We start from the raw sequence: 71,604 nt of genomic DNA on the forward strand, positions 1-71,604 counted from the left end.
CGTCAGGAAGACCAGCCCAGCCCGTCAGGAAGACCAGGACCCAGTTGCACAGGGCTTGGTTCAGACCCTGCATCCTGAGCTTAATGATGAGCTTAGAGGGAACTATGGTGTTGAATGCAGAGGTGTAGTCAATGAACAGCATTCTTACATAGGTATTCCTCTTGTCCAGATGAGATAGGGCAGTATCCATTTGCATCGTCTGTGGATCTATTGGGGTGGTAAGCAAATTGAAGTGTGTCTAGGGTGGCCGGTGACGTAGAGGTGATATGATAATTGACAACACCATTCTGTATACTTCTGGCCCTCCTTGGACACTGTGCTATCTAACCCCCAAACGAGCTTCAATGCCATACAACACTCCTTCCGTAGCCTCCAACTGCTCTTAAACGCTAGTAAAACCAAATGCATGCTTTTCAACCGTTCGCTGCCTGCACCCGCACGCCCGACTAGTATCACCCCCCTGGATGGTTCCGACCTAGAATATGTGGACATCTATAAGTACCTAGGTGTCTGGCTAGACTGTAAACTCTCCTTCCAGACTCATATCAAACATCTCCAATCTAAAATCAAATCGAGAGTCGGCTTTCTATTCCGCAACAAAGCCTCCTTCACTCACGCCGCGAAACTTACCCTAATAAAACTGACTATCCTATCGATCCTCGACGATGTCATCTACAAAATAGCTTCCAATACTCTACTCATCAAACTGGATGCAGTTTATCACAGTGCCATCCGTTTTGTTACTAAAGCACCTTATACCACCCACCACTGCGACCTGTATGCTCTAGTTGGCTGGCCCTCGCAACATATTCGTCGCCAGACCCACTGGCTCCAGGTCATCTACAAGTCCATGCTAGGTAAAGCTCCGCCTTATCTCAGTTCACTGGTCACGATGGCAACACCCACCCGTAGCACACGCTCCGGCAGGTGTATCTCACTGATCATCCCCAAAGCCAACACCTCATTTGGCCGCCTTTCCTTCCAGTTCTCTGCTGCCTGTGACTGGAACGAATTGCAAAAATCGCTGAAGTTGGAGACTTTTATCTCCCTCACCGACTTCAAACATCTGCTATCTGAGCAGCTAACCGATCGCTGCAGCTGTACATAGTCTATCGGTAAATAGCCCACCCAATTTACCTACCTCATCCCCATACTGTTTATATTTATTTACTTTTCTGCTCTTTTGCACACGAGTATCTCTACCTGCACATGACCTTCTGATCATTTATCACTCCAGTGTTAATCTGCTAAATTGTAATTATTCGCCTACCTCCTCATGCCTTTTGCACACAATGTATAAAGATGTTTTTTTTCTTTCTACTGTGTTATTGACTTGTTTATTGTTTACTCCATGTGTAACTCTGTGTTGTCTGTTCACACTGCTATGCTTTATCTTGGCCAGGTTGCAGTTGTAAATGAGAACTTGTTCTCAACTAGCCTACCTGGTTAAAATGAAATAAATTTAAAAAATTAAAAAAATTGACTAGTCTCAAAGTTGAGAGACTAGTTCATGATGACAGAAGTGAGTGCTACGGGGCGAGAGTCATTTAGTTCAGTTACCTTTGTTTTTTGGGTTACGTGAACAATAGTGGACATCTTGAAGCATGTGGGGACATCAGAATGGGATTGGGAGAGATTGAATATGTCCGTAAACACTCCAGCATATACTAGGCGGTTTCAGAGAAATGCCCCCAAAAATGTCATAGACTCCTGTCACCCAAGTCATAGACTGTCCTCTCTGCTACCGCACGGGAAGCGGTACCGCAGCGCTTTATAGTGATTTTTTATGTGTTAATAGTTATCAGGGGAAAGGAGGGCAGAGGGAGGGGCAGAGGCTGCTGGCAGCATTACCATATTTATCCAGGGAGGGCAGAGGGAGGGGCAGAGGCTGCTGGCAGCATTACCATATTTATCCAGGGAGGGCAGAGGGAGAGACAGGTGATGCAATAGCTTTACTGGAAATAAACAGGTATTATTGACCCTGGTTCGATTCCAAGCTGTAAATCAAATCAAATCAAATTTTATTTGTCACATACACATGGTTAGCAGATGTTAATGCGAGTGTAGCGAAATGCTTGTGCTTCTAGTTCTGACAATGCAGTGATAACCAACAAGTAATCTAACTAACAATTCCAAAACTACTGTCTTATACACAGTGTAAGGGGATAAAGAATATGTACATAAGGATATATGAATGAGTGATGGTACAGGGCAGCATACAGTAGATGGTATCGAGTACAGTATATACATATGAGATGAGTATGTAGACAAAGTAAACAAAGTGGCATAGTTAAAGTGGCTAGTGATACATGTATTACATAGGATGCAGTCGATGATATAGAGTACAGTATATACGTATGCATATGAGATGAATAATGTAGGGTAAGTAACTTTATATAAGGTAGCATTGTTTAAAGTGGCTATATGATACATTTACATAATTTCCCATCAATTCCCATTATTAAAGTGGCTGGAGTTGGGTCAGTCAATGTCAGTGTGTTGGCAGCAGCCACTCAATGTTAGTGGTGGCTGTTTAACAGTCTGATGGCCTTGAGATAGAAGCTGTTTTTCAGTCTCTCGGTCCCAGCTTTGATGCACCTGTACTGACCTCGCCTTCTGGATGTTAGCGGGGTGAACAGGCAGTGGCTCGGGTGGTTGATGTCCTTGATGATCTTTATGGCCTTCCTGTAACATCGGGTGGTGTAGGTGTCCTGGAGGGCAGGTAGTTTGCCCCCGGTGATGCGTTGTGCAGACCTCACTACCCTCTGGAGAGCCTTACGGTTGAGGGCGGAGCAGTTGCCGTACCAGGCGGTGATACAGCCCGCCAGGATGCTCTCGATTGTGCATCTGTAGGAGTTTGTGAGTGCTTTTGGTGACAAGCCAAATTTCTTCATGAGATGAGTGTGTAAACAAAGTGGCATAGTTAAAGTGGCTAGTGATACATGTATTACATAAGGATGCAGTAGATGATATAGAGTACAGTATATACATATGAGATGAGTATGTAAACAAAGTGGCATAGTTAAAGTGGCTAGTGATACATGTATTACATAAAGAGCATTCTCTCAAACAGCTTCACCTGGAATGCTTTTCCAACAGCCTTGAAGGAGGTGCAGTTAACTCTAATGAACTTATCGTCTGCAGCAGAGGTAACTCTGGGTGTCTCGCCCTGATCTGTTTCACCTGTCCTTGTGATTGTCTCCACACACTCCAGGGGTCGCTGATTTTCCCCAGTGTATTTAAAAAAAAGAATAATAATAATAAAAATACATAAATAAATAAAAATAATTTGATTTGCTTTGTATAAACAAATAATTGGATTAAGAGAAGCAGCGCATATGTTCCATAGGCAGTCAAAGGGAAACAACTTAATCTCCTGTGATTCTTAAAAGCTGTTTCCATGCTGCTCCTCTATCAGTAACCTATAACATAACATTACAAATATCCTAACTTCCAGTCCAAGTTGCTCATCTATCAGGAGCAACAAACAAAACAAAACTCCCGACCAGTGATTCCCCCTTGTGGTCAAACACAGTATCAGGTAAATACAGATTTTTTTATTTTTTCAAATGATGCCACTGAATGATCTCTGTGACCGGCAGAGGATAGGATATGTGCTGTAATTTGCGCGCACAATTAGCTTAAACTTTACATTAATATTACACAGAGAGGCTAATGAAAAAAAAATACATTTGATTTTTTCTTTTTTTTAAAAGTCAACGTTTGTTGGCTCTGTGGTGTGTGGATGTGATAATTGCAACAGTACAAAGTTAGCTGACTACATTTTAAAAACTACAAGCCCCAAGATCCGGAAGTAGTTGAGAATGACTCTGACGTCAAGCTCCAGGAAATTGCTGTATGTACACAATGGACCTTCGAGGAAGTGAGTAAGAGGTTGTAGTTGTTTTTCTAAACGACAACTTAAGTTGATATCTATGTAGCCTTTGCATTTCATCAAACGTATTGACGTAATTTACTATTTGTTTTCTCCTAAATACTGAACGCTAGGTAGTTGAGCTATATGTAACGTTAGCTAGCTAGGTAACGTTAGAGGATTAGCTTTCATCTGCCCAATTTCTCTCCTACAGCTCAATGTGTTTTTAATAGTTACCTAGCTAATGTTGTTCTCGGTTTGACTAACGATTTAGAATGGCAAACTAAGCCAGCCAGTTCCCCGCACATATTTAGCTAGCTAACTCGTGTGTTTGATCGATGGCACTGATACTTCTGCTTTTGTCCGTTGGAGGAAGAGGAAGATGACAGAGTAAAGGGATTGACGTGCTGACTGAGACACCAGACCACAGCGGGAACAGCGACTGGCTGACGGACAGGACAGCGAGGCAGACAAAGAAGAGGAAGAATGCCGAGGAGAAAACAGTCGAACCCACAGCCCGTGAAATGTAAGTCAAGTGTAGTAGCCTAGCTAGCTACTAGTCATACTATCGACTGGGTAGTGAAGGAGTTATCCCAAAGCTAACTAGCTGGATGTCCTTTGAGTCTTAGTTACATCTTTCAATGTCAGAGATATGCTGCTATGTGTACAAACTACAGGACTGATCCCCGGCTCATGGATGGTAACTAGATCAACTGTAACCTTAATAAATCAAATCTGTCTTTCGTACTATTTGAAGTATTGGGTTTGGATAGTAACATTATTTATATCTAACTTTGATACAGGATTAGGTCATTTAGTGAGCGAGTTGAGGTGTACACAGTTGCTAAACCTCCACTAGTTTACACAACTGAACAGACTGATTTTTTGTTGTTGCTCTCCTGTGTGTGTCATGCGTGTGTCATGCGTGTGTGTCATGATTTATATGTTGGGTCACCCGGTGTCGTCATCCTTTTTCCTCTCACGGATGTGTGTTTCTCATCCTGTTTTTCTGTGGTTCATCTCATCCTGGACTTCCTCTCTTCCTTCTCAAATACTTCTTGTCTCCACTTCCTCTACAGGCTCACCCCTACCTGACCTCCTCTCCCTCTCTCTTTCACTCTCTCTCCCTCCCCCTCCACTCCCAATCCCTCCCCATTTCCTCCCTCCCCCGCCTCCTTTCCTCCCTCCTCTATCTCCCTCTTCACTCTCCTGCTGTCCTTCCCTACCTCTCTCTCTCCATCTCTTTCTCCTCCCCCTCTGCCCTCTCCTGTGTGTGTGTGTGTGTGTGTGTTTGCAGTGGACGGTGTAGTGTAACTAGTGGTGTTATGGACCGTAGTTGATCCGTGATCCATATGGATCACCCCCCACGGTTCGGCACGCATGTGAACCGCTGATCAATTGCAAAGTTGAACCATCATAGTGTAAAATACAGTTTCACTGACGCTGTTACGTTTGAAAGTAATAATTGAAGAGTTGCAGTGATATGATAAAGACAAGACAAATGTGTGCTGTGTTTTACTCTGAAGCCTGAAGGTTGATTTGATTTATTTTTTTAAAGCAGTTGTTTGTACTGTTCATGTGAACGGGGTTGAATCCCAACTAATCAATCCTGGAGGCTCACATTGCAAAAAGCAAAGAAGAAAAAGAGCAGTGACAGACATGGCTAGTGGGAGGAGCTGAAGAACTGGAAAAGCCTCCCGCTTCATTTAAGTCTCATGTATGGGAGCATTTTGGCTTCCCTGTCAAATATGATGACGGAAGAAGGGTGGTGGACAACACCATTACGGCGTGTAGGTGCCACAAGAAAGCCGTACGATCATGGAAATACATGGAACATGGCCACACATTTAAAGCGTCATCACTCCGGTGTGTCAGTGGCGGGAGCCAACTCAGCCAAGAGACAACAACTTCTCACCGTGACATTTAAGCCCTTTGCTGCAGAATCAGACCGGGCTGAAGTCATCACCAAATCTATTGGGATGTTTTAACGTTGCAGACATGAGGTCAACTCTGTTGTGGAAAACAAAGGGTTTAAAAATATGGTGAAAGTGCTTGAGTCGTGCTACGAAATCCCCTGGAGCATCCACTTCACTATGAAGATCGTGCCAGGTCTTTATGAACAGCAAAATTGTCTAAGAATTATCCAAGGCAACCTCTGTTGCCCTCACCTCAGACGGGTGGACCTCCAGGGTAACGGAAAGCTACGTGACTGTGACTGTTCACTACACCACAGAGGACTGGACCTCCAGGATAACAGAAAGCTACGTGACTGACTACTCACTACACCACAGAGGAGAGGACCTCCAGGATAACAGAACGCTATGTGACTGACTACTCACTACACCACAGAGGAGTGGAGCTCCAGGTAACAGAAAGCTACGTGACTGTGACTGATCACTACACCACAGAGGAGAGGACCTCCAGGATAACAGAAAGCTATGTGACTACTCACTACACCACAGAGGAGAGGACCTCCAGGTAACAGAAAGCTACGTGACTGTGACTGATCACTACACCACAGAGGAGAGGACCTCCAGGGTAACAGAAAGCTATGTGACTACTCACTACACCACAGAGGATTGGACCTCCAGGGTAACAGAAAGCTATGTGACTGTGACTGCTCACTACACCACAGAGGAGAGGACCTCCAGGGTAACAGAAAGCTACGTGACTGTGACTACTCACTACACCACAGAGGAGTGGCCCTCCAGGGTAACAGAAAGCTATGTGACTGCTCACTACACCACAGAGGAGTGGACCTCCAGGGTAACGGAAAGCTATGTGACTGTGACTACTCACTACACCACAGAGGAGTGGGCCTCCAGGGTAACGGAAAGCTACGTGACTGATCACTACACCACAGAGGAGAGGACCTCCAGGATAACAGAAAGCTACGTGACTGTGACTACTCACTACACCACAGAGGAGTGGCCCTCCAGGGTAACAGAAAGCTATGTGACTGTGACTGCTCACTACACCACAGAGGAGAGGACCTCCAGGGTAACAGAAAGCTACGTGACTGTGACTGCTCACTACACCACAGAGGAGTGGCCCTCCAGGGTAACGGAAAGCTATGTGACTGTGACTACTCACTACACCACAGAGGAGTGGGCCTCCAGGGTAACGGAAAGCTACGTGACTGATCACTACACCACAGAGGAGAGGACCTCCAGGGTAACAGAAAGCTACGTGACTACTCACTACACCACAGAGGAGAGGACCTCCAGGATAACAGAAAGCTACGTGACTGTGACTACTCACTACACCACAGAGGAGTGAACCTCCAGGGTAACAGAAAGCTATGTGACTGTGACTACTCACTACACCACAGAGGAGTGGGAGATGTGAAGTCCGGTGCAACAGACACGCACCCTCTATGAGAGTCACACAACTCTGGCGCAGGTACGGCTGGGAGCAGTAGCAGAGTGGAAGCTAGAGAAACCCAATAGAAATATCCCAATCACCACAGATAATACCAAGAACCAAGTATATGCAGTGAAAGAGGCTGGACTGGGGCCACAGATAGCTTGCTTTGCACATGTGATCAATTTAGGATCCTAAAGGGGAATCTCAGGTAACCAGATGGATCTCAGGTAACCAGATGGATCTCAGGTAACCAGATGGATCTCAGGTAACCAGATGGATCTCAGGTAACCAGATGGATCTCAGGTAACCAGATGGTTCTCAGGTAACCAGATGGTTCTCAGGTAACCAGATGGACCGCCTCCTTGGGAGGATCAGGAAGGTGGTTTCCTTTTTCCACCGAAGAACAACAGCCGCTCATGTTGCTTGAGACCAAGCAGGAAATGTTCCAGCTACCGACCCACAAGCTCATACACCACGTCACAACAACATGGAACTCCACTTATGACATGTTGGAGAGTCATCTTGAGCAGCAGGCAGCTGTATACTCTGCACTGACAGACAAGACCCTGGAAAAACATAAAGACATCGTCACCTTGTCTGATGATGACGTGGAAGTGGCAGAGGAGGTCCTCCAGGTGCTCAAACCCCTCGAAACGGTTACAAACCTACTGAGCACTGAAACTGCACCGTCTGTGTCCATGATCCTACCTCTGAAAACAAGGGTTCTACAATCCATGGCCCCAAGTGAGGAAGACAGCACCATCACTAGAGATGTCACGGCTGCCATTAGAGAGGACCTGAACCCCAGATACCCCCCTAATGTACAGGACTACCTTCATAGATCTACTGCACTGGATCCAAGGTTCAAGTCTTTAAGTAATAAATGGAAAGCAAAGTTATTTGTCTCCCTTTCTATTATTTTGCTGATCCGAAAATGATCCGATCCGTGACTCAACTGTGATCCGATCCGTGAGTTTTGTGATCCGTTGCACCACTAAGTGTAACGATGATGATGTGTTATAGTAGACAGTGTAGTGTGATAATGATGATGTGCAGTGTAATGATACTGTGTGTGTGTGTGTGTGTGTGTGTGTGTGTGTGTGTGTGTGTGTGTGTGTGTGTGTGTGTGTGTGTGTGTGTGTGTGTGTGTGTGTGTGTGTGTGTGTGTGTGTGTGTGTGTGTGTGTGTGTGTGTGATATAGTAGACGGTGTGGATTGTAATCCAGGATGCCTGGTTCTGGACAGTGACTTCCTGCTTAGTGGAGAGCTCTGTGAGTTTGGAGACACGGAGATCATGGGGCTGGACAGAGACACAGGTTAGAGACACACAAACACACACACACACACACATGGATTTCCGAGTCCTTGACTAAATGCTGTTGTATCTCCTCTCCCAGCCATGACTGTGTTCTCTCTGAGTGATGAAAGCTCCAGCCTTCCAGCTCCGGATGACTCCGCCTTCCCAGCATTCCTCTCCTGTAAGGGGTGTGGTCAACTGATTGGGACCGACCTTGACCTAGGAGCGGGACTACACTTGGGGGTGGGACTCTACTGCACGACCTGTGAGGAGGACGTCCAATCAGAATCTCACACAGCCTTGGAGGACACCTCACAAGGGGAGGAGTCAACCCCAGCCGTCCAATCCCATGCGATGCAAGACAGGAAGAGGAAGAGAAGTAAAGCGGGTGATGAAGAAGCCTGTATGAAGGTGTACACGTGCTCTCTGTGTAGTTTCTCCTCTCGCTACTCCAACCATCTCAAACGCCACATGAGAACCCATGACGGAGAGAAGCCCTACCGCTGTCCCCACTGCCCCTACGCCTCTACACAGAGGGTCAACCTGCAGAGACACACGCGCACACACACCGGGGAGAAGCCCTACCTCTGCAACGCCTGCAGCTATGCCTGTAGTTCCCTGGGGAACCTGCGGAGGCACCAGCGCTCGCACAGCCAGGAACCCCGGGCGCAACACACACTGAAGAGACGCAGCAGACGAAAACGCACACACCAAGGAAACGCTGAAGTTAAGAGCACACAATCAGGCATGTACAAACACACACGGGTCCCGTAGGACTCAGTTGGTAGAGCAAGGCACTTGCAGCACCAGGGTTGTGGGTTCGATTCCCAGGTCCACCCATATGTGAAATGTGTACACGCACGACTGTAAGTTGCTTTGACCAAAGGTATGTGGACACTTGCTCATCGAACATCTCATTCCAAAATCCTAGGCGTTAATATGGAGTTGGTCCCCCGCTTTGCTGCTATAACAGCCTCCACTCTTCTGGGAAGGCTTTCCACTAGATGTTGGAACGTTGCTGCTATAACAGACTCCACTCTTCTGGGAAGGCTTTCCACTAGATGTTGGAACAGTGCTGCTATAACAGCCTCCACTCTTCTGGGAAGGCTTTCCACTAGATGTTGGAGCATTGCTGCTATAACAGACTCCACTCTTCTGGGAAGGCTTTCCACTAGATGTTGGAACATTGCTGCTATAACAGCCTCCACACTTCTGGGAAGGCTTTCCACTAGATGTTGGAACATTGCTGCTATAACAGCCTCCACTCTTCTGGGAAGGCTTTCCACTAGATGTTGGAACATTGCTGCTATAACAGCCTCCACTCTTCTGGGAAGGCTTTCCACTAGATGTTGGAACATTGCTGCTATAACAGCCTCCACTCTTCTGGGAAGGCTTTCCACTAGATGTTGGAACATTGCTGCTATAACAGACTCCACTCTTCTGGGAAGGCTTTCCACTAGATGTTGGAACGTTGCTGCAGGGACTTGCTTCCATTCAGCCACAAGAGCATTAGTGAGGTTGGGCACTGATGTAGGGCGATTAGGTCTGGCTCGCAGTCGGTGTTCCAATTCATCCCAAAGGTGTTTGATGAGGTTCAGGTCAGGGCTCTGTGCAGACCAGTCAAGTTCTTCCACACTGATATCGACAAACCATTTCTGTATGGAACTTGCTTTGTGCACAGGTGCATTGTCATGCTGAAACAGGAGGCTTTCCTCAAGCTTTTGCCACAAAGTTGGAAGCACAGAATAGTCTAGAATGTCATTGTATGCTGTATCGTTAATATGTAACAGCACTTACAGTTGACCGGGGCAGCACTAGCAGGGCAGAAATTTGAGGAACTGACTTGTTGGAAAGGTGGCATCCTATGACGGTGCCACGTTTAAAGTCACTGAGCTCTTCAGTAAGGGCCATTCTACTGCCAATGTTTGTCTATGGAGATTGCATGGCTGTGTGTTTGATTTTATACACCTGTCAGTATCGAGTGTGGCTGAAATAGCTGAATAGATTAATTTGAAGAGTCCTAGTCTATGTATTTCACCTGATTGGGCAGGGGAGCAGCCTTGGGTTGGCCTGGGAGGCCACAGGGGAGCCAGGCTCAGCCAATCACAATTATTTTCTCCCAACAAAGTGGCTTAATTACAGACAGAAATAGTCCTCAGTTTCATCAGCTGTCCGGGTGGCTGATCTCAGACGATCCCGCAGGTATAAACACATATGTTGTACTGCGGTTTTGAGAAATAAGCCTTTTTGTGCGAATAGAAAATGCCTGCGATCTTTTATTTCAGATCATGAAACATGGGACCAACACTTTACATGTTGTGTTTATATTTTTGTTCAGTTTGTAGTGTGTGTGTGTGTGTGTGTGTGTGTGTGTGTGTGTGTGTGTGTGTGTGTGTGTGTGTATATATCTATATCTAGCACTATCTATATATGTACATGTCACCTTTACAAGTCAAACATTTTGACACAACTACTCATTCAAGGGTTTTTCTTTATTTTCACTATTTTCTACATTGTAGAGTAATAGTGAAGACATCAAAAGTATGAAATAACACACACAGAATCATGTAGTAACCAAAGAAGTGTTAAACACATCCTAATATATTTTAGATTATTCAAAGTAGCCACCCTTTGCCTTGATGACAACTTTGCACACTCTTGGCATTCTCTCAACCAGCTTCACCTGGAATGCTTTTCCAACAGTCTTGTAGGAGTTCCCACAGATATTGAACACTTGTTGCCTGCTTTCCCTTCACTCTGAGGTCCAACTCATCCCAAACCATCTCAATCGGGTTGAAGTTGGGTGATTGTGGAGGTCAGGTCATCTGATGCAGCTCTCCATCACTCTCCTTCTTGGTCAAATGACCCTTACACAGCCTGGAGATGTGTTGGGTCATTGTCCTGTGGAAAAATAAATGATAGTCCCGCTAAGCGCAAACCAGATGGGATGGCATATCACTGCAGAATCCTGTGATAGCCATCCTGGTTAAAGTGTGCGTTAAATTCTAAATAAATTACCAACAGTGTCACCAGCAAAGCACCATCACACCTCCTCCTCCATGCTTCACGGTGGGAACTACACATGCGGAGATCATCCGTTCACCCACACCGCGTCTCACAAAGACACGGCGGTTGGAACCAAAAATCTACAATTCAGACCAAAGAACAGATTTTCACCTGTCTAATGTCCATTGCTCGTGTTTCTTGGCCCAAGCAAGTCTCTCCTTCTTATCGGTGTCCTTAAGTAGTGGTTTCTTTGCAGAAATTACACCATGAAGGCCTGATTCACACAGTCTTCTCTGAACAGTTGATGTTGAGATGTGTCTGTTACTCTGTGAATCATTTATTTGGGCTGAAATTTCTGAGGCTGGTAACTCTAATGAACATATCATCTGCAGCAGAGGTAACTCTGGGGCTTCGTTTCCTCTGGAGGTCCTCATGAGAGCCAGTTAACTGTAATGAACTTATACTCTGCAGCAGAGGTAACTCTGGGGCTTCGTTTCCTCTGGAGGTCCTCATGAGAGCCAGTTTCATCACAGCGCTTGATGGTTTTTGCAACTGCACTTGAAGAAGCTCTAAAAGTTCTTGACATTTTCCGGATTGACTGACCTTCATGTCTTAAAGTAATGATGGACTGTCGTTTGTCTTTGCTTATTCGAGCTGTTCTTGACATAATATGGACTTGGTCTTTTACCAAATAGGGCTATCTTCTGTGTACCACCCCTAACTTGTCACAACACAACTGATTGGCTCAAACACATTAAGAAGGAAAGAAATTCCACCAATTAACTTTTAACAAGGCACACTTGTTAATTGAAATGTATTCCAGGTGACTACCTAAGGAAGCTGGTTAAGATAATTCCAAGAGTGTGCAAAGCAGTCTTCAAGGCAAAGGGTGGCTCGTTGAAGAATCTCAAATAATATAGATTTGATTTGTTTAACACTTTTTTGGTTACTACATGATTCCATATGTGTTATTTCATAGTTTTGATGTCTTCACTATTATTCTACAACATGGAAAAAGAAAAACCCTTGAATGAGATGGTGTCCAAAATTTTAATTTGTACTATATATTATAACATATGTACCCAACCAGCACCAATGATCCTCACTCAAACTGGGAGTTATGTTAGAGGATAGTTTTACTGAGAACAGTATGTCCTGTAGCACACAGCTCAGAGTGAAAGGAGAAGTGTTGGCTAACTTCCTGAAACTGTTAGAAAAGAGGAATAAGCTCTGTTTGGTTGGCTGGTTACTGAACTTAAGATCTCTGGGTTGTGTGTCGGGCTGCAACGCCTAATTCAAATTTAAAATAATAATAATAATAATTGTTTAAGCACTTGAACGAACATACTCACGCTGGAAATAGAATGCAAATGAGAGAACAGACGGGCCTTACGCGTCTATGGAGTCATAAGCAAGTCTATATTTTACACGTCTGCGCGGAGCACTGCTTTTAAATCGGGTATCAAACTCATTCCACGGAGGGCCGAGTGTTTGCAGATGGTTTTTGTTGTTGTACTCCCTTTCAATTAAGACCAAGACAATCAGGCGAAGACTCACTAATTAGTGACCTCCATGTAATCAATCAATCAAGGTCGAGGGAGGAGCGAAACCCCACAGACACCCGGCCCTCCGTGGGAAAGGAGTTTGACTCCTGCTTTAAAAAATAAGCGGATAACTTGTGTGGTTCGATTTAGAAAATACATTTTTATGATCTTCACTATACCAAGTAGACTAAATGTAGGTGACCTGTAAAGCTAACGTTTATCAATCAAATAGGACAGATATTTGAAAACAATTGCAGTTTAGCTGTGTTTAACTTTCATAACTTGTAAGTCGCTCTGGATAAGAGCGTCTGCTAAATGACTTAAATGTAAATCATAGGCATGTAGTCTGGGCAGGCTACGGCTGGAAGAGTAGAGGAGTCCGATGTCAAGAGAGAATAACGTTACTCTTTTGTCGATGAAGAGGGCTAGCAAAGCAACAACAGTTTAGCACAGGTACATTTTAAGGTGAGTCAAAGGGAACTCACAACAACAACTCCCAGGGACTACATATCAAACCAATACAACCGTTTATTATGGATTGTCATGACGACGTTGGCATACGCTTCGCTACGCACGTACATTTCCCCCGCTGTTTGACGGGTGTCTCTCCGGTTCACCAAACCCACGGGTCCGTATGTGTTGCAGTTTTGGGGTTACGGTTCGGTTTTCAAACGCCATTCCAAAAAATGTTCTTGGCGTTGTCTGTTGTGACCGGATTGTTATGTCGTGCCTCAAGTTCACACCCCGATGCTGTGTTTGTAACCATGTGGAAGGTGGGAATTTACCGGTTATAAATACCGGTTGGATGCAATCATGTGATTTTTAACTCGTTGAGAAACACAGATTGGCTGATGGCCATCATGCTTGTAAACAAATTGTAGTGTTCAAAAGCGATATTAATATATTTATTTTTATAAATGTTTTTTTGTTACATTTAACTGCCTAAAATGCTGTCATAGAGGCCATTTCCTTAGTGGGTGACAAAGGTCCCCCTACTGAACGGTCTGTCACACCCCCAGCTGTGTGTTAATGTGTGTGTATTAATGTGTGTGTGTGTGTGTATATGTGTGTTAATGTGTGTGTGTTAATATGTGTATGTTAATGTGTGTGTGTGTGTGTTAGTGTGTGTGTGTGTGTGTGTTAATGTGTGTGTGTGTGTGTGTGTGTGTTAATATGTGTGTGTGTGTTAATGTGTGTGTGTTAATATGTGTGTGTGTGTGTTAATATGTGTGTGTGTGTGTGTGTGTTAATGTGTGTGTACTGTTCTCTCCTTCAGATGCCATGGTGTCAGACCTGACAGTGTGTATGAGGGAGGACTCTGATTTCCTCCAGAACAGAGAGGGTGTAGCCTCTCCCTCCTCCCCCCGTCTCCCCACCTCCGCTCCCCTCCCTGACCTCCTCTTCCCCCTCTGCTGTCGCTCCTGTGGCCTCACCCTGGAGGGAGAAGGAGGAGAGACGGAGGAGGAGGGTGGAGGGCAGGTGTGTAATAAATGTTCAGAGTCTCTCATCTCCAAGAAACCAGGGTCCCCCAGCCCCACTGACACACTCCACTCAGGGGCCAGCAAGCTGTACCGCTGCCCTCTCTGTCCCTTCCTCTCCCTCTACCCCAACCACCTGGCCCGACACGCCCACACCCACAGCGGGGAGAAGCCCCACCGCTGCCCTCAGTGCCCTTACGCCTCGGCCCACCTGGACAACCTGAAACGCCACCTCCGGGTCCACACGGGGGAGAAGCCCTACCGCTGTCCCCAGTGCGCCTACGCCTGCGGGAACCTGGCCAACCTGAGGCGCCATGAGAGGATTCACTCTGGAGCCAAGCCGTTCCACTGCTCTGTGTGTGGCTACAGCTGTAACCAGAGTATGAACCTGAAGAGACACATGCTGAGACACACGGGGGAGAAGCCGTATGGCTGTGCTGAGTGTGACTACACTACGGGACACTGGGACAACTACAAACGTCATCAGAGGAAACACGGACACAACACCGAGAGCTGGGACAAACACACACACCAGGACACTACAGCAGCAGACAGCGAGGGCTGGACCACACAGGAGAAAACGAAGAAACACACACCACCACATACCACAGACCAACACTGGGTTCAAGAGACAGGGAACCATAGCCAGGGAGAGGTGTAGTCGGGGGGAAGGGGGTGTGTGTTTATTACACTAGTGACACCCTTCCTCTGTGCTCAGGCCTCAGAGGGGTGGGGCTTATCTCAGGTGCCTCTAGAGGCGGAGCTACATGAGCCGCCGTACTGCATGTCAATGCTGCACTGACCTTTACCTTGGGCATTAAAGGGCATGTGGGCGTGCCATTAAAGGGCATGTGGGCGTGCCATTAAAGGGCATGTGGGCGTGCCATTAAAGGGCATGTGGGCGTGCCATTAAAGGGCATGTGGGCGTGCCATTAAAGGGCATGTGGGCGTGCCATTAAAGATCTTGTTTTTGAATGGTAACATTCAGTTTTTAATTCAGTGGATTCAATGTTTAAAATGATGTTTTGATTGGATTGTAGCACATTTCACAATCAGGTTTTGTGTGACTAATATTTTTTATTATTAACTGCAATGAACCCGAATTGTAAAAGTGTACAAATTTAAAGATTTATATTTGAGTTATTTTCTTAATCATTATTTCAACAATGTTTCACAGCTGAGTGCAAGGCTACTCAGAGAATGGACAGGGCCACTGTAAAGTTCTGTCTGCACACGTTGCCTTATACATCTCTCCAATCCGGAAATAAAGACAGTCAACTGTGAACCCTTTGAGAGTTTGTGCTTGTAATAGGAGTGGTTTCGGTGTAATGCTTGTAATCCATCTGATATCTTTCTCTATATTTGAGGGTGTGTGTGGCTGTGTCAACAGGTGTTTCCTGACTGAACAGGGGTCATATTATCACGGTCCGTTATGCAAAACATGACTGAGATTATTATTAAGATAGGAGAGACTCTCAGATCATCTATGCATTTCTCAGTGTCTCTCTAAAGTGTGTGTGTCTGTGACTGGAGTTTCAAAGCACACAGAAGAGAAACACCAACATCCATGGGGCTGGTAGGATTCTACTTAATCACATTGTTATATTATCTTGTCATTGTTATATTATCTTGTCATTACTACCTGGTACTATTATACTTAATCATATATTATTAGGGGTTCACAGCAAATCTATTGTTATTCTTTGATAATTGCATAGTCAAATAACTCAAGCATAGATTGGTAACTTTATTTTCTAATTTGGCACGCAGAAACTAGAAGCCATGAGCAACCTGTTCTAAAATAATGGCACTGGTTCGCCTGCAGGTGGCGCTGAAACGTATTCAGGTGTCTTTCCTCAGGCTGAACAAATTTGCCTCAATGACTCATAATGTCCGTCAGGATAGATTTTTCCTATATATTGGCACATAATTGGAAAACCTCTAAAAACTTTTTAAAATGTCATGAACCATAAACCCCAAAAACATAAAATTAAACATGTAGGCCAATTGTACATCTTAACTTAGTTTGAGCAAGGCTGAGGGATTGGTTAAGAGATGTCTTGAGTTATTTGTAAATCCACTCCCAAGTTTGGCATTGATATCTTAAAAGGAATAACTGTTAACAATTCCCTTGTTGATTATGTAAAGCTAATGCTTAAAATAATTCCCCAAATTATTCTCATGGATTTAAAGTCAGATTCACAGCAAATTTGGTCTTTCGACTCATCACAGTAGTCCCTAAAGAGTTTGAGAAAAAAAGGTTGATGCATTTAAAGATGGGCACACTATACCAGTAGATGCTAGCAAATACGTTATTATGCAGACAAAAATACTTCTCATGAACCATAGGACCAAATGACTCATTGGTCTAAAGATGGCAGAGTTATTGACAAATCACAAATGAGTTTTTATAAGTCCATTTAAACCACTGGCCTATGAACTTGAAACGTGTCATCGCTATCATGGACGTCCCTTAGAAGAACTTCACTGAATGTGGTATTCATAAGGAAACTATTAGCAACTCATTATTAGCATATGCAACTTTTAATGCTCATCTGCAATAATTTTCTCATTATGAACCACATATGTACTTTTGCCAATATGCTAATGCTAAAAACACTTTTTAGATATCGTTTTCTCATGAACCGTGAATCAGATTGACTCGATTTGAGAATGATTGTTGTTGCATTCAAAGTGGGCCATGCTACACCACTAGATGGCACCATATCACAACAGGGCTATAAGGATTGAACCGGTGGACATGGGACCATAACATTTGGTATGTAAACCTTATGCCCTTAGAAACTGTGTGAATATAAAGTCACTTTAACCTTAGACCAGTTGGTGGCGCTATAGATGTCATTGGCACCATGAAATATTGGATAAATAACTATCAATCAAGTGGACTTTGTCTCATGAAGATGAATGTTAGATTTTATCAATCCACTTCTTATTTTAAAAACGGAATGTTGTGGCATCGATGTGAGTCAACAAACTTTTATTCTAGTGTAAAAATGTACTACAAAGTCTAAATAGGATCATTTTGGTCATGAAGTCTGTCTCGTCTTAAACAGAGATTTTAAGCCAATTGCAACAATGTTGGCTGTCAACACTCCAAATGTGTAGAACAAACAATGGATTTTCTTATTTTTTACTGTTGCTATTACTCATTACTGTATTACTCATCTTATTTAAACAACTGTATCAAACAAACTGTATCAATCCACAATGGACTAGGTAGAATATATTCCTTGGCCCCCAGGTTGATGACAGCGCAAATACTGCTAATAACCTACAGAACTTGAGACAACGGCATGCAGCGTGTTGATTGGCCAATGAGTGGCCAAGCCCTCGTCACACCTATAATATATTCATCAAAACACAGCCCTTTCGTGCCACCTCCAGCTATTGCGCTGATAATGCCCACAGTGAAAATAGCAAAACAATATTTCAAACTCACACCCGGACCTATAGCCCTAGCTCCAGCGGTACGATTTACCATTGTGTTAGGTTTGTTCAAATGGAGCCCTAAGAATGATTTCCTGCTGTATCCAAAGACCAAACTTCGTCCTTGTGTTACTGAGAGATAAACATGGTAATGCTTTCACCGATTGCACATAAAGGAAGATAGTTACTACAGGATAGTCCTTGCTTTGTTATCCAACTGCTCTCGTGTCCTTTCTGTCATCCTGTGAACCCCGTTCATTGCTGCTTGCAGCTACATTATTGGTTATTGAGCTAGGATTGATCAATCTGTAGCAACTAGCACTTTATATCAACACAGGAACTGTAGTGGGGTTTTGGTTCTGAGTTTGGGGAAGTGTGTGTGTGTAACCATGTCTCAGTTCCAGTTTCTCTCTGCCTTGTAGGGGAGTTCCCATCCGAAGCCGTTCCCAGGAGACATCCTGGAGTTTCCTCTGAATAAATACTTCTCCCATTTTGGAATTTATTACGGAGAGAGGGATGGAGTGCCCTACGTAGCACATCTTACCTGCAGAGGTCTGTGTACACACACACACACACACACACACACACACACACACACACACACACACACACACACACACACACACACACACACACACACACACACACACACACACACACACACACACACACACACACACACACACAGGGCCTTAACCTCCCAGCCATTATCTCTTTGGTTGTTGTAGCTTCATTCACTGATCTATAATAATAATATAATAATAATAATATATGCCATTTAGCAGACGCTTTTATCCAAAGCGACTTACAGTCATGTGTGCATACATTCTACGTATGGGTGGTCCCGGGGATCGAACCCACTACCCTGGCGTTACAAGCGCCATGCTCTACCAACTGAGCTACAGAAGGACCACATCTACAAACACAGATTAGCCACGACACACAAACTCAGCACTGGGATGAAAAATGATTAAATACATACAGATATTATATATTTTAACAAAGGTAAACAAAACAGTTTACTTTACAGAACTTGTTTTGTTGTTGTTGAAGTTTTACAGCTAATTTCCTACAATTCTACACATTTTGACATTGGTTGGGGAAAAGTTGTGCAGGTTTAAAGCTATTTATTTGCAATTCTACAAATGTTGCAATGACTCGCATGTTTAAATCAAAATGTATTAGTCACATGAATAGAACAGGTACAGTGAACCGTACAGTGAAAATTAAAGTGGAACCTTATAGTGGACCTTACAGTGAACCGTACAGTGAAAATTAAAGTGAACCTTATAGTGAACCTTATAGTGAACCTTATAGTGAACCTTACAGTGAACCGTACAGTGAACCTTATAGTGGACCTTATAGTGGACCTTACAGTGGACCGTACAGTGAAAATTAAAGTGAACCTTATAGTGAACCTTACAGTGAACCTTATAGTGGACCTTATAGTGGACCTTACAGTGAACCTTACAGTGAACCTTACAGTGGACCTTACAGTGAACCTTACAGTGAACCTTACAGTGAACCTTACAAACCCTGAAACAGCAATGCAGTTAAAAAAATTGCTATATATGGATGAGAATAAGAAATAAAAGTAACAAGTCATTAAAGAACAGCAGTAAAATAACAATAGCCAGACTATATACAGGGGGTACCGGTACAGAGTCAATGTGGAGACTATATACAGGGGGGTACCGGTACAGAGTCAATGTGGAGACTATATACAGGGGGGTACCGGTACAGAGTCAATGTGTGGGGGCACTGGTTTAGTTGAGGTAATATTTACATGTAGGTATAGTTATTAAAGTGACTATGCATAGATGATAACAACAGAGAGTAGCAGTGGTGTAAAAAGGGGGGGGGGAGATAGTCTGGGTAGCCATTTGATTAGATGTTCATGAGTCTTATGGCTTGGTGGTAGAAGCTGTTTAGAAGCCTCTTGGACCTAGACTTGATGCTCCGGTACCACTTGCTGTGCAGTAGCAGTAGCAGTAGCAGTAGTAGTAGCAGTAGCAGTAGCAGTAGCAGTAGTAGTAGCAGTAGCAGTAGCAGTGAGAACAGTCTATGACTAAGGTGTCTGGAGTCTTTGACAATTTTTAGGGCCTTCCTCTGACACCGTCTGGTATAGAGTTCCTGGATGGCAGGAAGTTTGGCTCCAGTGATGTCCTGGGCTGTTTGCACTACCCTCTGTAGTGCCTTGTGGTCGGAGACCGAGCAGTTGCCATACCAGGCAGTGATGCTGCAGCTGTAGAACCTTTTGAGGATCTGAGGACCCATGCCAAATCTTTTCAGTGTCCTGAGGGGGAATAGGTTTTGTCGATCCCTCTTCACAACTGTCTTGGTATGCTTGGACCATGATAGTTTGTTGGTGATGTGGACAGCAAGGAACTTGAAGCTCTCAACCTGCTCCACTGCAGCCCTGTTGATGAGAATGGGGTTGTGCTCGGTCCTCTTTTTCCTGTAGTCCACAATCATCTCCTTTGTCTTGATCACGTTGAGGGAGAGGTTGTTGCCCTGGCAGCACACGGCCAGGTCTCTGGCTTCCTCCCTATAGGCTGTCTCGTCATTGTCGTCGGTGATTACACCGATCACTGTTGTGTCATCGGCAAACTTAACTTCTTGCGTCGAGCCATCCGTGATCGTGAATACAGCCTCAAGCTCATTACCATAACGCAACGTTAACTATTCATGAAAATCGCAAATGAAATGAAATAAATATGCTAGCTCTCAAGCTTAGACTTTTGTTAACAACACTGTCATCTCAGATTTTCAAAAATATGCTTCTCAACCATAGCAAAACAAGCATTTGTGTAACAGCATTTAGCATTAGCATAGCATTTAGCATTCAGCAGGCAACATTTTCACAAAAACCAGAAAACCATTCAAATAAAATCATTTACCTTTGAAGAACTCCGGATGTTTTCAATGAGGAGACTCAGTTAGATAGCAAAATGTTCAGTTTTTCCTGAAAGATTATTTGTTTAGGAGAAATCGCTCCATTTTGTGCGTCACGTTTAGCTAAGAAAAAAAATGTATCCAGGATTGTGTAAATCTCGTCAATGAATCGCATTCTTACATAGGTGTTCCTTTTGTCCAGGTGGGAAAGGGCAGTGTGGAGTGCAAGAGATTGCATCATCTGTGGATCTGTTGGGGCGGTATGCAAATTGGAGTGAGTTTAGGGTTTCTGGTATAATGGTGTTGATGTGAGCCATGACCAGCCTTTCAAACGTGAGTGCTACGGGTCGGTAGTCATTTAGGCAGGTTACCTTAGTGTTCTTGGGCATGCTTAAAGCATGTTGGTATTACAGACTCGGTCAGGGACAGGTTGAAAATGTTGGTGAAGACACTTGCCAGTTGAACAGTGCATGCTCGGAGTACACGTCCTGGTAATCCGCCTGGCCCTGCGACCTTGTGAATGTTGACCTGTTTAAACGTCTTAATCACACTGGCTGCACAGAGCGTGATCACACAGTCAAATCAAATCACATTTTATTTGTCACATACACATGGTTAGCAGATGTTAATGCGAGTGTAGCGAAATGCTTGTGCTTCTAGTTCCGACAATGCAGTGATAACCAACAAGTAATCTAACTAACAATTCCAAAACTACTGTCTTATACACAGTGTAAGGGGATAAGGAACATGTACATAAGGATATATGAATGAGTGATGGTACAGAGCAGCATACAGTAGATGGTATCGAGTACAGTATATACATATGAGATGAGTGTGTAGACAAAGTAAACAAAGTGGCATAGTTAAAGTGGCTAGTGATACATGTGTTACATAAGGATGCAGTCGATGATGTAGAGTACAGTATATACATATGCATATGAGATGAATAATGTAGGGTAAGTAACATTATATAAGGTAGCATTGTTTAAAGTGGCTAGTGATATATAGTCTTCAGGAACAGCTGGTGCTCTCGTGCATGTTTCAGTGTTATTTGCCTCGAAGCGAGCATAGAAGTAGTTTAGCTCGTCTGGTTGGCTTGTGCCACTGGGTAGCTCTCAGCTGTGCTTCCTTTTGTAGTCTGCAATGGTTTGCAAGCCTTGCCACATCCGACGAGCGTCGGTGTAGTACGATTCAAACTTAGCCCTGTATTGACGCTTTGCCTGGTTTGATGGTTCATCGGAGGACATAGCAGGATTTCTTATAAGCTTCAAGGTTAGCGTCCCGCTCCTTGAAACCGACAGCTCTAGCCTTTAGCTCAGTGAGGATGTTGCCTGTTATCCATGGCTTCTGGTTGGGGTATGTACGTACAGTCACTGTGGGGATGACATCATCGATGCACTTGATGAAGCCAATGACAGATGTGGTGTACCTCTCAATGCCATCGGAGGAATCCCGGAACATATTCCAGTCTGTGCTAGCAAAACAGTCCTGTAGCTTAGCCTCTGCTTCATCTGACCACTTTTTGTTATTGACTGGTGCTTCCTGCTTTTGCTTGTAAGCAGGAATCAGGAGGATAGAGTTGTGGTCAGATTCCCCAAATGGAGGGTGAGGGAGAGCTTCGTACATGTCTGTGTGTGGAGTAAAGGTGGTCTAAAATAATTCCTCTGGTTGCACATTTAACATGCTGATAGAAATGAGGTGAAACTGATTTTAGTTTCCCTGCATTAAAGTCCCCGGCCACTAGGAGCGCCGCCTCTGGGTGAGTGTTTTCTTGTTTGCTTATGGCAGAATACAGCTCATTCAATGCTGTCTTAGTGCCAGACTCTGACTGTGGTGGTATGTAAATAGCTATGAAAAATACAGATGAAAACTCTCTAGGTAGATAGTGTGGTCTACAGCTTATGAGATACATCTGCCTTCCTCTCCAGGCGCCATTTTTGTTAATATGATATCTGAGTGAGAGTGACTAACAAAATCATTAGGGGGCCCCCTGAAGAACAGGGGCCTCATTTATAACCGCTGCGTACATTTGACACTAAATATCTGCATGCGCCATTTATGAAAACAATTTGTACAAAAGATTTAGAAACTTGTCGCACGCAATACATGCACATTTTTCCCAATATAAATCTGACCCGTCTTGAAACTGCACGTGTGAACGAGTATTAAAAGGGTTAGGGTTAGGGTTATGCCCTTTGTGGTGACAATATTACACCCTTACCTGCTGTATACTTTGGAAGTATTGGAATTAGACCAGGGAAGTTACTAAAAGTATTGGAATTAGACCAGGGAAGTTACTAAAATTATTGGAATTAGACCAGGGAAGTTACTAAAAGTATTGGAATTAGACCAGGGAAGTTACTAAAAGTATTGGAATTAGACCAGGGAAGTAACTAAAAGTATTGGAATTTTGACAAGTTACTAAAATAAGGAGCAATGGCAATCTTGATTAAATGTCTGTTGTCAGAATGTTTAAATTCTTTGCAAATACATTTGCATTATTTGCAGTAAGAAAAAAAGTGTTGTGTACCTGTAAACTGATCATTTGATTTCAGTCATGTTTTTGCATTTACTTTTTTCCCAAACCTAAATGTGCTACGCTGACCGCAAATTCTGAAACATTGTCTAGAAGCTTACAGTATGTCTGCTTAATTTTTAGCAATAGCCTACACACTTCAAAGCAAAATATCAACTGTCCATGTTTTAGATTTGACTCAGTATTACCCTATAAACCGCGTTCCCTTTCAGATGTATGGAGCAAAATACGGATAGGCTCAATTAAATGAAAGATGTAACATGGTAATTTGTTCTTCAAACTCTTGTCAGAATTAGATGTTCAAGATGTAGAAGTTGTTCCAAATGTCACATTTTTTTCATGTTTAAGTTTAGACATTTACTCCGAATTCTTAAGGTTTCGGCATTAACTCTGAATGGTTAAGGTAAGGTTAAGGTACGGGTCGAAACAACTTTCTATATCTGGATTCAAACACGCAACCTTTAGATTCAGAGGCAGATGTTTATCGCCGTCCACAACGTTGAAACCTACGTGAAGTAACAGCGTCCCCTAGTGGCCGGTTTCCACGTCATCTCCCGATATCCTCACACATGGATGGAAATACTGACTTGTGTCATGGGTGACCAGCCTGAATTTGTTTTGGGCAAAAGCTTATTCTGGAATATGAACCGTCATGGCCAGAAAAGGTGTTAAAGAACTATGTATTAATGTATCATAAATGAAATAATTTTCACCTTGAGACATTTCAATTTACAGTAAGCTATTCAGACATAGCATAAAAAACGTAAGATTTACATCATATCCCCCATTTGCACGACATACTTACTTTCCAGCAACGCAATACAATATTTCAACCTTCTACCAGATGTGCGTACGCATATATCGCAGGTTTGTGGGGTGGCAAGCACATTCTCACTTCAAGTAACGGTTTATAAATGAGGACCCTAAATAGGCTACAATGCCCACGAATTCATAAACATCGTCTAATCTGGAAGACAACTACAGTGGTAACGTACACACCTGTTTCAGAATCTGCGGGCAGTGTTTAGGTTAGGGGAAAGTAGACGCAAAACTTTATTGAATTCAGACAACCTGTTTCATAAGGTGAATGCACCAATTTGTAAGTCGCTCTGGATAAGAGCGTCTGCTAAATGACTTAAATGTAAATGTCCACAACAATTTGCATTTGTTTTCGTTTTTGTGTTATTATACTTGTGAGGACTTTTTGGGGTCCAACATTTGATACCATAAACCCCGAAGCCTAAATTGGCCTTTTTACAAGTGAGAACCGTCAAAATGTCCTCATTTCTCTGAATTTGATTTGGTTTGGTTAACTATTCTTGTGAGGACTTCAAGTCCAACCATTAGGCTACCTGGGCGGCAGGTAGCCTAGTGGTTGGAGCATTGGGCCAGTAACCGAAAGGTTGCTCGATCGAATCCCCAAGCTGACAAGGTAAAAACCTGTTGTTCTGCCCCTGAACAAGGGAGTTAAACCCACTGTTCCTAGCCTGTCATTGTAAATAATAATTTGTTCTTAACTGACTTGCCTAGTTAAATAAAGGTTATATATATATATATTTTTAAAAGTAATCACAAGTATCGTGAAACGTGTACACACACTTGCTATGCTGTACTGACGCGACTATGTGTGTAGACTCGGAGACGAAGCTGCTGTTATTTGGTCGAGCCCTGAAGTCAGAGGTCAAACTGGACCCAGTGGAGCTAGTGGGACGGAAATATAAGGTAACACACTCACTCAGATGCAAACTATAGTAATAAAATATTTACTGTGTGTGTAGGTGAGGTTATAGCTACTCTGTGTGAATGTGTGTAGGTGAGGTTATAGCTACTCTGTGTGAATGTGTGTAGGTGAGGTTATAGCTACTCTGTGTGAATGTGTGTAGGAGAGGTTATAGCTACTCTGTGTGAATGTGTGTAGGAGAGGTTATTGCTACTCTGTGTGAATGTGTGTAGGAGAGGTTATAGCTACTCTGTGTGTAGGTGAGGTTATAGCTACTCTGTGTGAATATGTGCAGGTGAGGAACTTGCTGGATGAGGTCCATCCTCCCAGGGACTTCTACTCTCTGGTGAAACCCGCTATAGACGACATGATAGGTAGAGACGTCACCTTCGACATCCTGTTTCATAACTCTGAACACCAGGCCACGCTCTTCAGATACGGACTCAAGAAGTCCACCCAGGTAAGGGTAGGGATGGTGAGTGCGTGTGTGTGTGTGTGTCTTTTGAGGGGGAAGGGGGGTATGATGTGCAACAATGTCTGATGTGATTGGTTGTAAGATTGAGAAGATCTGTTGTCATTGGTTACAGATTGAAAAGGTCTACGCCCAGATCCTGCCCACCTGGAAGAAGCCGTTTGAGAAGAAGAAGTTGTAACCGTGACGACGACCGTGGCTGTGTTCTAGATTGGAACACGGTCTACAGTTTAATTCTCTCTAGATATCTACTAACGAGGTACAACAAGGAGAATCATAACAGTACATTTTTTAAATGTAACTCATCAGTGTAGGATGCTGATATAGAGTCAATTATATTTCTGAGTTTTTACATTCAGGGTTACATTGAACACTGTTATATATATATATATACACACACACACACATCAATAAAATACAGTAAAACACTTTCCCATTATTCTGTGTGTCTCAGAGAGAGCGAGAGAGAAGAGGGGTGAGGGGTTTACTTCAGTGTAAGGGACGTGGGCATCATTCAATCTGTACTGCCAAAGCGTTACAGAAATGGAAAGGTCATTTGTGAATGTGCTGTCACATGCAGTGTTTACCGTGAATGCAGAGTCTCCACTAACGCGGGAACATTGCCTTCACGTTTCAATCACGCTCTACTTCCACGATGCGGATTGAGTAGAGACCTGAATTCGATCTCATATTCCTCCCCTCTTCCTCCACGCTCCCCTCTTCCTCCACCCTCCCCTCTTCCTCCACCCTCTCCTCTTCCTCCACCCTCTCCTCTTCCTCCCTCCACCCTCTCCTCTTCCTCCACCCTCTCCTCTTCCTCCACCCTCTCCTCTCCCTCCACCCTCTCCTCCTCTCCTCCACCCTCTCTTCCTCCACCCTCTCCTCTTCCTCCACCCTCTCCTCCACCCTCCTCTTCCTCCACCCTCCTCTTCCTCCACCCTCTCCTCTTCCCACCCTCTTCCCTCCACCCTTCCTCTTCCTCCACCCTCTCCTCTTCCTCCACCCTCTCCTCTTCCTCCACCCTCTCCTCTTCCTCCACCCTCTCCTCTTCCTCCACCCTCTCCTCTTCCTCCACCCTCTCCTCTTCCTCCACCCTCTCCTCTTCCTCCACCCTCTCCTCTTCCTCCACTCTCCTCTTCCTCCACTCTCCTCTTCCTCCACCCTCTCCTCTTCCTCCACCCCTCTTCCTCCACCCTCTCCTCCACCCTCTCCTCTTCCTCCACCCTTCCTCTTCCTCCACCCTCTCTTCCTCTTCCTCCACCCTCCTCTTCCTCCACCCTTCCTCTTCCTCCACCCTCTCCTCTTCCTCCACCCTCTCCTCTTCCTCCACCCTCTCCTCTTCCTCCACCCTCTCCTCTTCCTCCACCCTCTCCTCTTCCTCCACCCTCTCCTCTTCCTCCACCCTCTCCTCTTCCTCCACCCTCTCCTCTTCCTCCACCCTCTCCTCTTCCTCCACCCTCCTCCACCCTATATAATAATAATAATAATAATAATAATGCATATTAATAAGAACCATGAACTGTAAACTACAGACATTTAATTACCTGACGGATTTGGCAAATGATCAATTCATTGGCACAATATCGTCCACTTCATCTATGGAAAGAGAAGTGTGGCACTAGAACAGTTGCTATTTAACAAAACAAATCATTCACCTGTAGGGCACTTTGTTTTAAGCTTCAATTTGTTCTGATGTTCTTACCCAAACTGGGTGCAGAACTGTTAAACTCTGTACTATTGTGAGACAGAGCTGGTTGATCCCTAGACATTTAAAATATATTCACGACCTAGAAGAGCCTGCAGGCTTCCGTCATAACGGCCAACCGGGGGGGGCAAAAACAATTACAGGGGCAGTTTGGTAAAAACTAATCCTGTCTGAATCGTCCACTGGAAGAAAACAGACAAGCTGTGGTAATAATGACACCTGACTTTCTATAGTAGCACTTATCAAATGTATTTATATAGCCCATCAGCTGATGTCACAAAGTGCTGTACTGAAACCAAAGCCTAAAACCCCAAAAACAGCAAGCAATGCAGATGTAGAATAGGGCCTAAGTCATGGAAAGAACAGGCGTCCTTTATATTTTGTACACTCGACGTATAGGTCAGTCGCACTTTCTCACGAAATGTCTCAAAAAGGGTTGTTTTGAGACATGATGCTGGAGGTGTCGTGGCTGTTGATACAGTCTACTTGTGCAGCGTGTGCGTCTTTAGAAGAGAAAAATGTTTCACGTTTAAAAAGAAGAAGAAGAAGAAGAAGGGCATCGTACAGTTGTAGAAATAATTCTGAATTAACAGATGATTCCAACAGTTCACTACAAAGGAATATGTTGTCCTGGTAACTGATCACAGCTTGGGTGTCATGGCAACCCCGGTGTTATTGTGAGTGTCTTTCAGCCAGGAGATCAGAATGGTGTTCAGCTCAGATGGCCTAAAAAGAACACACACACGTCATGCCAAATACAGTATGTCAGCCAATATACACAACTCTTTCAACCAGTACACTTTACACAGTTTATACCACACAAAACAACACACCAAATTCTTTAGACTACAGAGCAGAAGTGAAGCTATGACCTTTAACCTCTACCTGACCCGTCTCCCTCAGCAGGGCTTTAAGTCAGAGGTTATTCTGGGGACTAACAGGAACTGACTGCAGAGTTCACACATCTGTGCAAGGACACACACACACACACACACACACACACACACACACACACACACACACACACACACACACACACACACACACACACACACAGGGACTGACCTTTCCATCTGGGTCCAGTGTCCACATTCTTCGATGTGTCCTCTTGTCAGGTTCGGGATCTGACACACAGAGATGTCACAGTCACACGTGGCATCTACATGTATACATGTGTGTGTGTGTGTGTGTGTGTGTGTGTGTGTGTGTGTGTGTGTGTGTGTGTGTGTGTGTGTGTGTGTGTGTGTGTGTGTGGTCTCACCATGTTTTCCATTCCCTTGGAGAAGACAGGCAGCAGGACAGGATCTTTACCAGCTGTCACCATGAGAGCTGGCATCAAGAGCTACACAAACACAGGAAACCACCATCATTCCTCAACATATACTGTAACTGTGTTAAGATCACACACACACACCCCTACCTTAGCCCTGGGTCGGGAGCATAGCCATTTCCAGTTGCTCACAACATTTCGGTACCAGTTCAACGGCCCTCTGGAAAAACAGAACACTCTGTCACTCTCCTCCTGCTGCTGCCATTGTGTGTGTGTGTGTGTGTGTGTGTGTGTGTGTATACCTGAATCCCTTGTCTTTGAACTGAGTGATGTAGAATTGCAGAGCAGTCTCACTGAGGATAGAACTCCTGGGTATCTCGTCTGGTAGTCCTACGAACAGACCACCTACACACACACACACACACACACACACACACACACACACACACACACACACACACACACACACACACACACACACACACACACACACACACACACACACACACACACACACACACACACACACACACACACACACACACAGTGTAGTCTGCAGTGTGAAGATTTATTGACAGCAATGTACTGTTTCACAAGTTTTACAGCACAGTATTGTCCATCCAGTCAGTTGGTTAGTTAGTTGAATACCATAGGTCAAGCCTTCAGCCCCAAGCCTCCAATCAGAACATTGGTTTGTCTTCTAGACTCACCTCTGGCACAAACTCCAGCAGTGTTGATCTCAGGAACATTATCCTGGAGAACAACACAACAGAGATCATTCACGAGAGAGAGAGATCATTCACGAGAGAGAAAGAGATCATTCACGAGAGAGAGAGAGTTTGTGTGTGTGTGTGTCTGTCACCTTATCTCCACTGCCATGGAAGAAGATCTTGAAGGTCCTTGCCAGGTCTTTCTCCATCTCAGTCTCAGCTACACCCTGTAGAGGAGGTATATAAGGACAGGTCTCTGTTACACCCTGTAGAGGAGGTATATAAGGACAGGTCTCTGTTACACCCTGTATAGGACAGGTCTCTGTTACACCCTGTAGAGGAGATATATAAGGACAGGTCTCTGTTACACCCTGTAGAGGACAGGTCTCTGTTACACCCTGTAGAGGAGATATATAAGGACAGGTCTCTGTTACACCCTGTAGAGGACAGGTCTCTGTTACACCCTGTAGAGGACAGGTCTCTGTTACACCCTGTAGAGGACAGGTCTCTGTTACACCCTGTAGAAGGACAGGTCTCTGTTACACCCTGTAGAGGAGGTATATAAGGACAGGTCTCTGTTACACCCAGTAGAGGAGGTATATAAGGACAGGTCTCTGTTACACCCTGTAGAGGAGGTATATAAGGACAGGTCTCTGTTACAACCTGTAGAGGAGGTATATAAGGACAGGTCTCTGTTACACCCTGTAGAGGACAGGTCTCTGTTACACCCTGTAGAGGACAGGTCTCTGTTACAACCTGTAGAGGAGGTATATAAGGACAGGTCTCTGTTACACCCTGTAGAGGAGGTATATAAGGACAGGTCTCTGTTACACCCTGTAGAGGACAGGTCTCTGTTACACCCTGTAGAGGACAGGTCTCTGTTACAACCTGTAGAGGAGGTATATAAGGACAGGTCTCTGTTACACCCTGTAGAGGACAGGTCTCTGTTACACCCTGTAGAGGACAGGTCTCTGTTACAACCTGTAGAGGACAGGTCTCTGTTACACCCTGTAGAGGAGGTATATAAGGACAGGTCTCTGTTACACCCTGTAGAGGACAAGTCTCTGTTACACCCTGTAGAGGACAAGTCTCTGTTACACCCTGTAGAGGACAGGTCTCTGTTACACCCAGTAGAGGACAGGTCTCTGTTACACCCTGTAGAGGAGGTATATAAGGACAGGTCTCTGTTACACCCTGTAGAGGACAGGTCTCTGTTACACCCTGTAGAGGAGGTATATAAGGACAGGTCTCTGTTACACCCTGTAGAGGAGGTATATAAGGACAGGTCTCTGTTACACCCTGTAGAGGACAGGTCTCTGTTACACCCTGTAGAGGAGGTATATAAGGACAGGTCTCTGTTACACCCAGTAGAGGACAGGTCTCTGTTACACCCTGTAGAGGACAGGTCTCTGTTACACCCTGTAGAGGACAGGTCTCTGTTACACCCTGTAGAGGACAGGTCTCTGTTACACCCTGTAGGACAGGTCTCTGTTACACCCAGTAGAGGACAGGTCTCTGTTACACCCTGTAGAGGACAGGTCTCTGTTACACCCTGTAGAGGACAGGTCTCTGTTACACCCTGTAGAGGACAGGTCTCTGTTACACCCTGTAGAGGAGGTATATAAGGACAGGTCTCTGTTACACCCTGTAGAGGAGGTATATAAGGACAGGTCTCTGTTACACCCTGTAGAGGACAGGTCTCTGTTACACCCTGTAGAGGAGGTATATAAGGACAGGTCTCTGTTACACCCAGTAGAGGACAGGTCTCTGTTACACCCTGTAGAGGACAGGTCTCTGTTACACCCTGTAGAGGACAGGTCTCTGTTACACCCTGTAGAGGAGGTATATAAGGACAGGTCTCTGTTACACCCTGTAGAGGACAGGTCTCTGTTACACCCTGTAGAGGACAGGTCTCTGTTACACCCTGTAGAGGATATAAGGACAGGTTTGTTACACCCTGTAGAGGACAGGTCTCTGTTACACCCTGTAGAGGAGTTTCATAAGGACAGGTCTCTGTTACACCCAGTCAGGTCTCTGTTACACCCTGTAGAGGACAAGACAGGTCTCTGTTACACCCTGTAGAGGACAGGTCTCTGTTACACCCTGTAGAGGACAGGTCTCTGTTACACCCTGTAGATTCTACAGCCTCTGTTACACCCTGTACAGGTCTCTGTTACACCCTGTAGCCATCAGCCTTCAGCCATTGAGAAAATTAAAAGCAATGAAAGCTCCTATGCACTCGTGTTGAGACATGTCCATTGGGACAGGTCTCTGTTACCCCTGTATTGGACAGCGTTACACCCTGTAGAGGACACACCCTGTAGCTCTCTGTTAACCCTGTAGAATCACAGGACAGGTCTCTGTTACACCCTGTAGAGACAGGTCTCTGTTACACCCTGTAGAGGAGGTATATAAGGACAGGTCTCTGTTACACCCTGTAGAGGAGGTATATAAGGACAGGTACACCCTGGACATATAAGGGTCTCTGTTACACCCTGTAGAGGACAGGTCTGTCACCCAGGTGTGTTCATTCTATCTTGTGAATTGAAATAATGGACAGGTCTCTGTTACACCCAGTAAAACTCTGTTACACCCAGTTATTCTGTTACTAAGATGCATAAAGGTCTCTGTTACACCCTGTAGAGGACAGGTCTCTGTTACACCCTGTAGAGGAGTTTCATAAGGACAGGTCTCTGTTACAACCTGTAGAGGACAGGTCTCTGTTACACCCTGTAGAGGAGTTTCATAAGGACAGGTCTCTGTTACACCCTGTTTCAAAAGGACATGTCTCTGTTACAACCTGTAGAGGACAGGTCTCTGTTAAACAAAATAGCAAGCCTTCAGCCATTGAGAAAATAAAAGCAATTAGAGGATCCATTTAGCACTAGCAACAATTAATTGAGTAATTCTATCTTGAATTGAAATAATGATGATTATTGTACATTCAGCACAAGCAACAATTAACTGAGTAATTAGAGGATCATTTAGCACAAGCAACAATTAATTGAGTACTTACGAAAAACTGGAACCAAGACCCAACTAGCTTTCACAGTCTCAGGTCAAAATGAGACGTTCTTCCATGTTTCTCAAACGTCAAATTTCGAAGTTGTTCAATCATCACATTTTTAAGTGTATAAAGATAGACATTAACTCCAAATTGTTAAGGTTAGTTGTTATCTCTAAATGGTTAAGGTATGGGTTAATGTTTGGGACCTTAAGGTTAATCATTATCTCTAAATGGTTAAGGTAAGTTAATGTTTGGGACCTTTTGAGTCAGTCAGATGCTTACACCCATCCACCATCCCCTTCTACAACTGAAACCTATTTAAAGGTAACAGCAGACCTCTAGTGGCCGCTTTCCACGTCATCTCCCGACATCCTCAGACATGGATGGAAGTCGAACACTGACTTGTATCACGAGTGACCTGGCTGCCAAAGCTGTTGTACTGAGGCATAATGGATGAATATGGTACCGTACAGTAGGGAGACAATAGAGTAAAGTTCCTCTCCCCTCCTCCGTTCTACACACACACTTACGGGGTCCTGGAAGTAGAGCTGGTAGTCAAAGATTGGCACAGTCTTCAGGAAGTCCATAGGATCCTTGGAGGGGTCCACGGGGAACAGAGGGGTGTTCAGAGAAGCTACCGCTCTATAAACACACACAGACACACACAAGGTATTGGTTTAATTTTTTACCGTCTCAGGGAGTGTGTGTGTGTTAAGGTTTCCACATACTTAACGTGCGTAGATCTACCTTGGGTGGAGTCAGATGTTGGGGGGGGGTAGGTAACATAATAGCCTTGCCGGTCCATGTGTTCCTAAACCCCCCAATAGCAACATACACAAGGGGGCGATAGCAGAGATTTTCTTGATGCAATTTTTTAAAACTTATTTTTATTAGGATTTGTTTATTTTAACTTTATTTAACCAGGCAAGTCAGTTAAGAACAAATTCTTATTTTCAATGATGGCCTAGTGAGTTAACTGCCTTGTTCAGGGGCAGAACGACAGATTTGTACCTTGTCAGCTCAGGGATTTGATCTAGCAACCTTTACGGTTACTAGTCCAACGCTCTAACCACTAGGCTACCCTGCCACCTCTACACTCTAACCACTAGGCTACCCTGCCGCCTCTACACTCTAACCACTAGGCTACCCTGCCGCCTCTAACCACTAGGCTCCCTAAGCACCACTAGGCTACCCTGCCGCCTCTACACTCTAACCACTAGGCTACCCTGCCGCCTCTACACTCTAACCACTAGGCTACCCTGCCGGCCCCACTTGTGGTAAAAACAAATACGAATCACGTCAAAAACATCACCACTGTTGGCTAATTTCAATGAAAACCAACTGCATGTTGAATAATAGCTACAAGTTTAAGTTTGCTTTACATTACCTCGTTTGGTGCCTGTCTGTAGGCTGTTCCGCAGCAGCCTGCTAGCTAGCAGGCTAAAAACAGCAAGCAAACTAGCCTTTTAGTTTCCCACCTCTCCCCCATGTGAAATAATCCCATTTATAAATGTAAGAATATGCCCTGGTAAATATTTTTATACTTGCTAGGGTAACCTACAACATTATCCCAGTTAGTTTTTATTTAATTTAAATTTTACCCCCTTTTTGTGGTATCCAATTGTTTTTTAGTAGCTACTATCTTGTCTCATCGCTACAACTCCCGTACGGGCTCGGGAGAGACGAAGGTTGAAAGTCATGCGTCCTCCGATACACAACCCAACCAAGCCGAACATTATCGCAGTTTCACATGCTGCTTAAATGTATTCGTCTCCCAATTATCAGCAAAAAATAGAATGCCATCTTTTTTTGCTCACAGAGAAAAATCACGTGGCTTGAGGCTGTTTTTAGGTAGTTAATCATACAAAAAATTACCTTCATTTAGAAGTTCCATTTTCAACCAAAGTGAGTTTGGTGATAAAATACAAAGGAAGGAATTGTCCGTAAAAATATTTGAGCGAGAAAAAAAAAAAAAAAAAAACTCTGTGGCAGGACTATGCCCATTTTATGCCGTAAAACGACATTCACATACTCCGTTTGCGTAAAGTGTGTAGACCCCTTTAGTCTACCTGACTCTCTCTGGATGACACCGGGCCATGTTCCAGACCACAGCTCCACCCCAATCATGACCAACCAGAGTCACCTGGGGAATACCCTGGGAGCGAGAGAGAGACAGAGCGAGAGAGAGACAGAGCGAGAGAGAGACAGAGAGACAGAGCGAGAGAGAGACAGAGCGAGAGACAGAACGAGAGAGCGAGAGAGACAGAACGAGAGAGCGAACGAGAGAGACAGAGCGAGAGAGAGACAGAACGAGAGAGCAAGAGAGAGACAGAGCAAGAGAGAGACAGAACGAGACAGAACGAGAGAGAGACAGAACGAGAGAGAGACAGAACGAGAGAGAGACAGAACGAGAGAGCAAGAGAGAGACAGAGCGAGAGAGCAAGAGAGAGACAGAGCGAGAGAGCAAGTGAGAGACAGAGCCAGAGCGAGAGAGCGCGACAGAGCGAGAGAGAGACAGAGCGAGAGAGCGCCAGAGCGAGAGCGAGAGAGAGACAGAGCGACAGAGCGAGAGAGAGACAGAGCGAGAGAGCAAGAGAGAGACAGAGCGAGAGAGCAAGTGAGAGACAGAGCGAGAGAGCAAGCGAGAGACAGAGCGAGAGAGCGCCAGAGCGAGAGAGAGACAGAGCGACAGAGCGAGAGAGAGACAGAGCGAGAGAGACAGAACGAGAGAGAGACAGAGCGAGAGAGACAGAGCGAGAGAGAGACAGAACGAGAGAGAGAGAGAGAGAGAGAGAGAGAGGGCATTAAAGGAAGCGTTGAGCTCTTCCTGTAGCCCCACACCGCCCATGTGGTGACTAATACTTCACCCTGATAGTTTAACATACAGGGCTGATTATTGGGACTCACCATTTTATCCATGAAAGTCACAAGATCCTACAACAGAGATAAGAACATACAGAAAACCATTACAATCATGTCAAGGATAGACAGAGGATGTTTTGTTCGTATGTAAATGTGTCCTTTACATGTCCTTTACCTGGCAGATCTGTTCCTGTGAGTACTCCTCTATGTCTAGAGAGAGAACGCGTGGGAGAGGAAAGTGGAAGCGAGAGTGTTATTGAACATGGATAAATCAATCTTGATCTGTAATAATGATGGTGTTCCTATTGTGTTTGACACTACAGTCCCCCAACAGCAGGGAGATGGAGAAACCAGGCTTTAAACTGTTCAACTAACAGCAGGGAGACATGGGAAACCAGGCTTTAAACTGTTCAACTAACAGCAGAGAGATGGAGAAACCAGGCTTTAAACTGTTCAACTAACAGCAGGGAGACAGAGAAACCAGGCTTTAAACTGTTCAACTAACAGCAGAGAGATGGAGAAACCAGGCTTTAAACTGTTCAACTAACAGCAGGGAGACGGAGAAACCAGGCTTTAAACTGTTCAACTAACAGCAGACTAAACTTAAAACTGTAAAACCACGTAACGAGACATTGTCAGTAAACCCTGTAGTGTCTACATTCACATAACTGTACTTCTCTAGAGTGAGAAAGGAAAGATAGAGGGCATAAATAAGGAAGGTATCACACACAACACTTCATAAAGATGGTTATGTGAATGTTGTGGTCATTCCAGACCCTACTCCATCCAGGTCACTCCAGCCAGGTCACTCCAGATCCTACTCCAGACCCTACTCCAGCCAGGTCACTCCAGACCCTACTCCAGCCAGGTCACTCCAGACTCTACTCCAGCCAGGTCACTCCAGACTCTACTCCAGCCAGGTCACTCCAGACCCTACTCCAGCCAGGTCACTCCAGACCCTACTCCAGCCAGGTCACTCCAGACCCTACTCCAGCCAGGTCACTCCAGCCAGGTCACTCCAGACCCTACTCCAGCCAGGTCACTCCAGACTCTACTCTAGCCAGGTCACTCCAGACCCTACTCCAGCCAGGTCACTCCAGACCCTAATCTAGCCAGGTCACTTCAGCCAGGTCACTCCAGACCCTACTCCAGCCAGGTCACTCCAGACTCTACTCTAGCCAAGGTCACTCCAGACTCTACTCTAGCCAGGTCACTCCAGACCCTACTCCAGCCAGGTCACTCCAGCCAGGTCACTCCAGACCCTACTCCAGCCAGGTCACTCCAGACCCTAATCTAGCCAGGTCACTCCAGCCAGGTCACTCCAGACCCTACTCCAGCCAGGTCACTCCAGCCAGGTCACTCCAGACCCTACTCCAGCCAGGTCACTCCAGACCCTACTCCAGCCAGGTCACTCCAGACCCTACTCCAGCCAGGTCACTCCAGACCCTACTCCAGCCAGGTCACTCCAGACCCTACTCCAGCCAGGTCACTCCAGACCCTACTCCAGCCAGGTCACTCCAGACCCTACTCCAGCCAGGTCACTCCAGACCCTACTCCAGCCAGGTCACTCCAGACCCTACTCCAGCCAGGTCACTCCAGACCCTACTCCAGCCAGGTCACTCCAGACCCTACTCCAGCCAGGTCACTCCAGACCCTACTCCAGCCAGGTCACTCCAGACCCTACTCCAGCCAGGTCACTCCAGATCCAAGGTTATATGTGTTGTTCATACAGGTCCCAGTACGTCAGGAGATGCCTCTAAAACCGGCCACTAGGGGCAACGGTGAGTGCTATTACCATCAAGTAAGGTGTTGTGGACGCCGGGTGGGCGTAAAGCCTCAAGCTCCGGCTCCGAGGGTCCCGTGTTCAATCCCAGTGCCAGGCACTCATTAAATAATGTTTAGATTCAACCCTATCCCTTACCTTAACCCTTAGGAATTAATGCCCAAATGTAACCGTCATAATTCAATTCACTACAGACATATAGACAATGTTCACACACACTCTAACCTGGTGGAGCTGTAGACTCTCCATAGCCCTTCATGTCCAGAGATAAGACTCTGAACCCTGCATCAGCTAGAGCTGGAATCTGAGAGAGAGAGAGAGAGAGAGAGAGAGAGAGAGAGAGAGAGAGAGAGAGAGAGAGAGAGAGAGAGAGAGAGTGATGAGTAGTGATGATGTGTGTGTGTGTGTGTGTGTGTGTGTGTGTGTGTGTGTGTGTGTGTGTGTGTGTGTGTGTGTGTGTGTGTGTGTGTGTGTGTGTGTGTGTGTGTGTGTGTGTGTGTGTGTGTGTGTGTGTGTGTGTGTGTGTGTGTGTGTGTGTGTGTGTGTGTGTGTGTACCTGGTATCTCCATGAGTACCAACTCTCAGGGAAGCCATGACACAGCATGACTGGAGGCCCCGTCCCCATCTCCACATAGTGCAGCTTTACTCTGGGCTAGAGAGACAGAGAGAGAGAGAGACAGAGCGAGAGAGAGACAGAGCGAGAGAGAGACAGAGGGACAGAGAGAGAACGAGACAAAGAGAGACAGAGAGAGACAGAGAGACAGAGACAGAGAGAGACAGAGAGACACAGAGAGAGAGAGAGACAGAGACAGAGAGAGAGACACAGAGAACGAGACAGAGAGAACGAGACAGAGAGAACGAGACAGAGAGAACGAGACAGAGAGAACGAGACAGAGAGAACGAGACAGAGAGAACGAGACAGAGACAGAAAGACAGAGAGAAACAGAGAGAGGTGAGTGAGATCTTCAATAAAGTAATACCATTGTGTAATCACATATACGCTTTCTGCTACATACAGCATTGTGTTGTTACCTTGATGGTGATATATCCATGAGACACCTCCTCTGGGTTGCAAGAGGCTGGGTAGCTTTCCCCTGTTACGACCTGGAACACACACACACACACACACCTCCTCCATAACAAAACCAACATTGAATAATAGGCGACTCGATTGATTCCCAGAGGAAATGTAAATTATAGACATAAACAGAGATATTATCTCTCTGCTAATCAGCCCTCAGAACGGAGATTCCTGAAATCACCATAACATTTGAAATACACGACTTACACAAGTTTTTTTTTAAAGGGTTTGGAATCCTGCAGCTGGCTAATGTATCAGGGAAGTCAGCGATGACACGTTTACTTTAAGTCTGAAAAAATAACCATCACATTCTCACAGACATTGTGACGGACAAGAAAAGTTGCATATCATTGTGTGTGTGTTACCTGTACTCCAGTGAAGGTCTCTACTTGTTTCAGAGCTTCCGGCAGGTCCTTCACCAGCACAGCTGTCATCCCTACTGCCTCTGCTGCTCCCACCCCCTCCTCGTCATCACCCAACCACAGAGCCTGAAAAACAGACTGACAGGTCAGCTGTCCACTCACAACACCTGGAACACAGATGAGAGACCAGGGCCGGCTCCAGGCATTAGCGACATAAGCGACATTTCATAGGGCGCCAGGCCACTAGGGGGCCCCTGAAACCCCCCTCCAATAAATGAGTTGTTTTTTGTTTTAGAATTGAGAGTTAGAAGTTCTAAATTTGGTTGTGCATCAGCTATTGTTTTATCCTGTTGTGTCAGTCACTGACAGTAACTCAATTAGCCATAACAGGTTTTAGATTAGCAAGTTAGCCAATCTAAAAACTTTTGTTAATCATGGCCAAATACCGACAGAGCATGTGCCCTGACCTCCAGGGGGCGCCCATTGATTTTGTTCATCACCCTCACTCAGTTATAATTAAAATGACATATGGGTGGCTTTATGTGCTTGTGGGAAACTGGGAATTCATAAGTCCGACATGATTGTGTTCACGTGCTTTTGAAGTCAAAACAATTATTCAACCAATACGATTTTAGCTAGCTTGATTTTTATTTATCAAGGCAAGTCATTTTAGAACCAATTGTTATTTACAATGACGCATCTTGCACTGAGTTGCAGTGCCTTAGACCGCTGCGCCACTCGCGACTCACTGCAACTCAGTGACCACCCGCTTGACAACGTACAAACACAGGTGACCACCTGCTTGACAACGTACAAACACAGGTTACCACCCGCTTGACAACGTACAAACACACAGGTGACCACCCGCTTGACAACGTACAAACACAGGCGACCAACCGCTTGACAACGTACAAACACAGGTGACCACCCGCTTGACAACGTACAAACACAGGCGACCACCCGCTTGACAACGTACAAACACAGGCGACCACCACAGGTGACCAACCGCTAGACAAACACAGTGACCACCCGCTTGACAACGTACAAACACAGGACCACCCGCTAGACAACGCTACAAACACAGGTGACCACCCGCTAGACAACGTAAACACAACCACAGGTGACCACCCGCTAGACAACGTACAAACACAGGTGACCACCCGCTAGACAACGTACAAACACAGGTAACCACCCGCTAGACAACGTACAAACACAGGTGACCACCCGCTTGACAACGTACAAACACAGGTAACCACCCGCTAGACAACGTACAAACACAGGTAACCACCCGCTAGACAACGTACAAACACAGGTGACCACCCGACAACGTACTGACCACCCGCTGACAACGTACAAACACAGGTGACCACCAGGTAACGCTAGACAACGTACAAACACAGGTGACCACCCGCTTGACAACGTACAAACACACCCGGTGACCAGGTGACCACCCGCTTGACAACGTACAAACACAGGCGACCACCCGCTTGACAACGTACAAACACAGGTGACCAACCGCTGACAACGTTGACCAACGACACAAAACACAGGTGACCACCCGCTTGACAACGTACAAACACAGGTGACCACCCGCTAGACAACGTACAAACACAGGTGACCACCCGCTAGACAACGTACAAACACAGGTGACCACCCGCTAGACAACGTACAAACACAGGTAACCACCCGCTTGACAACGTACAAACACAGGTGACCACCCGCTAGACAACGTACAAACACAGGTAACCACCCGCTTGACAACGTACAAACACAGGCGACCACCCGCTAGACAACGTACAAACACAGGTGACCACCCGCTAGACAACGTACAAACACAGGTGACCACCCGCTAGACAACGTACAAACACAGGTGACCACCCGCTAGACAACGTACAAACACAGGTAACCACCCGCTAGACAACGTACAAACACAGGTGACCACCCGCTTGACAACGTACAAACACAGGTAACCACCCGCTAGACAACGTACAAACACAGGTAACCACCCGCTAGACAACGTACAAACACAGGTGACCACCCGCTTGACAACGTACAAACACAGGTGACCACCCGCTAGACAACGTACAAACACAGGTGACCACCCGCTAGACAACGTACAAACACAGGTGACCACCCGCTTGACAACGTACAAACCAGTTGAGCCATAGAAAAGGATTTGAATTGGATAGCACCATTGGCAACATTTCCAGTTAGCTGTGGAGTTACAACACATCCTGAACTCTGTTACACAGATAACTTCCTGTTGTTAATGACACAATAGCTGAGAGCAACTCTACACAGGGAGGTCAGATAAGGATTTCTCGTGGCGTGTGTAAACGGTGTAAACTGATATGTATAAGCAGAGGTTTTAGGAATGTAACAACATCTTCAAGGGAGGTAGAAGCTGTAACTCCCAAGACATTCTTTTTTATTTTTTTATTTCATCTTTATTTAACCAGGTAGGCCAGTTGAGAACAAGTTCTCATTTACAACTGCGACCTGATCAAGATAAAGCAAAGCAGTTGGACACAAACAACAACACAGAGTTACACATGGAGTAAACAAAACACACAGTCAATAATACAGTAGAAAAATAAGTCTATATACAATGTGAGCAAATGAGGTGAGATAAGGGAGGTAAAGGCAAAAAAAAAGGCCATGGTGGCAAAGTAAATGCAATCGAGCAAGTAAAACACTGGAATGGTTGATTTGCAATGGAAGAATGTGCAAAGTAGAAATAAAAATAATGGGGTGCAAAGGAGCAAAATAAATAAATAAATACAGTAGGGGAGAGGTAGTTGTTTGGGCTAAATTATAGATGGGCTATGTACAGGTACAGTAATCTGTGAGCTGCTGGTGCTTAAAGCTAGTGAGGGAGATAAGCGTTTCCAGTTTCAGAGATTTTTGTAGTTCTTTCCAGTCATTGGCAGCAGAGAACTGGAAGGAGAGGCGGCCAAAGGAAGAATTGGCTTTGGGGGTGACTAGAGAGATATACCTGCTGGAGCGCGTGCTCCAGGTGGGTGATGCTATGGTGACCAGCGAGCTGAGATAAGGGGGGACTTTACCTAGCAGGGTCTTGTAGATGACCTGGAGCCAGTGGGTTTGGCGACGAGTATGAAGCGAGGGCCAGCCAACGAGAGCGTACAGGTCGCAGTGGTGGGTAGTATATGGGGCTTTGGTGACAAAACGGATGGCACTGTGATAGACTGCATCCAATTTATTGAGTAGGGTATTAGAGGCTATTTTGTAAATGACATCGCCGAAGTCGAGGATCGGTAGGATGGTCAGTTTTACAAGGGTATGTTTGGCAGCATGAGTGAAGGATGCTTTGTTGCGAAATAGGAAGCCAATTCTAGATTTAATTCTGGATTGGAGATGTTTGATGTGAGTCTAGAAGGAGAGTTTACAGTCTAATCAGACACCTAGGTATTTGTAGTTGTCCACATATTCTAAGTCAGAACCGTCCAGAGTAGAGATGTTGGACAGGCGGGCAGGTGCAGGCAGTGATCGGTTGAAGAACATGCATTTAGTTTTACTTGTATTTAAGAACAATTGGAGGCCATGGAAGGAGAGTTGTATGGCATTGAAGCTCGTTTGGAGGGTTGTTAACACAGTGTCCAAAGAAGGGCCAGAAGTATACAGAATGGTGTCGTCTGCGTAGAGGTGGATCAGAGACTCACCAGCAGCAAGAGCGACATTATTGATGTATACAGAGAAGAGAGTCGGTCCAAGAATTGAACCCTGTGGCACCCCCATAGAGATTGCCAGAGGCCCGGACAACAGGCCTTCCGATTTGACACACTGAACTCTATCAGAGAAGAAGTTGGTGAACCAGGCGAGGCAATCATTTGAGAAACCAAGGCTATCGAGTCTGCCGATGAGGATGTGGTGATTGACAGAGTCGAAAGCCTTGGCCGGGTCAATGAATACGGCTGCACAGTATTGTTTCTTATCGACGGCGGTTAAGATATCGTTTAGGACCTTGAACGTGACTGATATCAGGATGTCGTTGCAAATAGGATCAAATGTTATTGATTTTAATTTGACTCTTAATAAAAGTTATCATACGTGCTGAGATCAGCAGAACAGCCTTTACAGACATACAGGTCACCTCTACCTCTATGGGAGAACTGCTGTTAGGCCTTGGAGTGTCTGTGTGTATGCACGCAGTGTGTGTGTGCGTGTAAGGACATGCCAGTGTGTGTGTGTGCTGTAGTGTGTGTGCAAGCGTGCCAGTGTGTGTGTATACCTGTTTCGGAGGCACTCCCAGCTGTGTGAGAGCGGAGGTGAACAGGTCGGTCTCTGGGACCCTGAGGCCTGTACGACAGGACTGTAGCACTACATCAAAATGGCCGCCCAGCAGAGAGAGGAGCCGGCCAGAGCTATCTCCACTCCCACTGTCATCCACCCACTGGTTGGCCAACACGCCTGTCAATAACCCTGACAGACAACACAAGGAAGCGGGACATGGCATGTGACCTTAGACTGTACAATGTGAACTCTGTGTCAGGTGTGTGTTACCTTGTCTGCGGAGCGTAGCTACGGTCTGCAGAATGTGTTTGTTGACGGTGGTTGAGTCTCTGAGTTCCTCCAACAGGCTCTTAACAGAGAACCCAGCAGGAAGACTGACCTTCTGATCTGATGCTGCACTCACACACTCTGCATCAAGCTCTGGGATCATCTACACAGTGGTAGACACACACACACACACACACACACACACACACACACACACACACACACACACACACACACACACACACACACACACACACACACACACACACACACACACACACACACACACACACACACACACACACACACACACAATGACTTGTTGTCACATGTCATGTAAGGTGATGCAATAATTTCCATGGAAGGCCTATTTCAATAGAGAGAACACATTTCAATAGAGGGCCCATTTCCATGGATTATAATATACATACACTAAACTATTTCTGCTGTGTCATGTTTGTACCAGTTCCAGGGGTCATTGAGGAACCAATGTTTGAGGTGGCATGTAGCCTAGTGGTTAGAGCGTTGGGTCTGTAACTGAACGATTGCTAGGTCAAAACCCAGAGCTGACGAGATTACAAATCTGTCGTTCTTCCCCTGAACAAGGCAGTTAACCCACTCCTCCTAGGCTGTCATTGTAAATAAGAATTTGTTCTTAACTGACCTGACTAGTTAAATAAAATCAAGATCTTGAACTTTTAGAGTTAACAGCTTGGCAACGGAGTTCTGACCATGTTGGTCGTTTGAATGTGACGTCATTTGTCTGTGTAGGCTGCCTGTGTAAAAGGAAATGTATGCTAGATCTGTAAATGTGGTTGGATACGTCATATGGATGGTGTGATGCAATTACTGAAGGCCAAACTGAACTCCATACTGCCTCACCGATCGCCTCAACTTTTGTAACAATGTGGAGGGCTCCTTATACCTCTGCATTGACATGATTGGTTGATGGTAGGTGAGGGCGAGAGGTTCTGTATCAACACAAACTTACTTCCTGAACAAGGTCCTTGACAACAGCTCTGCGCTGCTCAGGGAAGTGCAGGAAGAACCTGACTTCTACAGAGGCCGAATCACCGTGAATGCTGCACGCCCCCAATGCAGATGGTCGGACTTTAACGGCCTTTAACCTCTCTTGGGTAGGGGGCAGTATTTTCACGTCCGGATGAAAAACGTGCCCAAAGTAAACTGCCTGTTACTCAGGCCCAGAAGCTAAGATATGCATATAATTAGTAGATCCGGATAGACAACACTCTAAAGTTTCTGAAACTGTTACAATTACGTCTGTGGGTATAACAGAACTGATATGACAGGCTAAACCCTGAGGGCAAACCATCCCCCAAAAATGTATTTTCAGCCTACCACTGTTTTCAATGGCTGGCACTTTTATTATAAGGCTAAATCCTCCCAGATTGCAGTTCCTAGGGCTTCCACTAGATGTCAACAGTCTTTAGAAAGAGTTTCATCCTGGTTTTTGGAAAATGAAAATTGTAGCTTTTCTAGGTGGCTCCCTGTTTGGCTGTAGGGTTTCCAAGCGCGTGGATGGGAGTGCGCTCTTTGGTATTTTTCTCCGGTAAAGACAATAACGATTCTCCGTCTTCAATTTTATTGTTCATTTACGTATTAGGGTACGTAAGGTTTGATTATAAACGTTGTTTGACTTGTTTGGAGAAGTAACGTTTGGGATTCATTTTGTATGCATTTTGATGGAGGGAAACTGGGTGGATTATTCACTGAAGCACGCCGGCTAAACTGAGTTTTTATAGATATAAAAAAAGGACATTATCGAACAAAAGGACCATTTGTGATGTATCTGGGACCTTTTGGAGTGCCAACAGAAGAAGATCAAAGGTAAGGCATTTATTCTATCACTATTTCTGACTTTCGTGGCACACCTGCTTGGTTGAAATATGTTTTTCATGCTTTTGTATGTGGGGCGCTGTCCTCAGATAATTGCATGGTGTGCTTTCGCTGTAAAGCCTTTTTGAAATCTGACACAGCGGCTGGATTAACAAGAAGTTAAGCTTTATTTTGCAGTATTACACTTGTGATGTTATGAAAGTGAAATATTTATAATTCTGTAGTTTGAATTTCGCACTCTGCAATTTCACCGGATGTTGGCCAGGTGGGACGCTACCGCCCATAAGAAGTTAACTCACCTGAGAGAGTGTGAGTTTGCCCCGCTCTGCGCGTTCCATGGCGCTGTGCTTGTCAATCAGCACCTTCTTCAGAAAACCCCTAAAACAGAACAGAACCATTTAACCATTCAATTACACACCACACATATTACATACACCACACTACATTCTCTTACATTCAGTCCATGTAAAAGGAGGCTACTGGTGGCGTAGGGTAGTAGGGGGTAACTAGCCCCCTGGAGTAACTGCCCCTCCCCCCTGTAATTCACATAAAGACCACAAGTAGTCACCAAATTATTTCCCCAACACTTTCCTTGGTTGTCACTGTGCTTCCTGAACAAAAGAGTTCCTCTGTGTCATCACAACTTTTGGAGATATTTCAACCAAACGATTTTGTGGTAAGTTGATCTCCTTGTTGCATTTTTAAAAAAAAGTTGTAGATATAGTCTAACAATGAAGATATATACAGCTCTGAAAAAAAAGAGACAACTGCAAAATTATCAGTTTCTCTGGTTTTACTATTTATAGGTATGTGTTTGGGTAAAATGAACATTTTTCTTTTATTCTGTAAACTACTGACAACATTTCTCCCAAATTCCAAATAAAAATGTTGTCATTTAGAGCATTTATTTGCAGAAAATGACAACTGGTCACACTCCAGAGGGTAGTGAGGTCTACACAACACATCACCGGGGGCAAACTACCTGCCCTCCAGGACACCTACACCACCCGATGTTACAGGAAGGCCATAAAGATCATCAAGGACAACAACCACCCGAGCCACTGCCTGTTCACCCCGCTATCATCCAGAAGGCGAGGTCAGTACAGGTGCATCAAAGCTGGGACCGAGAGACTGAAAAACAGCTTCTATCTCAAGGCCATCAGACTGTTAAACAGCCACCACTAACATTGAGTGGCTGCTGCCAACACACTGACTCAACTCCAGCCACTTTAATAATGGGAAATGATGTAAAATATATCACTAGCCACTTTAAACAATGCTACCTTATATAATGTTACTTACCCTACATTATTCATCTCACAGGCATACGTATATACTGTACTCTATATCATCTACTGCATCTTTATGTAATACATGTATCACTAGCCACTTTAACTATGCCACTTTGTTTACATACTCATCTCATATGTATATACTGTACTCGATACCATCTACTGCATCTTGCCTATGCCGCTCTGTACCATCACTCATTCATATATCCTTATGTACATATTCTTTATCCCCTTACACTTGTGTCTATAAGGTAGTAGTTTTGGAATTGTTAGTTAGATTACTTGTTGGTTATTACTGCATTGTCGGAACTAGAATTTCGCTACACTCGCATTAACATCTGCTATTTATTCATTCATATTTATTTTTAAACACTGCTAATGCTTTGATTTAGGAAGAGATCAAAATCAATATTTGGTGGAATAACCCCGATTTTTTTATCACAGCTTTCCTGCGTCTTGGCATGCTCTCCGCCAGTCTTTCACATTGATATTAGGGGGGGGGGGGCAAGTTACCCCCTTGTCTCTACCCATTGGGGGTGGGGTGGGGGGGGGCCGAGTTGAATCAACAGGTCATAAGAAAAAGGTAAATAATGTTTTATGACTGATTGGATTTCCAAAAAGTAATCAATATTAAGAGTTGTCTTTTCTTCACCCAATTTTGCCTAAATCCAATGACTTGATGTTTGGGGGCGGCATGTATCCTAGTGGTTAGGGCGTTGGGCCAGTAACCGAAAGGTTGCTAGATCGAATCCCTATGCTGACAAGGTTAAATTATTTCATTCTGCCCCTGAACAAGGCAGTTAACCCACTGTTCATAGGCCGTCATTGAAAATAAGAATGTGTTATTAACGGACTTGCCTGGTGAAATATCAAATGTATTGGTCACATACACATGGTTAGCAAATAGTATTGCGAGTGTAGCAATATATTAATGCTAGTTCCGACAGTGCAGCAATATCTAACAATTCTATGGTCAAACTGTAACTTCAGTAACAAAATCACCGTTATGTTGTTGTGTAGCCAAATGTTTATTATTCCGAACATGCGCATAACTAAGTGATGTTTCAGTGTCCGTCAGTACGCGCTGAACAATGCATGAGATTTAGTTTGCACTATATCTCACCGCTGAAAAAAGATTTGATTCCTACCTGGGGAGTTTGAGGGTTTCTTCGAATTTGAGGAAAACTTCTGCAGGTCTGGGAGAAACAACGACCCCCCACAGGTTGAACAAAACCGCCTTCTTGGTCGCCATTTCATCGATCTCTCTGTCCGGGGGAGTCTCTATTGAGGACAGGGGAGGTGGGTGACTAAGTGAAACTCTGACCTACTGAAAACAATTTATGTAATAGTGGGCTATCGCGACACAACTCCTCCCCTCAATGAGTCGATGCGTTCGAGGTCGTCATTATTAATGTACTCGTGCCGCTGCGCACATGATAAACTGCCACTGTAAATAAATTGGGTTAAATTCCTGCATAAAATGTGTAATACGCCACCTACTGTCAGATCGGTGTGTTTACGTTGTATAATGAACTCAGTGGTAAAAATTATGGAATTCTGGGTAATCCACAGCAAATCTATGGAGAATTGTTGTGGGAGTGCTGCTAATATTGAGGACTGAACAAACATCTATACTGTGTCCCATGATTGCAGCGTTGGTAATAAACACACTATCCTCCCACTAATAATTTGTGTGCTGACTCACTGACTTGTGGGACAGGAAGGAACGGTCACACTACTGTGTTTGTGGGTCCTGAGATAGACGTTGTGATCTCATATGTATATACTGTACTCTACACCATGTACTGCATCTTGCCATCTTTATGTAATACATGTATAACTAGCCACTTTAAACTTTACATACCCTACATTACTCATCTCATATGTATATACTGTACTCTATACCATCTACTGCATCTTGCCTATGCCGTTCTGTACCATCACTCATTCATATATCTTTATGTACATATTCTTTATCCCTTTACACTTGTGTGTATAAGGTAGTGTGGTGGAAAATTGTCTTACAAATACAACACTTACAAGAACTTGTGAATTCAATAAAGGCTTTTAATACAAACATATCAGAAGCGGAGCTGGTCCGCGGAACCACCACAGACCCTGAGCTCTGGCTCTGTTCCTATACACATACAACATATGAGTCCATCCCACATGCAAAATGAGGTTCCTTCCCTCAGTTCATCTGCCACCATTATCTTTCAGTCTAAGCGTCCTGCTTGTTTACACCCATATCTGCTTTCAGTTAAGTTATACTGGTGGCAGGACCCCTTCATGTCCTAAAAACAAAATATGTCCATCTATCCTATGGGCCTATGTCTTTGGTCTTCGTACTTATGTTTAGCTTGGTGTGCTTCTTTGGTATGTCTGTCCTTATTAGGACTAGTAGACTATGTGTCCCTCTAACATGAGTATGTTCAGCTGTCCTATGTACTTAAGTGTCGCCTTCTCCTCCTGTGGTCTGATGTACACCTGTCCTTGCTCTATGGCAGTATATCTGTCCCTATATGTGCCATTTACTCCCACAGTAGTAGTAGTGGAATTGTTAGGTTAGATTACTCGTTGGTTATTACTGCATTGTTGGAACGAGAAGCACAAGCATTTCTCTACACTCGCATTAACATCTGCTAACCATGTGTATGTGACAAATAACATTTGATTTGATTTATGATTTTAGATCTGACGATCAGCGCAGCGCGACTGTTGCTGTAAAACGCTCTTGAAGGCAACCGGTTAAAAGATCAAATGCTTTTTTTAATGGAAAATGTGCTATTCTAAATGATTGATCAACTAGGTAGCGGTTTGTCTCTAGTAGGTCAAAGGCTGTTGTTGTAGGTGAGAAGTGTGCTATTCTAAATGATTGATCAACTAGTTAGGCGTTTGTCTCTAGTAGGTCAAAGGCTGTTGTTGTAGGTGAGAAGTGTGCTATTCTAAATGATTGATCAACTAGTTAGGCGTTTGTCTCTAGTAGGTCAAAGGCTGTTGTTGTAGGTGAGAAGTGTGCTATTCTAAATGATTGATCAACTAGGTAGCGGTTTGTCTCTAGTAGGTCAAAGGCTGTTGTTGTAGGTGAGAAGTGTGCTATTCTAAATGATTGATCAACTAGGTAGCGGTTTGTCTTTAGTAGGTCAAAGGCTGTTGTTGTAGGTGAGAAGTGTGCTATTCTAAATGATTGATCAACTAGGTAGCGGTTTGTCTCTAGTAGGTCAAAGGCTGTTGTTGTAGGTGAGAAGTGTGCTATTCTAAATGATTGATCAACTAGGTAGCGGTTTGTCTCTAGTAGGTCAAAGGCTGTTGTTGTAGGTGAGAAGTGTGCTATTCTAAATGATTGATCAACTAGGTAGCGGTTTGTCTCTAGTAGGTCAAAGGCTGTTGTTGTAGGTGAGAAGTGTGCTATTCTAAATGATTGATCAACTAGGTAGCGGTTTGTCTCTAGTAGGTCAAAGGCTGTTGTTGTAGGTGAGAAGTGAGGAGGAGAGGCAGGCTGTTCACACTCACCTGGTTCAATTCTTTCAGGTTATAACCACTAACATTGGTTATATAAATATTTTAATAATGGGAATTGATGGAAATGATGTAAATATATCACTAGCCACTTTAAACAATGCTACCTTATATAATGTTACTTACCCTACATTATTCATCTCATATGCATATGTATATACTGTACTCTACAACATCGACTGCATCCTTATAACACATGTATCACTAGCCACTTTAACTATGCCACTTTGTTTACTTTGTCTACACACTCATCTCCTATGTATATATATATATCTATATACCATCACTCATTCATATATCCTTATGTACATATCCCCTTACACTGTGTATAAGACAGTAGTTTTTTTTGGAATTGTTAGTTAGATTACTTGTTGGTTATCACTGCATTATAGAAGCACAAGCATTTCGCTACACTCGCTTAACATCTGCTATATATAAAATTTGATTTGATTTGATTTGATTTGATTTGTCTCTAGTAGGTCAAAGGCTGTTGTTGTAGGTGATGTGCTATTCTAAATGATTGATCAACTAGTTAGGTGTTTGTCTCTAGTAGGTCAAAGGCTGTTGTTGTAGGTATGTGCTATAAATGATTGATCATAGTTATTTGTCTCTAGTAGGTCAAAGGCTGTTGTTGTAGGTATATAAATGATTGATCAACTAGGTATATTTGTCTCTATATCAAAGGCTGTTGTTGTATATATGTTCATATAATTATATATTATATATAGGACTGTATATATATATATATATATATATTATAGGTTATTTAGTAAACTAAAACTGAGACTAAAATGAATCATGAAAACACGATTTAGTAAACGGAAAAACAAAATAATTAACAAACTCGTTTGGATAAACATAAAACAATACATTGAAACTATTATCTTTAACTCCAAAACAAATTAAAATATAAAACTAATGAATAACTTTTGAAAGGGTTTTCAAAATGGGGTTTTGACGTGTCTTCTTCTTCTAATGAGGTTATCAAGCTTCTGAATCTGTCGGGTCACATTAAGATTGACACAAAGGTAGACTTAGTGAGATGATGTTGCCATGAGCAACACCACGGGTATTGGATCCGTTTGAGTGGTAAGGATAAAGCAACCAACTGTAGACGACAGAGAAGTGAAGTCCGAAGAGTTGCATCTGCGACAGCCGAAAGTTGGACACTAATGTGGTTTTCCAACAGCAAGGCTCAGATCAACAGTGTTGACATTGTTTATATAATGTTTTTCTCTATAATGTACACAGAGTATACCAAGCATTATGAATACCTTCCTAATGTTTACTTCCCCCCTCCCTTTGCCCTCAGAACAGCTTCAATTCGTGGGGACATGGACTCTACAAGGTGTAGAAAGTGTTCCACAGGGATGCTGGCCCATGTTGACTCCGATGCTTCCCACAGTTGTGTCAAGTTGGCTGGATGTCCTTTGGATGGTGGACCATTCTTGATACACACGGGAAACGGTTTAGCTTGAAAAACCCAGCAGCGTTGCAGTTCTTGACACAAAGCTGTGCGCCTGTTACCTACTACCATACCCAATTCAAAGACACAAATCTTTTGTCTTGCCAATTCACCCTCTGAATGACACACATGCACAATCCGTTTTTTAATAGTCTGAATAGTCTAACCTGTCTCCTCTCCTTCATCTACTCTGATCGAAGTGGATTTAACAAGTGACATCAATAAGGGATCACAGCTGGTCAGTCAATGTCATGGAAAGAGCAGGCGTTCCTTATGTTTTGTATGGTCACTAAAAAAATCAGTCCTGCTCCTCTCCTCTCTACCTAACTTCCTCTCACAGTCCCTTTAGTTTCCATGAAGTCTCGTTAGTTTGGCTGCTCAGCCTACCTAAGTTAACCCTCACCCATCATTTCCCTGCCATTCCCAACCAATCAGGGCGCTTGGAAATTGCGCATCTGGACACTGCACCGGCCCACTCAGGTCACAGTGTTATCGTCCTCCGAAACGAATGTCTAAACGACAGTGTGTGCATTGAAATGTAAGTTCCAGGGTTGTTGTTATTGGGGCTTTTACATGCTGTGTAATAAGGAGGTAATTACCACTAATTACTTCCGGTTACTTTGATCAGCTTTCAGCCATATGTCCTACTGTATGGCTGTTACTATTGTTTAATGTCAAGAGTTGACAATACTGCTTTGCCCATTGTTTATCGTATGCGGTATTATTTTGAATTGCCCTAAGTGTTATTACATTGGTTGCACAACTACTTTTGCAGAAGTGGTTTAATTGTTGTATTGGTAAACATAGTCTTTTGCATATGCACGCGCTACCACAGGGCGTGCACCATTTCTCAGGGATTTAGCAACCAGCAGTTTTTTTACATGGTCCGTCATTTCTCTGGGATTTAGCGTCCAGATATCACATTTATTGTGGTATTTGTATATGTTTATATCCACATTAATCGCAGCAAATTGGTTCGTTTTAGTCTTTGGTCACGTTCATGTAGGTCAAATAAAAACACCAGAGCCTCCCACAATGATGTCTGCAGGATGATGTTGGTGAAGAGTGAAAACTTCATGACCCTTGATGACGTGATTTTTGTCAAGTTAATTGATGCAGTTGACATGAGGCGCAAAACGGACAACTTTTATCCGCAGACTGCAACACACATTGAAAGACTGGTGACGATCGACTTGACAAAAGTGATCTGCGCATGTGCACGGGTGCGCTTCAGCTGCTACAACGTGGTAGCTCCAGGACCAATCTAGAGGCGAAATAAACGCACACTTATTTAGGCGAGAGGCTGGCTTGCGGAGTAGGACACTTTTAAAAAATAAAAGAGAGCCGCACACTCTAGAAGCTCAGATGCAAAAAATATTTATGTCCAACGTTTCGACAGATAAGCTGTCTTCATCAGGGTAGGAACAAAACAGCGGAGAAGTTTAGCCTCATGCTTCTCTTCTTTCGTGGAAACTGACCCACTACTACTGTTTACTTCGTGCATCTGTCATCTCGCCGAGTCTACCTTTAAAGCCAACCTGACCCATCGCCTTATGAATTACTGCCACCCAGTGGCAAGAAGTGACATCGCCAAAAACACAACAACTATACAAGACAGTGGAGGCTGCTGAGGGGAGGACGGCTCATAATAATGGCCGACACTGAGAAAATAGAATGCCATCAAACACCTGGATACCATGGAAACCATGCGTTTGAGATATTTGATTAAATTCCACGTATTCCAGCCCGTCCTCCCCAATTAAGGTGCCACCAACCTCCTATGAAACAACCTATACTGTACATGGGGTTGTGACGAGATGTGAAAAATGAGTAAAGATCTGATCCGGGAGGACCATGTAGAACGGGCACTAGTAGAGAGCTATAGGAGCCAGTGGATAAGGTTCAGCCACCACAGGTCTGTCCAGCAAGAACAAGTCTAAGATATCTTCAAAACAGGTTTATTCGGATAATGGATTCAACACAACCACACTGCTCCGTAATGAAAGTAAGAGTTTATAAAAGTGTTTCTACGGAGGAACATAAATAAATTGTGTGTAATGAAATAGTCATCTAGGTTAGATATAATATACACTGATATGAATGCTAGGACTAGCATATACAGGATACAGTAATAACATAATATTCTATGCATTGCCATACACTATAATGACCAGAACTTCTTTAGAAGTTAGTAATTAGTAATTCATACTTATTGAGCTTTGCAGAGCAGTTAGTTTGTGTTTATACAGGACCTACCAACAGGGTTGGGAAGTAACAGATTACAACAACAAAATATTAACTGTAATCCTTTACGTTAACAGGAAAAATATTGTAATCAGATTACTTTTGAAAAACTAGCTGATTTCTTAGAGGATTACTTTTAAATTCAGAAAGGTAGTTTGTTGTTTGTTTGCTGGAGAGAAAAAACATCTTTGACGCTTCTCTGTTTCCTCAATGACATTCACATCAACTTTGAAAAAAGGAACAAGTTTAAATTTGTTCCACCTGAGCGAGTCTGAACACAAGTCAGAGACCACTGTGATGTCAGAGACCACTGTGATGTCAGAGACCACTGTGATGTCAGAGACCACTGTGATGTCAGAGACCACTGTGATGTCAGAGACCACTATGATGTCAGAGACCACTGTGATGTCAGAGACCACTATGATGTCAGAGACCACTGTGATGTCAGAGACCACTGTGATGTCAGAGACCACTATGATGTCAGAGACCACTGTGATGTCAGAGACCACTGTGATGTCAGAGACCACTGTGATGTCAGAGACCACTGTGATGTCAGAGACCTCTATGATGTCAGAGACCTCTATGATGTCAGAGACCACTGTGATGTCAGAGACCTCTATGATGTCAGAGACCACTATGATGTTGCAACAAATGTTTGATAGATCGCGGGGAAAATAGCAGGAATAGGTTTTTGTAGGCTATACAGTCCAATCTATGTCTTCCAATGGTGTGACTGCTGTCGGCATCCGAAGATTATCCAATTTGAATAAATGCTCGGAGGTAAGGACGACAGAGGTGGTGTAGTCTACGGTGATACAGATATCACTTACTATTGATATCTACATAGCGCATTGATGTGAATCACACGGGGGTCGTGTTAACGCATAATTCTGTGTTTTTCACGCAGAAAAAAATATATAAAACGCATAAGAAATATCTTGCTGCGTTTTGTAAACACAGATCTAAAATGGTTCTTATTGTAATTTCTGCTCGGCATCAAACACATTTTTTTTCCCCAAGACTAATTTTATGCTTCAGTTGCACTTCTAAACACGAATGAGAATTCATGAATCTATCAGCAGACAGCATCCTATCAGCAGACAGCACTCTGTCTAGATTATTCTGTCCTGCACGTTTATCAGTGTAGACAGCCTATTTTTGTCAGATAAAATGAGAGATGAACTATAAGCAATAACAACAGGAAATGTATCTGGAATTGTTTCAACAGTATTGAAAAAAACATCCCGTGCCCCCCCCCACCCAGATACCCCGGTATACTGCCCAAGCCTAGCTGCCGTTTTAGTTTCTGCCATAGCATTACAAACCTGATTCCACTAATCTAAGGATTAATGATGAATTCTGTTCGTGGATATAAACAAACACTGCTATGGAGAGGATAGGGTTGATTGTTTTCAGCAACACTCATCCACACCTTGTCTGTTGTTTACACTTTACTCCCTCCTGGTTAAGATTGATTTCATGGAAAGTAGTGGGCTGCTCCAGCCACAGATAACATTTACATTCTATATAAAAAATGATTTAAAAAATGGCTGAAGATAGAAAGGAAAAAAACGAATTTCCATTGTGGTCGTCTAAGAAACAGACCACATCATATAACCTTTCTGTCTTTTTAACCCACAGTCACAGTCATACATAGAGCAGTTACTGGAACAGACAGTCTGCTGTGTGAAAACAACATTTACCTAACACACACTCACAGTTAACCACATGTTAACACACACACCATTCCACTCACACACATAGCTAACCACCTATAGACATACATGTATATCCTATTGAACACACACAGAGACAGAGACAGAGATACAGAGACAGGACAGAGACAGGGACAGAGACAGAGACAGAGATACAGAGACAGGACAGAGACAGAGATACAGAGACAGAGATACAGAGATACAGAGATAGAAACATGTAGACAGAGATACAGAGATAGAAACATGTAGACAGAGATACAGAGATAGAAACATGTAGACAGAGATACAGAGACAGATACTTAGACAGATACAGAGACAGAGATACAGAGACAGAGACAGAGATAGAGACAGAAACAGGTAGACAGAGATACAGAGACAGAGATACAGAGATAGAAACATGTAGACAGAGATAGAGAGACAGAGACAGGATAGAGACAGAGATACAGAGACAGAAACAGGTAGACAGAGATACAGAGACAGAGATACAGAGATACAGAGATAGAAACATGTAGACAGCAATACAGAGACAGAGACAGGACAGAGACAGAGACAGAAACAGGTAGACAGAGATACAGAGACAGAGACAGAGATACAGAGATAGAAACATGTAGACAGAGATACAGAGACAGAGACAGGATAGAGACAGAGATACAGAGACAGAAACAGGTAGACAGAGATACAGAGACAGAGATACAGAGATTAGAGATGAAACATGTAGACAGCAATACAGAGACAGAGACAGGACAGAGACAGAGACAGAAACAGGTAGACAGAGATACAGAGACAGAGAGACAGAGACAGAGTTAGAGAGACAGAGACAGAGATACAGAGACAGAGACAGAGATACAGAGACAGGGACAGAGATACAGAGACAGAGTTAGAGAGACAGAGAGACAGAGACAGAGTTAGAGAGACAGAGACAGAGACAGAGACAGAGACAGAGACAGAGACAGAGAGACAGAGACAGAGTTAGAGAGACAGAGACAGAGACAGAGATACAGAGACAGAGACAGAGATACAGAGACAGAGAGACAGAGACAGAGATACAGAGACAGAGATAGAGAGACAGAGACAGAGTTAGAGAGACAGAGACAGAGACAGAGACAGAGACAGAGATACAGAGACAGAGAGACAGAGACAGAGTTAGAGAGACAGAGACAGAGACAGAGACAGAGATACAGAGACAGGGACAGAGATACAGAGACAGAGAGACAGAGACAGAGTTAGAGAGACAGAGACAGAGACAGAGACAGAGAGACAGAGACAGAGTTAGAGAGACAGAGACAGAGACAGAGACAGAGACAGAGATACAGAGACAGAGACAGAGATACAGAGACAGAGAGACAGAGACAGAGATACAGAGACAGAGACAGAGTTAGAGAGACAGAGACAGAGACAGAGACAGAGACAGAGTTAGAGAGACAGAGACAGAGATACAGAGACAGAGACAGAGACAGAGATACAGAGACAGAGATACAGAGACAGAGACAGAGATACAGAGACAGAGATACAGAGACAGAGATACAGAGACAGAGACAGAGACAGAGATACAGAGACAGAGAGACAGAGACAGAGTTAGAGAGACAGAGACAGAGATAGAGACAGAGACAGAGAGACAGAGACAGAGTTAGAGAGACAGAGACAGAGACAGAGATACAGAGACAGAGACAGAGATACAGAGACAGAGAGACAGAGACAGAGATACAGAGACAGAGACAGAGATACAGAGATAGAGACAGGGACAGAGATACAGAGACAGAGAGACAGAGACAGAGATACAGAGACAGAGACAGAGATACAGAGAGAGAGAGACAGAGACAGAGATACAGAGACAGAGACAGAGATACAGAGATAGAGACAGGGACAGAGATACAGAGACAGAGAGACAGAGACAGAGATACAGAGACAGGGACAGAGATACAGAGACAGAGAGACAGAGACAGAGTTAGAGAGACAGAGACAGAGACAGAGACAGAGAGACAGAGACAGAGTTAGAGAGACAGAGACAGAGACAGAGACAGAGATACAGAGACAGAGACAGAGATACAGAGACAGAGAGACAGAGACAGAGTTAGAGAGACAGAGACAGAGACAGAGACAGAGACAGAGACAGAGACAGAGAGACAGAGACAGAGTTAGAGAGACAGAGACAGAGACAGAGACAGAGATACAGAGACAGAGAGACAGAGACAGAGTTAGAGAGACAGAGACAGAGACAGAGACAGAGATACAGAGACAGAGAGACAGAGACAGAGTTAGAGAGACAGAGACAGAGACAGAGACAGAGACAGAGAGACAGAGACAGAGTTAGAGAGACAGAGACAGAGACAGAGACAGAGATACAGAGACAGAGACAGAGACAGAGATACAGAGACAGAGACAGAGATACAGAGACAGAGAGACAGAGACAGAGATACAGAGACAGAGATACAGAGACAGAGACAGAGACAGAGATACAGAGACAGAGACAGAGATACAGAGACAGAGACAGAGATACAGAGACAGGGACAGAGATACAGAGACAGAGAGACAGAGACAGAGTTAGAGAGACAGAGACAGAGACAGAGATACAGAGACAGAGAGACAGAGACAGAGTTAGAGAGACAGAGACAGAGACAGAGACAGAGACAGAGACAGAGACAGAGACAGATACAGAGACAGAGACAGAGATACAGAGACAGAGAGACAGAGACAGAGATACAGAGACAGAGACAGAGAGACAGAGACAGAGACAGAGACAGAGATACAGAGACAGAGACAGAGATACAGAGACAGAGACAGAGACAGAGATACAGAGACAGGGACAGAGATACAGAGACAGAGACAGAGTTAGAGAGACAGAGACAGAGACAGAGACAGAGACAGAGACAGAGACAGAGACAGAGACAGAGATACAGAGACAGAGACAGAGATACAGAGACAGAGAGACAGAGACAGAGATACAGAGACAGAGACAGAGATACAGAGACAGAGATACAGAGACAGAGATACAGAGACAGAGACAGAGAGACAGAGACAGAGACAGAGACAGAGACAGAGACAGAGACAGAGACAGAGACAGAGACAGAGACAGAGATACAGAGACAGAGATACAGAGACAGAGATACAGAGACAGAGACAGAGACAGAGACAGAGACAGAGACAGAGACAGAGATACAGAGACAGAGAGACAGAGACAGAGACAGAGATACAGAGATACAGAGACAGAGATACAGAGACAGAGACAGAGAGACAGAGACAGAGATACAGAGACAGAGATACAGAGACAGAGATACAGAGACAGAGACAGAGATACAGAGACAGAGACAGAGAGACAGATACAGAGATACAGAGACAGAGACAGAGATACAGAGACAGAGACAGAGAGACAGATACAGAGATACAGAGACAGAGATACAGAGACAGAGAGACAGAGACAGAGACAAGTAGACAGAGATACAGAGACAGAGAGACAGAGACAGAGACAGAGATACAGAGACAGAGATACAGAGACAGAGACAAGTAGACAGAGATACAGAGACAGAGAGACAGAGACAGAGACAGAGATACAGAGACAGAGATACAGAGACAGAGACAGAGACAGAGACAGAGATACAGAGACAGAGACAGGTAGACAGAGATACAGAGACAGAGAGACAGATACAGAGACAGAGATACAGAGACAGAGACAGAGATACAGAAATACAGAGACAGAGACAGAGATACAGAGACAGAGATACAGAGACAGAGATACAGAGACAGAGATACAGAGACAGAGATACAGAGACAGAGATACAGAGACAGAGACAGAGATACAGAGATACAGAGACAGAGACAGAGATACAGAGACAGAGATACAGAGACAGAGATACAGAGATACAGAGATACAGAGACAGAGATACAGAGACAGAGATACAGAGACAGAGATACAGAGACAGAGACAGAGATACAGAGACAGAGACAAGTAGACAGAGATACAGAGACAGAGAGACAGAGACAGAGACAGAGATACAGAGACAGAGATACAGAGACAGAGATACAGAGACAGAGATACAGAGACAGAGATACAGAGACAGAGATACAGAGACAGAGATACAGAGACAGGGACAGAAACAGGTAGACAGAGACAGAGACAAAGAAAAAGAAAAAGAGAGAGATACAGAGACAGAGAGAGAGACAGAGACAAAAACAGAGACAGATATACAGAAAGAGATATACAGAGACAAAGACAGAGAGAGAAAGTATACAGAAAGAGAGAGAGAGAGAGAGAGAGAAAGGTCATGAGCAGATGAGCTCCGGAATATTTGTACATTTCCTCAGTGAAAACAACGTACTGAGCAAACGTCAAATTGTCTTTTTACCTAATTACTGTACGACCTACCACATACTCACACCCTAAGTGACATACAAATAAACCAAGACAAAGGAAATGTCTCATGCTTTTTTGATTTCAAAAAAGCTTTTGGCTCAATTTGGGTCTGCTTTACAAATTGACGGGAAGTAGTGTTGGGTGAAAAACATATGACATTATTAAATCCATGAAAACAAACAAGTGTGTGGTCAAAATAGGCAAAAAACATTTCTTTCCACAGGGCCATGGTGTGAGACAGGGATGCAGCTTAAGCCTTACTCTCTTCAACATTCGTTTATATATATAAATGAATTGGCGAGGGCATTAGAACAGTCTGCAGCACCCGGCCTCATACTACTAGAATTTGAAGTCTACTGTTTGCTGATGATCTGGTGCTTCTGTCACCAACCAAGGAGTGTCTGCAGCAGCTACATCTTCTGAACAGATTCTGTCACCAACCAAGGAGTGTCTGCAGCAGCTAGATCTTCTGAACAGCAGCTGCAGCAGCTAGATCTTCTGAACAGATTCTGTCACCAACCAAGGAGTGTCTGCAGCAGCTAGATCTTCTGAACAGATTCTGTCACCAACCAAGGAGTGTCTGCAGCAGCTACATCTTCTGAACAGATTCTGTCACCAACCAAGGAGTGTCTGCAGCAGCTACATCTTCTGAACAGATTCTGTCACCAACCAAGGAGTGTCTGCAGCAGCTACATCTTCTGCACAGATTCTGTCAGACCTGGGCGCTGACAGTTAATCTCAGTAAGACTAAAATAATGGTGTTCCGAAAAAGGTTGAGTCGCCAGGACCACAAATACAAATTCCATCTAGACACCGTTGCCCTAGAGCACACAAAAAACGATTCATACCTCGGCCTAAACATCAGCGCCACAGGTAAGTTCAACAGAGCTGTGAATGAGCTGAGAGACAAGGCAAGAAGGGCCTTCTATGCCATCAAAAGGAATATCAAATTTGACATACCAATTAGGATCTGGCTAAAAATACTTGAATCAGTTATAGAACCCAGGTGGAAACTGAGATGCACTTCCTAACCTCCTGCCAAATGTATGGCCATATTAGAGACACATATTTCCCTCAGATTACACAGACACAAAGAATTTGAAAACAAATCCAATTTTGATAAACTCCCATATCTACTGGGTGAAATACCACAGAGAGCCATCATCATGGCTCTCCTGATATACTGCTCTGGTCCATACAGACAGCTGTGTTCTCAGTACATTGCGCAGACAGGAATAAAGAGAAGAAAGGCTGGGATTTATGTTTCATGATTAACTACTCATGGTGTGATTTTGATAAAGTACAGAAACTCAAGTCCTTTTGCTCACCCAACCTAAAATACCTCACAATCTAATGCCGACCATATTACCTCCGAAGACAATTCTCTTCGGTTATAGTCACAGCCGTGTATATTACCCCTCAAACCGATGTCACGACAGCACTTTTAAGGAACCCCACTGGACTTTGTGCAAACTGGAAACCACATATCCTGAGGCCGCATTTATTGTAGCTGGGGATTTTAACAAAGTAAATTTGAGGAAAACGCCACCGAAGTTCTATCAACACACTGACGCACGCTGCTAAAACACTCAACTACTGTTACTCCAACTTCCCGGGATGCCGACAAGGCCCTCCCCAGCCCTCCATTTGGCAAATCGGATCATGACTCCATTTTGCTCATCCTTTCCTATAGGCAGAAACTCAAACAGGAAGTACCCATGTTAAGGTCTATTAAATGATGGTCTGACCAATCAGAATCCACGCTTCAAGATTGTTTTGATCATGCGGACAGGCTATGTTCCGGGTAGCCTCTGAGAATAACATCAACGTGACTGAGTTCGTCAGGAAGTGTAAAGCGGATGTTGTTCCCACTGACTATTAAAACCAAATCAGAAACCGTGGATAGATGACAAAATTTGCATAAAACTGAAAGCGCGAACCACCACATTTAACCATGGCAAGGTAACTGGGAATTTGGTTGAATACAAACAGTGTAGTTATTCCCTCCGTAAGGCAATCAAACAGGCTAAACGTCAGTATAGACGTATGTGGCAGGATCTACAGACAGTCACGGATTACAGCGGAGGCTTCTGGGGGGTGAGATGGTGAATACCAGCGGAGGCTTCTGGGGGTGAGATGGTGAATACCAGTGGAGGCTTCTGGGGGTGAGATGGTGAATACCAGTGGAGGCTTCTGGGGGATGAGATGGTGAATACCAGTGGAGGCTTCTGGGGGATGAGATGGTGAATACCAGTGGAGGCTTCTGGGGGTGAGATGGTGAATACCAGTGGAGGCTTCTGGGGGTGAGATGGTGAATACCAGTGGAGGCTTCTGGGGGTGAGATGGTGAATACCAGCGGAGGCTTCTGGGGGTGAGATGGTGAATACCAGCGGAGGCTTCTGGGGGTGAGATGGTGAATACCAGTGGAGGCTTCTGGGGGTGAGATGGTGAATACCAGTGGAGGCTTCTGGGGGTGAGATGGTGAATACCAGTGGAGGCTTCTGGGGGTGAGATGGTGAATACCAGTGGAGGCTTCTGGGGGTGAGATGGTGAATACCAGTGGAGGCTTCTGGGGGTGAGATGGTGAATACCAGTGGAGGCTTCTGGGGGTGAGATGGTGAATACCAGTGGAGGCTTCTGGGGGGTGAGATGGTGAATACCAGCGGAGGCTTCTGGGGGTGAGATGGTGAATACCAGCGGAGGCTTCTGGGGGTGAGATGGTGAATACCAGCGGAGGCTTCTGGGGGTGAGATGGTGAATACCAGCGGAGGCTTCTGGGGGTGAGATGGTGAATACCAGCGGAGGCTTCTGGGGGTGAGATGGTGAATACCAGCGGAGGCTTCTGGGGGTGAGATGGTGAATAGATGGTGAATACCAGCGGAGGCTTCTGGGGGTGAGATGGTGAATACCAGCGGAGGCTTCTGGGGGTGAGATGGTGAATACCAGCGGAGGCTTCTGGGGGTGAGATGGTGAATACCAGTGGAGGCTTCTGGGGGTGAGATGGTGAATACCAGCGGAGGCTTCTGGGGGTGAGATGGTGAATACCAGTGGAGGCTTCTGGGGGTGAGATGGTGAATACCAGTGGAGGCTTCTGGGGGTGAGATGGTGAATACCAGTGGAGGCTTCTGGGGGTGAGATGGTGAATACCAGTGGAGGCTTCTGGGGGGTGAGATGGTGAATACCAGTGGAGGCTTCTGGGGGATGAGATGGTGAATACCAGTGGAGGCTTCTGGGGGATGAGATGGTGAATACCAGCGGAGGCTTCTGGGGGGAAAACCAGCCACACTGACATCTTGCTCCGGGACAAGCTAAACACCTACTTTGCTCTGAGGATAAAACAGACGCGACCTGCTCCTAAGGACTGTGGGATCTCGTTCTCTGTGGCCGGTGTGAGTAAGACATTGAAACGTGTTAACCATCGCAAGGTAGCCGGGCCTGACGGCATCCCTAGGCGCATCCTCAGAGCATGTGCAGACGAGCTGGCTGGAGTGTTTACGGACATATTCAATCTCTACCAATCCCAGTCTGTTGTCCCCACTTGCTTAAAGATGTCCACCATTGTTCCTGTGCCCAAGAAAGCAAAGGTAACTGAACTAAAATTGAAATTGTTCCAAAGGGATGCTGTCCCATGTTTTTGAAAAATAGTTTATTTTACCTTTATTTAACTAGGCAAGTCAGTTAAGAACACATCTTTATTTACAATGACTGCCAACCGGGGAAGAGTGGGTTAACTGCCTTGTTCAGGGGCAGAACTACATATTTTTACCTGGTCAACTTCAATGGTTCCCACAGTTGTGTCAAGTTGGCTGGATGTCCTTTGGGTGGTGGACCATTCTAGATACACACAGGAAACTGTTGAGCCTGAAAAACCCAGCAGCGTTGCAGTTCTTGACACACCTAAACCGGTGCGCTCTGGCACCTAGTACAATACCCCGTTCAAAGGCACTTAAATCTTATGTCTTGCCCTTTCACCCTCTGAAAGGCACACATACACAATCCATGTCTCAATTGTCTCAAGATTTAAAAATTCCTTCTTTAAGTTGTCTCCTTCACTTCATCTACACTTACTGAAGTTGATTTAACAAGTGACATCAATAAGGGATCATAGCTTTCACCTGGATTCACCTGATCAGTCTATGTCATGGAAAGAGCAGGTGTTCTTAATATTCTGTCCACTCGGGTTTGTGGTGTGACGTGCGTCACGTTAAGATGACATCACACTGTTAATCTAACTCTATGCTGTTAGGCTGTAGTGTAGCGAACCTTTCAGACAATCTCAGCAGGTTTCACAGCTGTTGTTGTTGCAGTTGGCGCTATCACTTTGTTTGATGCAGATGCACCAGATGCAGATGTTGTATTCCTGGCACCTTGAGGGGCTGAGACTGCATGCTACTGGGCCAGAGGAGGAGCTGAGGCTGCATGCTACTGGGCCAGAGGAGGGGCTGAGGCTGCATGCTACTGGGCCAGAGGAGGAGCTGAGGCTGCATGCTACTGGGCCAGAGGAGGAGCTGAGGCTGCATGCTACTGGGCCAGAGGAGGGCTGAGGCTGAGGGGCTGCATGCTACTGGGCCAGAGGAGGAGGCTGCATGCTACTGGGCCAGAGGAGGGCTGAGGCTGCATGCTACTGGGCCAGAGGAGGGGCTGAGGCTGCATGCTACTGGGCCAGAGGAGGGGCTGAGGCTGCATGCTACTGGGCCAGAGGAGGAGCTGAGGCTGCATGCTACTGGGCCAGAGGAGGGGCTGAGGCTGCATGCTACTGGGCCAGAGGAGGGGCTGAGGCTGCATGCTACTGGGCCAGAGGAGGGGCTGAGGCTGCATGCTACTGGGCCAGAGGAGGGGCTGAGGCTGCATGCTACTGGGCCAGAGGAGGGGCTGAGGCTGCATGCTACTGGGCCAGAGGAGGGGCTGAGGCTGCATGCTAGAGGAGGGGCTGGGCTGCAGCTACTGGGCCAGAGGAGGGGCTGAGGCTGCATGCTACTGGGCCAGAGGAGGGGCTGAGGCTGCATGCTACTGGGCCAGAGGAGGGGCTGAGGCTGCATGCTACTGGGCCAGAGGAGGGGCTGAGGCTGCATGCTACTGGGCCAGAGGAGGGGCTGAGGCTGCATGCTACTGGGCTAGAGGAGGGGCTGAGGCTGCATGCTACTGGGCCAGAGGAGGGGCTGAGGCTGCATGCTAGAGGAGGGGCTGAGGCTGCATGCTACTGGGCCAGAGGAGGGGCTGAGGCTGCATGCTACTGGGCCAGAGGAGGGGCTGAGGCTGCATGCTACTGGGCCAGAGGAGGGGCTGAGGCTGCATGCTACTGGGCCAGAGGAGGGGCTGAGGCTGCATGCTACTGGGCCAGAGGAGGGGCTGAGGCTGCATGCTACTGGGCCAGAGGAGGGGCTGAGGCTGCATGCTACTGGGCCAGAGGAGGGGCTGAGGCTGCATGCTACTGGGCCAGAGGAGGGAGCTGAGGCTGCATGCTACTGGGCCAGAGGAGGGGCTGAGGCTGCATGCTACTGGGCCAGAGGAGGGGCTGAGGCTGCATGCTACTGGGCCAGAGGAGGGGCTGAGGCTGCATGCTACTGGGCCAGAGGAGGGGCTGAGGCTGCATGCTACTGGGCCAGAGGAGGGGCTGAGGCTGCATGCTACTGGGCCAGAGGAGGGGCTGAGGCTGCATGCTACTGGGCCAGAGGAGGGGCTGAGGCTGCATGCTGCTGGGCCAGAGGAGGGCTGAGGCTGCATGCTACTGGGCCAGAGGAGGGGCTGAGGCTGCATGCTACTGGGCCAGAGGAGGGGCTGAGGCTGCATGCTACTGGGCCAGAGGAGGGGCTGAGGGCTGAGGCTGCATGCTACTGGGCCAGAGGAGGGGCTGAGGCTGCATGCTACTGGGCCAGAGGAGGGGCTGAGGCTGCATGCTACTGGGCCAGGAGGGGCTGAGGCTGCATGCTACTGGGCCAGAGGAGGGGCTGAGGCTGCATGCTACTGGGCCAGAGGAGGGGCTGAGGCTGCATGCTACTGGGCCAGAGGAGGGGCTGAGGCTGCATGCTACTGGGCCAGAGGGAGGATGCTGCATGCTACTGGGCTGCATGCTACTGGGCCAGAGGAGGGGCTGAGGCTGCATGCTACTGGGCCAGAGGAGGGGCTGAGGCTGCATGCTACTGGGCCAGAGGAGGGGCTGAGGCTGCATGCTACTGGGCTGCTACTGGGCCAGAGGAGGGGCTGAGGCTGCATGCTACTGGGCCAGAGGAGGGGCTGAGGCTGCATGCTACTGGGCCAGAGGAGGGGCTGAGGCTGCATGCTACTGGGCCAGAGGAGGGGCTGAGGCTGCATGCTACTGGGCCAGAGGAGGGGCTGAGGCTGCATGCTACTGGGCCAGAGGAGGGGCTGAGGCTGCATGCTACTGGGCCAGAGGAGGGGCTGAGGCTGCATGCCACTGGGCCAGAGGAGGGGCTGAGGCTGCATGCTACTGGGCCAGAGGAGGGGCTGAGGCTGCATGCTACTGGGCCAGAGGAGGGGCTGAGGCTGCATGCTACTGGACCAGAGGAGGGGCTGAGGCTGCATGCTAGGGCCAGAGGAGGGGCTGAGGCTGCATGCTACTGGGCCAGAGGAGGGGAGGCTGAGGCTGCATGCTACTGGGCCAGAGGAGGGGCTGAGGCTGCATGCTACTGGGCCAGAGGAGGGGCTGAGGCTGCATGCTACTGGGCCAGAGGAGGGGCTGAGGCTGCATGCTACTGGGCCAGAGGAGGAGCTGAGGCTGCATGCTGCTACTGGGCCAGAGGAGGGGCTGAGGCTGCATGCTACTGGGCCAGAGGAGGGGCTGAGGCTGCATGCTACTGGGCCAGAGGAGGGGCTGAGGCTGCATGCTACTGGGCCAGAGGAGGGGCTGAGGCTGCATGCTACTGGGCGGCCAGAGGAGGGGCTGGGGCTGCATGCTACTGGGCCAGGAGGGGCTAGGGCTGCATCCTTCTGAGGAGGGGCTGCATGCTACTGGGCCAGAGGAGGGGCTGAGGCTGCATGCTACTGGGCTGGAGGAGGGGCTGGGGCTGCATGCTAGGGCTAGGGGGCTGCATGCTACTGGGCTGGAGGCTGCATGCTACTGGGCTTGGGCTGCATCCTTCTGGGAGGGGCTGGGGCTGCATGCTACTGGACTGGGGCTGCATGCTACTGGGCTAGCTGCATGCTACTGGGCTGGAGGAGGGGCTGGGGCTGCATGCTACTGGGCTAGAGGAGGGAGGCTGCATGCTACTGGGCTGGAGGAGGGGCATGCTACTGGGCTAGAGGAGGGGCTGGGGCTGCATGCTACTGGGCTAGAGGAGTGGCCGAGGCTGCATGCTGGGCTGGTGGAGGGGCTGGGGCTGCATGCTAGGGCTAGAGGAGGGGCTGAGGCTAGGGGCTGAGGGGGCTGCATGCTACTGGGCTAGAAGAGGGGCTGGGGCTGCATGCTACTGGGCTAGAGGAAGGGCTGGGGCTGCATGCTACTGGGCTAGAGGAGGGGCTGAGACTAGTTGCTACTGGGCTGAGGGGGTGCTGGGACTGCAGGCTACTGGGCTAGAGGAGGGGCTGGGGCTGCATGCTGCTGGGCTAGAGGAGGGGCTGAGGCTGCATGCTACTGGGTCGGCCAGAGGAGGGGCTGGGGCTGCATGCTACTGGGCCAAAGGAGGGCTGAGGCTGCATGCTTCTTTGCTAGAGGAGGGGCTGCATGCTACTGGGCTAGAGGAGGGGCTGGGGCTGCATGCTACTGGGCTAGAGGAGGGGCTTAGGCTGCATGCTACTGGGCTAGAGGAGGGGCTAAGGCTGCATGCTACTGGGCGAGAGGAGGGGCTTGGGCTGCATACTACTGGGCCAGAGGAGGGCCTGGGGCTGCATGCTACTGGGCCAAAGGAGGGGCTGTGGCTGGGGCTGCATCCTTCTGTGCTAGAGGAGGGGCTGGGGCTGCATGCTACTGGGTCGGCCAGAGGAGGGCTGGGGCTGCATGCAATTGGGCGAGAGGAGGCGCTGGGGCTGCATGCTACTGGGCTAGAGGAGGGGCTGGGGCTGCATGCTACTGGGCTAGAGGAGGGGCTGAGACTAGTTGCTACTGGGCTAGAGGGGTGCTGGGACTGCAGGCTACTGGGCTGAGGAGCTGAGGCTGCATGCTACTGGGCTAGAGGAGGGGCTGGGGCTGCATGCTACTGGGAGGAGGTGCTGGGCTAGAGGGAGGGGCTGAGGCTGCATGCTACTGGGCTAGAGGAGGGGCTGAGGCTGCATGCTACTTGGCTAGAGGAGGGGCTGAGGCTGCATGCTACTGGGCTAGAGGAGGGCTGGGGCTGCATGCTACTGGACTAGAGGAGGTGCTGGGCTACTGGGCTAGAGGAGGGGCTGAGGCTGCATGCTACTGGGCTAGAGGAGGGGCTGAGGCTGCATGCTACTGGGCTCTAAGGCTGCAGAGGAGGGAGGGGCTGCATGCTACTGGGCTGCATGCTGCTTGACTGGGCTGCAGAGGAGGGGCTGGGGCTGCATGCTACTGGGCTGGGCTTGGGCTGCATGCTAGAGGAGGGGCTGGACTAGAGGAGGTGCTGGGGCTGCATGCTACTGGGCTAGAGGAGTGGCCGAGGCTGCATGCTACTGGGCTGGAGGAGGGGCTGGGGCTGCATGCTACTGGGCAGAGGAGTGGCTGCATGCTACTGGGCTGGAGGAGGGGCTGGGGCTGCATGCTACTGGACTAGAGGAGGTGCTGGGGCTGCATGCTACTGGGCTAGAGGAGGGGGCTGGCTGGTGGAGGGGCTGGGGCTGCATGCTGGGCTGCATGGGCTACTGGGCATGCTACTGGGCTAGAGGAGGGCTGGGGAGCTACTGGGCTGAGGAGGGCTGGGCTGCATGCTACTGGGCCAGAGGAGGGGCTGGGGCTGCATGCTACTGGGCCAGAGGAGGGGCTGAGGCTGCATGCTACTGGGCCAGAGGAGGGGCTGGGGCTGCATGGGCTAGGAGGGGCTGGGCTAGGGCTGCATCCTTCTGTGCTTGAGGAGGGGCTGGGGCTGCATGCTACTGGGCTAGAGGAGGAGGGGGCTGGCTGGAGGCTGCATGCTACTGGGCCAGAGGAGGGGCTGGGCTGCATCCTTCTGTGCTTGAGGAGGGGCTGGGGCTGCATGCTACTGGACTAGAGGAGGGGCTGCTGGGGCTGCATGCTACTGGGCTAGAGGAGTGGCCGAGGCTGCATGCTACTGGGCTGGAGGAGGGGCTGGGGCTGCATGCTACTGGGCTAGAGGAGGGCTGAGGCTGCATGCTACTGGGCTGGAGGAGGGGCTGGGGCTGCATGCTACTGGACTAGAGGAGGTGCTGGGGCTGCATGCTACTGGGCTAGAGGAGGCATGCTACTGGGGGCTGGGGCTGCATGCTATTGGGCTAGAGGAGGGGCTGAGGCTACTACTGGGCTAGAAGAGGGGCTGGGGCTGCATGCTACTGGGCTAGAGGAAGGGCTGGGGCTGCATGCTACTGAGGCTGAGACTAGGCTACTGGGCTAGGGGCTGGGACTGCAGGCTACTGGGCTAGATGCTGCATGCTACTGGGCTAGAGGAGGGGCTGAGGCTGCATGATACTGGGTCGGCCAGAGGAGGGGCTGGGGCTGCATGCTACTGGGCCAAAGGAGGGGCTGAGGCTGCATGCTTCTTTGCTAGAGGAGGGGCTGGGGCTGCATGCTACTGGACCAGAGGAGGGGCTGAGGCTGCATGCTACTGGGCTAGAGGAGGGGCTGAGGCTGCATGCTACTGGGCCAGAGGAGGGGCTGAGGCTGCATGCTACTGGGCTAGAGGAGGGGCTGAGGCTGCATGCTACTGGGCGAGAGGAGGGGCTTGGGCTGCATACTACTGGGCCAGAGGAGGGCCTGGGGCTGCATGCTACTGGGCCAAAGGAGGGGCTGTGGCTGGGGCTGCATCCTTCTGTGCTAGAGGAGGGGCTGGGGCTGCATGCTACTGGGCCAGAGGAGGGCTGGGGCTGCATGCAATTGGGCGAGGAGGCGCTGGGGCTGCATGCTACTGGGCTAGAGGAGGGGCTGAGACTGTTGCTACTGGGCTAGAGGGGTGCTGGGACTGCAGGCTACTGGGCTAGAGGAGGGGCTGGGGCTGCATGCTACTGGGCTAGAGGAGGGGCTGAGGCTGCATGCTACTGGGCCAGAGGAGGGGCTGGGGCTGCATGCTACTGGGCCAAAGGAGGGGCTGAGGCTGCATGCTTCTTTGCTAGAGGAGGGGCTGCATGCTACTGGGCTAGAGGAGGGGCTGGGGCTGCATGCTACTGGGCTAGAGGAGGGGCTTAGGCTGCATGCTACTGGGCTAGAGGAGGGGCTAAGGCTGCATGCTACTGGGCGAGAGGAGGGGCTTGGGCTGCATACTGGGCCAGAGGAGGGCCTGGAGCTGCATGCTACTGGGCCAAAGGAGGGGCTGTGGCTGGGGCTGCATCCTTCTGTGCTAGAGGAGGGGCTGGGGATGCATGCTACTGGGTCGGCCAGAGGAGGGGCTGGGGCTGCATGCAATTGGGCTGGGGCTGCATGCTACTGGGCTAGAGGAGGGGCTGGGGCTGCATGCTACTGGGCTAGAGGAGGGGCTGAGACTAGTTGCTACTGGGCTGAGGGGGTGCTGGGACTGCAGGCTACTGGGCTAGAGGAGGGGCTGAGGCTGCATGCTACTGGGCTAGAGGAGGGGCTGGGGCTGCATGCTACTGGACTAGAGGAGGTGCTGGGCTACTGGGCTAGAGGAGGGGCTGAGGCTGCATGCTACTGGGCTAGAGGAGGGGCTGAGGCTGCATGCTACTGGGCTAGAGGAGGGGCTGAGGCTGCATGCTACTGGGCTAGAGGAGGGGCTGGGGCTGCATGCTACTGGACTAGAGGAGGTGCTGGGCTACTGGGCTAGAGGAGGGGCTGAGGCTGCATGCTACTGGGCTAGAGGAGGGGCTGAGGCTGCATGCTACTGGGCTAGAGGAGGGCCTGAGGCTGCATGCTACTGGGCCAGAGGTAGGGGCTGGGGCTGCATGTTACTGGGCCAAAGGAGGGGCTGGGGCTGCATGCTACTGGGACAGAGGAGGGGCTTGGGCTGCATCCTTCTGTGCTTGAGGAGGGGCTGGGGCTGCATGCTACTGGACTAGAGGAGGGGCTTGGGCTGCATGCTACTGGGCCAGAGGAGTGTCCGAGGCTGCATGCTACTGGGCCGAAGGAGGGGCTGGGGCTGGGGTTGCATCCTTCTGTGCTAGAGGAGGGGCTGGGGCTGCATGCTACTGGGTCGGCCAGAGGAGGGGCTGGGGCTGCATGCTACTGGGCGAGAGGAGGCGCTGGGGCTGCATGCTACTGGGCTAGAGGAGGGGCTGGGGATGCATGCTACTGGGCTAGAGGAGGGGCTGAGGCTGCAGGCTACTGGGCTAGAGGAGGGGCTGAGGCTGCATGCTCCTGGGCTAGAGGGGGTGCTGGGACTGCAGGCTACTGGGCTAGAGGAGGGGCTGAGGCTGCATGCTACTGGGCTAGAGGAGGGGCTGAGGCTGCATGCTCCTGGGCTAGAGGGGGTGCTGGGACTGCAGGCTACTGGGCTAGAGGAGGGGCTGAGGCTGCATGCTACTGGGCTAGAGGAGGGGCTAAGGCTGCATGCTACTGGGCAAGAGGAGGGGCTTGGGCTGCATGCTACTGGGCCAGAGGAGGGGCTGGGGCTGCATGCTACTGGGCCAAAGGAGGGGCTAGGGCTGCATCCTTCTGTGCTTGAGGAGGGGCTGGGGCTGCATGCTACTGGGCAAGAGGAGGGGCTTGGGCTGCATGCTACTGGGCTGGAGGAGGGGCTGGGGCTGCATGCTACTGGGCTAGAGGAGTGGCCGAGGCTGCATGCTACTGGGCTGGAGGAGGGGCTTGGGCTGCATGCTACTGGGCCAGAGGAGGGGCTTGGGCTGCATCCTTCTGTGCTTGAGGAGGGGCTGGGGCTGCATGCTACTGGACTAGAGGAGGTGCTGGGGCTGCATGCTACTGGGCTAGAGGAGTGGCCGAGGCTGCATGCTACTGGGCTGGAGGAGGGGCTGGGGCTGCATGCTACTGGGCTAGAGGAGTGGCCGAGGCTGCATGCTACTGGGCTGGAGGAGGGGCTGGGGCTGCATGCTACTGGACTAGAGGAGGTGCTGGGGCTGCATGCTACTGGGCTAGAGGAGTGGCCGAGGCTGCATGCTCCTGGGCTAGAGGGGGTGCTGGGACTGCAGGCTACTGGGCTAGAGGAGGGGCTGAGGCTGCATGCTACTGGGCTAGAGGAGG

General features: G+C 46.8%; 3 protein-coding genes across 7 annotated transcripts; 2 read left to right on the plus strand and 1 right to left on the minus strand.

The window, feature by feature from the left end:
* The first annotated feature begins 3,224 nt into the window (after positions 1 to 3,224).
* On the plus strand, positions 3,225 to 15,849 carry LOC124046755 (zinc finger protein 513-like). Of its 5 annotated transcripts, none has more exons than XM_046367483.1 (5): positions 3,225 to 3,883; positions 4,247 to 4,400; positions 8,442 to 8,555; positions 8,637 to 9,281; positions 14,363 to 15,849. In XM_046367483.1, the coding sequence occupies exons 2-5, from the start codon at positions 4,361 to 4,363 to the stop codon at positions 15,223 to 15,225; spliced, it is 1,662 nt and encodes a 553-aa protein (XP_046223439.1). In that variant the 5' UTR covers positions 3,225 to 3,883; positions 4,247 to 4,360; the 3' UTR covers positions 15,226 to 15,849. The 5 variants fall into 5 exon arrangements, with proteins under 5 accessions (XP_046223439.1, XP_046223440.1, XP_046223444.1 ...); XM_046367484.1 differs by having other exon boundaries at positions 3,879 to 3,894; XM_046367486.1 differs by lacking the exon at positions 3,225 to 3,883 and adding an exon at positions 3,953 to 3,968.
* A 136-nt stretch (positions 15,850 to 15,985) lies between these two features.
* Positions 15,986 to 26,065, plus strand: LOC124046756 (phospholipase A and acyltransferase 1-like). Its single transcript, XM_046367489.1, has 5 exons — positions 15,986 to 16,140; positions 18,434 to 18,563; positions 25,076 to 25,164; positions 25,458 to 25,622; positions 25,750 to 26,065. Exons 1-5 carry the CDS (start codon positions 16,132 to 16,134, stop codon positions 25,813 to 25,815), a joined length of 459 nt encoding a protein of 152 aa, XP_046223445.1. The 5' UTR covers positions 15,986 to 16,131; the 3' UTR covers positions 25,816 to 26,065.
* A 1,089-nt stretch (positions 26,066 to 27,154) lies between these two features.
* LOC124046757 (bifunctional epoxide hydrolase 2-like) lies at positions 27,155 to 47,491 on the minus strand. The gene is made up of 19 exons (XM_046367490.1): positions 47,230 to 47,491; positions 45,089 to 45,167; positions 42,936 to 43,095; positions 42,664 to 42,854; positions 38,418 to 38,540; positions 38,004 to 38,075; positions 37,528 to 37,623; positions 37,197 to 37,275; positions 35,364 to 35,398; positions 35,234 to 35,260; positions 34,396 to 34,481; positions 32,857 to 32,968; positions 29,472 to 29,546; positions 29,320 to 29,362; positions 28,912 to 29,014; positions 28,760 to 28,829; positions 28,601 to 28,681; positions 28,405 to 28,463; positions 27,155 to 28,065 (listed from the first exon to the last, which is right to left on the minus strand). The coding sequence occupies exons 1-19, from the start codon at positions 47,331 to 47,333 to the stop codon at positions 27,981 to 27,983; spliced, it is 1,680 nt and encodes a 559-aa protein (XP_046223446.1). The 5' UTR covers positions 47,334 to 47,491; the 3' UTR covers positions 27,155 to 27,980.
* Positions 47,492 to 71,604: the final 24,113 nt, after the last annotated feature.

This window comes from Oncorhynchus gorbuscha, linkage group LG10 (genome assembly GCF_021184085.1).
Source record: "Oncorhynchus gorbuscha isolate QuinsamMale2020 ecotype Even-year linkage group LG10, OgorEven_v1.0, whole genome shotgun sequence".
NCBI classification, from domain to species: Eukaryota; Metazoa; Chordata; class Actinopteri; order Salmoniformes; family Salmonidae; genus Oncorhynchus; species Oncorhynchus gorbuscha.

What these genes read in the sequence shown, in the direction of transcription:
- LOC124046755 (XM_046367483.1), top strand. Translation starts at nt 4,361, where the DNA reads ATGCCGAGGAGAAAACAGTCGAACCCACAGCCCGTGAAAT. An exon ending in GAACCCACAGCCCGTGAAAT is followed by an intron (nt 4,401 to 8,441) that starts GTAAGTCAAGTG and finishes TGTGTGATATAG; the next exon opens with TAGACGGTGTGGATTGTAAT. An exon ending in AGTTAAGAGCACACAATCAG is followed by an intron (nt 9,282 to 14,362) that starts GCATGTACAAAC and finishes TCTCTCCTTCAG; the next exon opens with ATGCCATGGTGTCAGACCTG.
- LOC124046756 (XM_046367489.1), top strand. An exon ending in AGCACATCTTACCTGCAGAG is followed by an intron (nt 18,564 to 25,075) that starts GTCTGTGTACAC and finishes CTATGTGTGTAG; the next exon opens with ACTCGGAGACGAAGCTGCTG. An exon ending in TAGTGGGACGGAAATATAAG is followed by an intron (nt 25,165 to 25,457) that starts GTAACACACTCA and finishes GAATATGTGCAG; the next exon opens with GTGAGGAACTTGCTGGATGA.
- LOC124046757 (XM_046367490.1), bottom strand. Translation starts at nt 47,333, where the DNA reads ATGGCGACCAAGAAGGCGGTTTTGTTCAACCTGTGGGGGGTCGTTGTT. An exon ending in ATGGATATATCACCATCAAG is followed by an intron (nt 37,624 to 38,003) that starts GTAACAACACAA and finishes CTGTCTCTCTAG; the next exon opens with CCCAGAGTAAAGCTGCACTA. An exon ending in TTCAAAGACAAGGGATTCAG is followed by an intron (nt 28,830 to 28,911) that starts GTATACACACAC and finishes CTGTTTTTCCAG; the next exon opens with AGGGCCGTTGAACTGGTACC.